General features: G+C 41.3%; 1 long non-coding RNA gene and 1 pseudogene across 1 annotated transcript; one reads left to right on the forward strand and one right to left on the reverse strand.

Annotated features, from left to right (window-relative positions):
* The first annotated feature begins 19810 nt into the window (after positions 1-19810).
* Positions 19811-20685, forward strand: LOC116529539 (annotated as a pseudogene).
* Positions 20686-35717: 15032 nt separating this feature from the next.
* LOC116533178 lies at positions 35718-41985 on the reverse strand. The gene is made up of 3 exons (XR_004261132.1): positions 41976-41985; positions 36840-36841; positions 35718-35890 (listed from the first exon to the last, which is right to left on the reverse strand). It is a non-coding gene; the product is annotated as an uncharacterized LOC116533178 (long non-coding RNA).
* Positions 41986-72089: the final 30104 nt, after the last annotated feature.

Here is a 72089-nt window from a genome sequence, read left to right on the forward strand (position 1 = left end):
ATGAGGCCAATGTTCTTTTCACCGCGTATAAGCTTATTAGTCACACACACTAACATAGAAACTTGGAAATCTCAGAGTTGGAGGACATGGTAGAGACAATATATCTGGATCAGCTACCAATACAGGAAATTTCTCCACAGCATCCCAAGTCATACAGGAAACATCTACGGGGCCAGTGTGTATGGAGTTCAGTGAGTGAAAGGGATAAAGAGGGAAAGAAATCAGAGAAGTGGCTATGGGCCAGATTAAGTAGAAAAGGCAGTATTTGGATCTTCCTGAGTTCTCTCCCAGAGTGCATGAGTTTCACCTCTGCTCTCTGCACCCTGCAGACATGGAGAGAGAGAAAGGACCTAGATAAACAAGCATCAGTAATCTCAAAATACAGACAACCTGGATATTCAGCTGTAGCAGTCATAATTTTAAAGAAAATTGGTACATCCATTTTTTTAATGTCATCTAAGTGGAACTTAAAATGTAGAAATCTTGCCATTTGGATGTGTGATGTAATTCAGAATTGAAGAGAAAAACGATGTCTCCCTGGGGTCAAAAGAAAATCTAATATACAAGTTATTAAAAGCCATCCCTTTTAATAGTCTAAACTAAATTCTTCCTGCTGTCGTTTAGACCATTTCTTCTTGTTTTATTCGAACAGAAGGTAATAAACCAGGTATTTTCCTTGTAAAATACCCTCTGAGGAACTGCATTTCCGGGAGAAATTCTGCCAGTTCACATATGACAAAACAATGGAGCAGCCTGGTCCCAATGCACATCCCCAGATGCTCACTCAGACACACATGTGCATACACACACGTGCACATGCAGAGACAAGCAACAATGATTGCCAGACTGTCAGGCTGGGTGCCGCATGCTTCTCACAGCGTGTTTTCAATGCTGCACATGGCAATCCAAAAAGTGGGAGAGCTCTCCTCCAAGCCCAAACCCTGACCTTCCCCTTCCCCACACACCTGCCCTTACACTGCTTCTCTGGCAGCACCAGCCCTGCTCCAGGGGAACAGCCCAACTGCTCAAGGTCACCTGACCTTCACAAACACCATGAGGGAACAAATCTCCACATGCACGCTCCACCCATGGCCAAAGTCACCGAGCCCCATTGGACCTTATCTTCGGTGCAGATGTAAAGAGTCCAGAGTCTTACCCAAGTCACTGGGAATGTTCACTAGTCCTCCAATCATCACACATTTTCTTCCAACTCCCACACTTACAGGCATTCTCTTTTCTTACTAGTTTTCTCTCCTTTCACAACCAGGTATGCTGGTACATTTGTGCCTCTCCATTCCTTTTCTACCCTTTTCTGTCCGATGAGCCTTAAGAGATCAACACCTTTGGGGAAGCTGTGCCACCCAGCCTCCCTTGTCCTCTGGTTTTACGTTGAGTTTGACTGAGAGGGATAGTAGCAGCAGGAGAGACCAAGGTGTTCTTTCCCTGTCCTGGTCCTGCCTAGACACTGCAGCTCCTGCTAAGCATCCCCTCCATGTTCTTGTTAGGTTTCTTAACACTATTTCCTCTCTGGGTTCCTGCAGTCCTAGAGGTGGTAACCGCTTCACACTGCTCCTAGTCTCTGGGAGCATCAGCATCCTAGATTGATTTCCTTAATTCTGATCATATACTTATGGGTAGAGGTCCTTTATTAAAAGCTTTTTCTAGAACCTTACTAATATACCAGACCTAGTTTATTTTCAGGTCCTTTAGCTCCTAAATGAAGGTGATGACTTTTCCTTTGGGTCATGAGTCCAGCCCAATTGTCTCATTTCTAAACAGTCACATTTACAGACAACAGGTCGATGCTCTCAAGGCTCCACCCACATGATTTCTTTCCCATGGTCCTGACACTCAGCTTCTTCCTGAATCTAAAATTATTTATTTATTCAAATAACATTTACTGAGGACTTAAGGATATCAGCCACTGTAAATACAATAGTGCAGAAGACACAGTCCTTGTTTTCAAGTGCTTACTTTCCAGTGAAGGAAACAAAAAATGAATAAACAAGAAAAATATTAAGAAGAAACAGAAGAAGAACAATGTAACTCAATATAAGGGACAACTAATTTAATCTTGGGGAACCAACAGAAGTAATGCCCAGTGTGAGATTTAACAAATAGGAAAGTACTCCAGCCACAGTGGCCCATGCCTATAATCCCAGCACTTTGGGAGGCAGAGGCAGGTGGATCACTTGAAGCCAGGAGTTCGAGACCAGCCTGGCCAACATGGTGAAACCTTGTCTTCACTAAAAATACAAAAACTGCCAGGCATGATGGCAGGTGCCTGTAATCTCAGCTACTCAGGAGGCTGAGGCAGGAGAATTGCTTTAACCTGGGAGGAGAAAGTGGCAATGAGCCAAGATTCCATCACTGCAGTCCAGCCTGGGTGACAGAGCAATACTCTGTCTCCAAAAAAAAAAAAAAATAGGAAAGTGAGATACAGGAGAAATGTAACTATTAAGACAGAAGGAAACATAAGCAGATATTCTGAGACAACATGGTCCAGAGAACTGGGAGTGCACAGCAAGGATAGTGTAAGACAGAGTAAGAAGAACGAGCTGGGGAGAGAGGAGGCAGATCACAAAAGCTCTTATAAGGAGTTGGACTTTATCCAAAGAGCAATGTGGAATCATTGAAGGGTGTTAAGATGAAAAATACCACAATTAGATATTTCGAGAAGAAATCTCAAAAAGTAAAGTAGAGAATAGACTGCAGGGAGCAAATTGAATCTAGGCACAAAATAGTGGTGGCCTGACCCAGAGGGTTTCAGTGAAGATTGGAAGAGGCGGGCAGGATTATCAAACACATTCAGACACTGGGATTAATAGGATTTAGCTATGTTCAGGATGTACAAGATGAGGAAGAGGAAGAAATTGATAGTCACACCTGGAAATGGCTTAAGTGAGAGTATGCTGGAACCAATCCCAGTGGTGGAAAACACAGGGGGAACAGAAGGTCAAGGGTTAATATTCCCTCATTAATAAAAGTGATGACTAATAAATAAGATATTCCCTAATAAATAAAAGTGATTCTGGTTTGAGGTCCAGCCAGGTCTCAAACTCAAACTCCTTGAGTTTGAAAGTGATCACTCATCTCATCAATCCAGAATTCCTATTCTTCTTACCCACCACCCATCCCCACCTCTGAGCTGACACTGAACGCCTGCCTTCCAAGTCCCAAGAAGCAACCATTTCCCCATATAAATGTAATTCAAGTTCAGTTCGTGACTCTAGCCAAGGTGGTGACCCCCAAGTCCCCTTTAACATTCGAGTAGGGATTATTTTCAGTAAGCTGTAGCCAAACGAGTAAAGATAAACATTCCCACCTGGAGGAGAAATCAATCATTTATTCAGCAAGTGAAGGGCTCCTGCTTGGAGAGTAAAACATGATGGAAAGAAACAGCATCTTCTACTAAGGGCAGGTGTACCTAAGCTAACAAATACTCCCACCTCCTTTCCCATTGAGTTTGCACCCCTTTCCCAAGGCCCAGGAAAAATCTAAATCAACCTTCCTTCAGCCAAAGCCAAATCCCTGCCAAGAGAGTGACAAACATGTCCATGGGCCAAAGCTGAGTTTTCAGCTCTGCTATTCTCATCAGCTACACCTGTGGCTGAGCCCTGGCTCTCCCCAGTGACAGCAACCAGCTAAGGAACACACAGGACTCATTAGGAACTGGACATCAGTGTTCTCTGTCCTTGTTGGCCAATGCCTTTTATTCACTTCACTTCCACATACATTTGCTGAATACCTATTATGTGCCAGGTTCTGTGAATAGCTGTTCGTATAGAAAAAAATATGAGCAAAGTTACTTCTGCACTTAAAGAGATAATTATTTGGAAGGGAATAAAGACGTACACTATATCATCACAATATACTGGATAAGTACTGTATTCTAAATGCTAGGAGAATACAGGTAAGGAAGCAATAAATCCTTCCTAGGATGATGAGAAGTGGGGTAAGGAACATTAAGGAAAAGTAAAAGGAGGGGTGGAATGAAGAGTATGGCAAAGGAAACAGGAAACAAATGTGCTGTGCCTGGAGCCTGGGGCTTCATTTGCCATGGCGAGGAATGAGCTTCAGTCTGTAAGCACAGGGGAGCCCTGAGCACAGACAGTCTCAGTTTATAATCCTTAGACCATGAAATGGGGCCATTCAAAGTGTGGTCCGTAGACCTCAACCACAGATACTAGCCCACCAAGGTAAGCAGCAAAACTGAAAGTGGGCCTTTAGAAACTTCACATTGACATGACATTCAAGCATGTGATTGGTGGGCTTATATCAGGATGCAGACCAGTTTTGGTGTGGTCACGCTTCTTGAGTGAGTCTCACATGCTTTGAGCTGGAAGCTAGTATTGCTTGATGGCAGATTGAAATTTTTAAAAAAATATGTAATTCTTGTCCATAGGTAACTTTTGAAGCATTGCTCCAGAGGTTCCTCAGTTAGACTTCATAATGTCCTTGGCATTATATGTAAATGTAAAATTGTGTTTGCGTGTGCTTGCTTTCTCAAGAGAGAGCCCATAGCTTTCATTAGATTCTCACATAGATACCTGACCAAATGCTTTAAGGGAAATTGCCTTAGAGATCATCAAGAATGCAGTGGCTCTTGCCTGTAATCCCTGCACTTTGGGAGGCAGAGGTGGGCGGATCGCCTGAGGTTAGGAGTTAGAGACCAGCATGGCTAACGTGGTGAAACCCTGTCTCGACTAAAAATACAAAAATTACCTGGGTGTGGTGGTGAACATCTATAATCCCAGCTACTTGGGAGGCTGAGGCAGGAGAATCACTTCAACCCAGGAGAAGGAGATTGCAGTGAGCTGAGATAGTGCCACTGCACTCCAGCCTGGGCGACAGAGCGAAACTCCATCTAAAAAAAACAAACAAAAAAAAAGGATTTCTTCTGTGTGATAGAAAGAACCTCCTGGGCACTAAGAGTAAGGAATGGTCCACACACATGGACAGTTTCATCCAGCCCTTATTCAGCAGATGACGCTGCTGCTCCAGCTACCCAGACATCATACCACATGATGACCACCATGGAAGTTCCTCTCCACAAATGTGCTCAGAAAAGAGAACAGTTGCAAGATGCTCTTCCCTGGAAAAACAGCAGAAAGTCCACTTGGAAAAAACTGATCCCAAACAAGGAATTCAATCCAACAATATTTATCGAGCACCCGGTATAAATAAAGGGCACTATATCAGGTGAGTTGGGATCATTGAGAGAACAGATTGGGGAGGGTGGACCAGCCCCCAAGGGGATGGCATTCCTGGGAGCTCTGTTCTAATTCACAGTGTTACTTATAGGTGATCTTGGTTTGAATTTCTCCAGAATAGGATTGAGTACTTCTTGAATTCCCTATAAACAAGCTTTACATATTTTTTCAAAATTTCAATCTGCCACCAATCAATAGTAGCTCCTAAATAGTGATCCCAGGAAACACTAGGGTGTGGAGAAGTGAAACATGGAAAAAAAAAAAAAAGGCAGACCAAGAAGCGTGCATTATCAGGGCAGTTTTCACTGGAGCTTAATTCTATAGGAATTCCGGAAGTCAATGTAGACCAGCACCTCGGGATTATTGTAACTAAGGACAAAGTAGATAGTTATTTACACACCAGCATGCACCAACCATTAGCAAGGGCTGATGAGCATGCAGGTAATTGGGGCTCCATCCTTACCCAGTGGAGGCTGAACAGTCATTCCTGCAGTGGTAAATTCCAAGAAGATATGGGCAGAGCAAGGACAGTATTTGCTATAGGGCCCTAAACCTTTGAATGCCTAATTCATTCATTTGTTCACTTATTCATTCATCCATTTATTCATCATAATTTAATATGTCTCCTCTGCCAGGCAAAGGAACCGGGCATTATGCAAACACAGAACTTTAGAAGTGAAACTGACCTCAGAACTATTTAATCCAAAATTGTATGTGCATAAAAATCACTTGAGGAGTTATTTGAAAATGCAGATCATTGGGCCTGACCTACAGAAGTTTTAATGCAAGGGATATGGCATGGGTCCTGGGAATTTGCATTTTACCAAGCACCCCAGTAATCCTTGGACCACACTTGAAGAAACTTAGACTCTAATTACAAGTTTTTCAATTTATAAATAAAGAAAATAAAAATCAAATATGATAATAATAGAATTCCTATCATTATAAGGTTTTCATGCCTTTTTGTGCCTTTGCTTTCTCTCTGCCAAGATCTTTCTTCCCTCCTACCTCTTAGTTGCTTATCAAATTATTACTTATCCTGAAAGACCCAGTTCTGGCATATCTACTTCTAAGGAATTTAATAACACATCTCTTTGCTTATTAAACTCCTATTACATACTTTTATTGTAGCTATCACCGTATTTCCTTATAATTATTTTCATATATGCACATATCCTCCACTAAAAGTTTTGAGGGTAACGTTTATGGCTTACTCACCTCTCATCTCCAATAACTGGATTAAATGCTTCCTTGATCCCAACAAATTAGATCTGATTGATTAACCTGGATCATAGGACGTTATATCCATCAGAGAGCCCAGGACATGACTTACATTAGCTCCAACTCGAGTAGTGTGACCTATCTTATAGCCATAGGGGATGCAGGAGGAGACACGATGATTAAAAATCACCTGGACTCCATGGAAGTTCCCTACAGGAAAGTGACATGCTGTCACTGGAAGAAAGAGGCAAAGCTCTTGAACAGAAATCGCTGTCTGGAGCTTAATTCTACTAAGGACTCCAGAACTCAATGTAGACCAGCACCATGGTTCTGCCACTTATAAAATGAGATTGTTAAAGAATTTTTCAATCCGTAAAGTTTTGCATGAATCTAAGTATCAAGCTATCTTCATGTTTCCCTTCCAAAGAAACTAGATGTAGCATTACCCGTGTGGTAATGAGAACAAGGAGGGGATTACAGAAGAAGCCGTCTGAAACATTTTTTTCCATGGGTGGAAGGTTGCAATGCTTTAGAGCACGTTAAACAAATTTGTAAAAACCCAGATTGGGCTGCTACCCATTTAACTATAAAACTGTCAACACCATGATATCACTCATAGTAACTCTGGAAATATCATTTATAATTATCTATACAGGCTGGTCAGTTTCTTTTTATACTAACAATTCCAAGGTTTTATCATTTATCTTTCATATTTGAAGTTTCTTTGGAATACCTAACAAGTGCCATAGGGGATAAAAAGAAAATCCAGTTAATTTTCGAAAGATTGCAAACAGGTAAGAGCCTGTAGCTGCTTCTTTGGCTTCCTTTCCATGTAATATATGCTTGTCACACCCTGTCTTAGTGTCCTGTGAAGGGTGGGACTCCCAGGCAGAAATAGGCAACACAGAAAATACTATAAAATAAGTTCTCACATCTCTTCCTTTTCTGAACACTGGGATCTTAAAGAGCAAATCTTACTTAGTCCTAATATGTTCAGGTAACTCCCTGAGAACCGACACCTTGTCTCTCTGGTTTCCTGTTATATCATCAGTTTCTTATATGGTCTCTGAAACATAGAAGGCACAGATTAAATATATTGATGAAAAAATAAATGAGTTAACAATTTCTAAAAGAGTTATCTTCTTTTTTTTACAAAAGAATTAAGAATGAGATGCATTCTACAAAGTTAAAAAACTTCAAGTCATCAAGAGTAGCTATAATATAAAACTATATAGCACTACACACACACACACACACACACACACACACACGATACAGATGCAGCTCTAGGTTGACTGGTAAACCACTTAAGGCAGGGGTCCCCAACCCTGGTCTGTGGCCTGTTAGGAACCAGGATGCACAGCAGGAGGTGAGCAGAGGGCAAGTGAGCAAAGCTTTGTCTGTATTTACGGAGCTCCTTGTTGCTCTCATTACCGCCTGGGCTCCACCTCCTGTCAGATCAGCGGCATTAGATTCTCATAGGAGCATGAACCCTATTGTGAACTGCACATGTGACGGATCTAGGTTGCATGTTCCTCATGAGAATCTAATGCCTGATGATCTGTCACTGTCTTCTATCACCCCCAGATGGGACCATCAGGTTCCAGGAAAACAAGCTCAGGGCTCCCACTGCTTCTACATTATGGTGAGTTGTATAATTATTCATTCTATATTACAGTGTAATCATAATAGGAATAAAGTACACAATAAATGTAATGTGCTTGAATCATCCTGAAACCATCCCCCTTCCCACCACCCCATAGTCTATGGAAAAATTATCTTCCATTAAACAAGTCCCTGGTGCCAAAAAGTTTGGGGACCACTGTTCATGAAATCTTAACTAGGAAGGAAGGTAGCATGTGGCTTGGATATGCATGTCTGTCATCTTCTAATCTATTGTGATATTCTCTGATGGGCTGGGTGCCATGATATGTCTCATGGGCCAAGTGAGACAGGCCACCCGCCAGCTTGAATCAGAACTGACTGCTACGTGCATTGATGAGACTTCCCAGATAATAATCTTGTCACAATTCAAAGTTTAGTCTTTTTCGCTTTTTATCTTGTTACCTTTAAAAAAAAATTGAGTAACCTGCTCTTTGGAGAAAATTTATTGTTAAGTAGAAGTAAATAAAGGTAGGAAACGTGCTATTTATTTGATCTTTTGTTTGTTCAACAAATAATTCTGAGGACTGTTCTAAGTGCTAGGGATACAGTAGAAAATATCCCTAGCACTTAGAATAGTCCTCGGATTAGGATACCTTATTTTCTGCTGTATTCCTAGCAGTTACAATGGTCCTCAAGTTAATTAATAATTAATAGATTTACTAATCTATTCTAATGGATTAAAAACTCTATCCCTAGGGAGCTCATATTCTAGTGGGGGAAGTGGACAATCAACCAGTAAACAAATCCAGGTCTAATAAAGGCTAGGAGAACAAATTCTGAACTTTAAAAGGCTTGGGGTCAACTTAATAAAGGATCCCTGGGGAAGCCCTTCTATTCAGTTGACATGTAGACAGAAAACTGAAGGAAGTCATAGCACTCGCTGAGCTAATTTCCAGGAAAGCATTTCAGCCAGTGGGGACAGTAAACACAAAGGCCAGAGGCAGGAGAGCTTCTGACACACTCCTGCATGAGAACCACGTAGGAGGCCAGAGTGATTGGAAGTTACTAGGCAAAGTGACTAGAGATCAGTGGGTTAAAGCCGGGGCTTCTAAGCCATGGAAGGACTTTGGAATTTACCATAAGACAGATCAAAAGCCTCAGGAGGATTTGGATCTACAGGATGGTCTCATTTTATCTTTAAGATAATCACTTCTGAAGTTCTACAACTAAGAGACTACAGAGGTCAAAGGCAGAGAAAGCGCCTCCAGTTTTAAAGCTATCAGCATAGTCCAGGTGAAAGGACAGTGGTGGCTTAGACCACGGTGCAGCAGGGAAAACATTAAACTTGCAAATGCACATAAGGCACTTGGCACAGTGTCTGGGGCAAAAGATACCCTTGATACCCACAGCTGCTATTATTAATACTGTTATTATCCTATTTTACTGCATGCCAAGAACTGGAGATACAAATCCCACAGGTGGATCATTGGCCTTCTGGGGTCTGAATGAGCCTGCCACTTGCTCTCCCTTACAGAATTCTTAGGTCTGATTGTGGCTGGTTAGAAAACTTTGCTTGGTAGTAATCTGGTACCGATAACATTCTTGGAAAGGACAAGGTCATCGTATTTCTAACACAAATTAAGCACAGGACCCCTTGGGATCTGAAGTTTTTCTTCTGGACTGTGTGTCTCTGTGTGTGAGTGAGTGTGTGGGTTCTGTCTTAGGCAACCGGAGCTGCTATAACAAAATACCATAGATTGGATGGTTTAAACAACAGACATTCATATTCTCAGTTCTAGAGGCTGGAAGTGCGAGATCAAGGTGCCTTCAGATTCTTTTTCTAGTGAAGACTCTCTTCCTGGCCTGTGAAAGGCCAGTATCTCACTGTACACTCACAGTCTTTTCTAGGTGCATTTGCACAGGGAGAAAGAGAGGACAGCAAGCTCTCAGATGCCTCTTTTTGTAAGAGTATTAACCCCATCATGAGGGCCCCACCCTCATAATCTCATCTAGACCTAATTACTTCCCAAAGATCTCATCTCCAAATACCCATATTGTGGGTTAGAGTTTCAGCATATAAATATAGACACAATTTGCTGAGAATAATGGTTTCCAGCTTTATCCATGTCTCTGCAAAGGACACTAACTCATCCCTTTTCACGGCAGCATAGTATTCTGTGGTGAGGGATAGCATTAAGAGAAATACCTAACGTAAATGATTGGTGATGGATGCAGCAAACCACCATGGCACATGTATACCTATGTAGCAAACCTGTGATTCTGCACATGCACCCCAGAACTTAAAGTATAATAAATATTTTAAAAATTAATAATAAATAAATAAATATAGACACAATTTAGTTCACAGCAGGTGTGCACATCCAGCTAAGGACTGTGTAACTAGACAAACACCCAGTGACTAGCAACACCTGCTTCTGTATGTGCTTGCTTTTGCTGGTGCTACCACCATCCCTGGCTTCTCTGTTCTCTTCCCACCTGTGGAATTCCATGGAGTTTCACTCTCCACACACCTCATTATCCCTTTGCCATACTTTCTACTTCAGACCTGGATAGCTGGAAAAACAATCCACTCCACTTTCCCACTTCTGCTTGACTTCTTAGCTGCCCCATTAGGGTGGGGATGTGGTTCTACCTATCGGCTGACTCACTTTGATATCTTCCAAATGTTCTCATAAATGTTAAAGAACCCATCTGGGGTCAGGAGAAAGCTCTTGGGGTTGAGGTTGCTTAACTGAATGTCATCTGTGATTAAGGAAGATTGATGACTTGCAAAAGTACTTGCTGAAAGTTAATGGTCTCTGGCTCTGGGTAGAGGGAGAGAATGGTGTTCCTTTTAATCCGTCCATCTTTTTCAAGTGAGTTCTCTTCCCCCGATGAACTTTTGAAAGCCCCTCACCCCTGTGAGTACGTTTGTTTGTTTGCTTGTTCTGTAGCAAGTCTTGCATGAAGCCTTTGAGAGACACAATGAAATGGGAATCATTACTGTATGAATCAATGTAGTACTTCTCTCTGAAGACAGCTTCCAGCACCCATCTAAAAGCAGAGAGGAGGAGAATGCAATCATCAGAGGACAAAATGGGATTCATCTATCAATTGCGACATTGCAGCTGGGGAATTATGAAACATCATGGGATTTGAGTCAGAAATCATTGAACTGCAGTCCTGGTTTTATTCTGCAATCTTTTAGCTGAGTGATTTTTATTACTTGAGACACCTTGAGTCTCCATTTCCTGATCTTTTTCACAGATCTTTACGTGCGCTTCATGTGCACGCAGTGCACTGGTGCAGGACTCCATGTGCAGCATGTGAAGTCATAGGCTGGTGGGCGGTCTCATCCAGGCAGACACCACAGCACTCTGTCAGCACTGGCTGGCTGCTTGGACTTCGTTCTTATATGCTCCTTATACCCTTATCTACTCCTCTACTTGGTTCTTAATAGTAACAACATTCAATTTGTTATCAAAATTCTTCCCACAAAGAAGACTTCAGGTTTTATTACTAAATTCCATCAAATACTCAGGAAAGAAAAAAGTCAACCTTATAAAAGCTCTTCCAAAAAATACAAGAATAAATATCACCCCACCCCCAACTCATGTTATAAGGTCAATGTAGCCCTGTTACTAAAACCTGGAAAGAATATGTAAGAAACTGTATCCCTAGGGAGCTTATATTCTAGTGGGGAAAGTGGACAATCAACCAGTAAACAAATCCAGGTCTAATAAAGGCTAGGAGAACAAATTCTGAACTTTAAAAGGCTTGAGGTCAACCTAATAAAGGATCCCTGGGGACGCCCTTCTACTCAGTTGACATGTAGACAGAAAACTGAAGGAAGTCATAGCACTCGCTGAGCTAATTTCCAGGAAAGCATTTCAGCCAGTGGGAACAGTAAACACAAAGGCCAGAGGCAGGAGAGCTTCTGACACACTCCTGCATGAGAACCACGTAGGAGGCCAGAGTGATTGGAAGTTACTAGGCAAAGTGACTAGAGATCAGTGGGTTAAAGCCGGGGCTTCTAAGCCAGGGAAGGACTTTGGAATTTACCATAAGACAGATCAAAAGCCTCAGGAGGATTTGGATCTACAGGATGGTCTCATTTTATCTTTAAGATAATCACTTCTGAAGTTCTACAACTAAGAAACTATAGAGGTCAAAGGCAGAGAAAGCGCCTCCAGTTTTAAAGCTATCAGCATAGTCCAGGTGAAAGGACAGTGGTGGCTTAGACCACGGTGCAGCAGGGAAAACATTAAACTTGCAAATGCACATAAGGCACTTGGCACAGTGTCTGGGACAAAAGATACCAGAAAGAAAGGTCAGGTTACCCATAAAGGGAAACCTATCAGACTCACAGCAGATCTCTCAGCAGAAATCCTACAAGCCAGAAGAGAGTGGGGGCCAATATTCAACATCCTTAAAGAAAAGAACTTTCAACCCAGAATTTTACATCCAGCCAAACTAAGCTTCAAACTAAGCAAAGGAAAAATAAAATCTTTTGTGAACAAGCAAGCATCACCACCAGGCCTGCTTTACAAGAGCTTCTGAAAGAACCACTACAAATAGAAAGGAACAACCAGTATCAGCCTTTCTAAAAAATACCAAAAAATAAAGAACATCAACATAATTAAGAAGTTGCATCAACTAATGGGCAAAACAGCCAGCTAACATTAAATGGCAGTATCAAGCTCACATATATTGTTATTAATTCTAAATTTAAATCGACTAAATCCCCCAATCCAAAGACACAGACAGGTAAAAAAAAGCCAAGACCCATTGGTATGCTACATCCAGATCCATCCCACATGCAAGGATACACAAAGACTCAAAACAAAGTGATGGAGAAAAATTTACCAAACAAATGGAGAGCAAAATTAAATAAATAGAAAGCAGGAGTTGCAATTTTTGCTGATAAAATAGACTTTAGAGCAACAAAGATCAAAGAAGCAAAGAAGGATATTACATAATGATAAAAGGATCAATGCACCAAGAGCTAAAGATCCTAAATATATACGCACCCAATACAGGAATACCCAGATATATAAGACTTATAAAGAGACTTAGACTCCCACACAATAATAGTGGGAGACTTCAACATCAATATTAGACAGATCAGTGAGACAGAAAGTTAACATCGATATCCAGGACTTGAACTCAGATCCGGAACAAGTAGACTTAATTAACATTTATAGAACTCTCTACTTTAAATACACAAAATATACACTCTTATCAGTACCACATCACACCTGTTTATAGGTTTAAATGAAATATTGGTTGGCTGCTTGTTAATTATTTTCTTCCCTCATTTTTTTTTATGTCTCTATTATTAAACACAATTACAGGCATAACCATTTTTAGGCTGCATTCTAGCCCGGGCAATAAAGCAACACCCCTGTTCTCTCTCCCTCTTCCTCTTCCTCTTTCTTCCTTTCCTTCATTCTTTTTTTTCTTTTTCTTTTTCTTTTATTCTTTCTCTTTCTTTCTTCCTCTAAAAAAAAAAAAAAAAAAAAACACACACACATGCTATAACATAGGTGGCCACTGAAAACATTATGCCAAATGAAAGAAGCCAGTCAAAAAAAAAAGAATTTGACCTTGGGAAGGTGAATGAGGGAGGTAGCCCTCTTAGGCCATGCAAGTGACAGCCTCCTGAACTTGAGCATCAAGGCTCCCTCACCTATTGTAACCCCTGACCTTCAAGGACACTTTACGTTCCCCTGCCTGGCAGCGACCTGCTCACCACCAAAAGCTTCACATTCTGTTTTAAGATCCACAGTGCCAGTCAGTTAAAACTGCCAAAGTCACAGTTGTTTGAGTTTTAATCCCCCAGAGGCTTTCTAGAACATATGTTCTAGAAAGACCCAGCTTAAAGCCAAATAAATACCGAGGCAGTTTGACACATGGCCAGTTCATGTCTTGCTCATTAATGAAATGGGGTCCTGCAAGCAGAGAAACGGGTGTGAGCAATTAAGTAGAAGCAGCAGGAGTTCCAGGCTCATGGCGCCTTTCCCAGCCTGGCTCCTCGTGTACTCTTCAGCAATCTCCCTTGAACCTCAGAGGCAGAAGGAAGAGATGCTGGCTGATGTTTCTGGGGGCTCATTTTACAGAATTTCCCTACTGTCTGTTCCCTGGTTGTCACCCCAACCCCAAACCTGTGCCCTGAAAAGGAATGACTCCTACTCTGTTCTACCCAAGTCTGGGGCAGTCCCTTCCAAGAGCAAATTTCTACCTTCAAGCACATAAACTCCACAACATATCAGAAGTGACTTCAAATCAGTAACACCCAGCTCCAAAAGCCAGCCTCATTTATCCACTCACAGGCAGAGGTCAGAGGGAACTTCTTTTACATCAAGACTAGACATTGTCCCTAGAAAATGAGCCCTCTGAAATCTAAAACCAGAAGGGAATATCAAAATACCACTGAGATCCTTCACCTCCCTGGCTAGGTATATTCCCAAGTTACAAATGCCTAACAAACATATATTAAAAAGTTCAACATCACTAATTATCAGGGAAATGCAAATTTAAACAACAATGAGTACCACCTTACTCCTGAAAGAACGGCCATAATTAAAAAATTTAAAAATTATAGATATGGGCCTGGATGTGGTGGAAAGGGTACACTTTTACACTGCTGGTGGGACTATAAACTAGTACAACCACTATGGAAAACAGTATGAAGATTCCTTCAAGAACTAAAAGTAGTACCATTTGATCCAGAAATCCCACTACTGGGTATCTACCCAGAGAAAAAGAAGTCATTATATGAAAAAGACACTTGCACATGCCTCTTTATAGTGGCATAATTCATAATCGCAAAAACATGGAACCGGCCTATATGCCCATCAACCAATGAGTAAATAAAGAAAATTTGGTATATAAACACCATGGAATACTACTCAGCCATGAAAAGGAATAAAATAATGGCATTCACGGCAACCTAGATGGAGCTGGAGACCATTATTCCAAGTGAAGGAACTCTGGAATGGAAAATCAAACATTGTATGTTCTCACTTGTAAATGGGAGCTAAGGTATAAGAATGATATAATGGACTTTGGGGACTTGAGGGGAAGGATGGGTGGGGACTTGGGGATAAAAGACTACACATTGGCTACAGTGTACATGCTTGGGTAATGGGCACACCAAAATCTCAGAAATTACCACTAAAAAACTTATCCATGTAACCAAAAACACCTCCTCCTCAAAAACTATTAAAATTAAAAAAACAAACAAAATAAAAACACTGAGTCTCCATGGGATTCTACAACATCCCAGAAAAAACTTTTCATTCCCTTATGTATTCCTGTTATAAACATTTACTAAGGACCCATGCTAGAACTTTCTCCTAGCCTTTAACTTACCTTTGTATCAATTCTTAGAAAGCACCCCCTTCCCCAGGCAGGTGCAGCCCAGCACAAGGGTGTGGCCAGAGGAATCGAGACTCACTCCCTAGTACCTAAGAATCTCATTCTACCACCGCCCCTATCCTGAGCAGTCTTATGCAGTTGCATCACCCTCCAGCCTCTTTACAATGAAAACCATTTGAGCCCAAAACACCTAATCAAACAGCAAAGACAGAACCTCATACGCCCACATTAGCAGTTCATAGAAAAAGTGTTGAGGAAGTGCAGAGAAAAGAATATCATGAGGTTGGAATTTAATAACAAGTTGAACAGAAGAAATAGGAACTGAACCGGATATGGTAACCAGCCTCCAAGAGGGCCACCACCGATTCCCCCTTCCTGGTTTTCAATGACCTTTGGAGGCCCCCTCCTTATTGAAGAGTGCTGACTTGTGTTGTCAATAGGGCATGCAGAAATGACGCAGTGTGACTTTCAAAGCTAGGTCATAAAGGATATTAAGGCTTCTGTATCACTATCTCTGAATTAACTCACTCTGGGAAAAACCAGCTAACCTACCGTGTCAAAAGGACGCTCAAGCAGCCCTCAGAGAGGCTGACATGGCCAGGAACTGAGGCTTCCTACCAACACCACATAAGGGCGCCATCATGGAAGGGAATTCCCCTGCCCCAGGCAAGCCTTCAGATGACTGCAGCCCCCACCACATCCTGACTATTCCAACTACTACTGCCTCATGAGAGACCCTGAACCATGGTAACAAAACTGAGCCACTCCCAAATTCTTCACCCAAGGAAACTGTGAGACAGTGAGTACTTATTTTAACTGGCTAAGCTTTGTGGTAATTTGTTACATATCAATAGGTAACTAATGTACTAGGCCTTAAGGAAGTCAAAGGACTTCAATGCTCAGAAGTAGTCACGAGAAGGGTCCTTAGAGAGAAGACTGGCAGTAAAACAAAGGAGAGACATACTCACCATACCCACCTGTTGGAATAGAAGCATGCCCTGCACAAAGGACCAGGAGTCCTCTATTTGAATATCTCTTTATAGGGTGAAAGTTCTCCTGAGGGAGCAGAAACTTGGTTTTTAACTGGAGCATCTCCAGGCCCTCCCCCAGAAAGTTAGGCAAAGTACTTCCATAGCACAACCAGGAATCTCCTGCCTCTAATTTCATAGCAGCAGTTTGAACAGGGAAGATAGCTTAATAACTTCGAAAAGAATTTAAATGTAGAAAAAAATATGCTCTATGCTACAAAAATGGTCAGCCCTGGGTACTAGGGTGAGGCAATGAAGGGCAGGAACAGGATGGGGAGGAAGACATTTACCATTTGCTTCTGAGAATCTGTATTGCTTCAGTTTTTATAACAAAGCGGTAAAAAGAAATATATTCAGTTCTATTCTAGTCAGCACATATGATTCTAAACTTGTTTTAAGAATGCAAAGTCAAGAGTAATGGGTAATTTGGTCAGTATCACTAAGACTGCCTGTCTCTTCCCCTTTATATTCAGGAAGCCTATGCCATTTTTTCTGAATGAGAAAGAAAGAACTCCCTCTTGCCTCCAGAGTAGGGATTCTCCAAACACCAGTTTCCATGCTAATGGAGGAAGTATAAAAAGAAAGGATTCTGTCCTCCAGAGATCTACCAATGGGCAGAAAGGGGAAAGGGGTGTTTGCTTCTTACAGACTCAAAATGTAAGCTTGCTTTGCTGACTCTCAGTTCTCAGTGGGGGATTCCCAAAACCAGCTTCCCGGCTGGGCCAATGAGAAAAGCTCGTCTTTCAATTCCCAGGGGACCTGGATTCCCAGGGAACTGTTCAGAAATCACTTCTTAAGTCGTATCAAAAAGCCTTCAATTTCATATTCAAATATGTTTAAATATGTTAATATATTTAATATGTTTAAATATATTCAGGTGAAAGAATATAATCGCGTTTTAAAGATTGCATGGCAGCAAGGCAAGAGAGCTGAAAGTTCACTGTAGTCCTGAGGAGATGCACTTTAGGTAAATGTAAGGGAAATTTCAGGATGAAAGCTATAACCTTAGGACAACTGATACTAGTTACCAGAAACACCACTAAAGGAAACTGGAATCACTGAAGTTCCGTCTGAAGTCTGCAGGCACACAGTCCAATCTAAAACTTTAGTTTTCTCTGCTTTGACATAAGGAAGTAAGAAAGTGGGGATTCAGAGGTGGGGGTCTTAGGAATGCTAATAGACCATTTCCATATGAAATTGTTTAAGAGTGTTCTTAAAAGGCAGAAGAAAAAGATAGAAGAAAAGCTGCCATCACTCAGGTGCCCAAAGCCCCATGGCCAAACTGTGCCTGAATTTGCATCCCCAAGATATTTAGAATCCAAAAAAATTTAGGTTGACTTAAGATACACAAGACCTAAAGTCAAGCAAACTTTAGCTTAGAGTCTGAGATGCAGAACGTAGAAAATACTTAGGCAAAAATAATCCACAGTGTCCAAATTTATTTAAAGCATGCCCTTGATCATAGATGCCTTTTAAATGTATAACTTAATGTTTTATTCATGTTAACATTTTTAAATTAAGCTGGACTATGGTATGTTTTTAGTTTATTATGACAGGAAGCCAAGTTTATTTAGATCACACATTATTGCCTAGTCACCCTTGTATACCTGAGAGGCAGCTAAAGGGGAGAACAACAGACTACAAAATCCAGCAATGTAAATACAAAGAGAGAATCAGCACAGGTTAACATAATGGAAATCTAAGGTATGGGAGAATATGCCAGCCATAGCCCAGCCTTGTCCTTCTCCTTCCAATTTTGTAAAGACAGAAAGATCACATTAAGGCAACCCTCACCCCTCAACCATTCTCCATATCTGCACAAGCTTAAAAGTACTTAGTAGCCTCTGAAACCAGCAGAGAGACATTCAATTGCCCTGTGGGAATGACATGATCCTCAGTGGATTTATACATGGAGGGAATTGTGGCACCAGCTATTTCACTACTGTCCCAATATACAAAGCAGTTGTAAATAACTCTCAGCTCTCGACGTGTGCTTTTCACTGAATGGCTTATTACTATTAATTAATTAGTGGCAGATTATATGATTGTCAAAATACTCACTGCCCCTCCACGCTGGGCCCATCCCTATCAGAGGGTTATACTCCCCACCCCAGTGGCATCATCCGTGGAGATGTGACTTGCTTTGGCCAATGAAATGCAAGTGAAAGTGATGTGACTCTGGCCACTTCTGACAGAATTTTCTGGTTCTGCTTCCCTCTCGCCCATCTGTCATGACACCAGCAATGCTTATCGTAGATGCTGCTCATCAGCCTGGGTCTCCACAAGTAAAGACAAAGCCAGGCCAATGATAGAAATACACAATGAGCCAGAAATAAAACTGATTAGAAGTCACTGAGATTTTTTTTAAGTTGACAGATAAAAACTGTATGTACTTATGGGGTACAACATGATGTTTTGATCTATGTATATGTTGTAGAATAGCTAAATCAAGCTACTTAATTCATCTATTACCTCATACACTTAGCTTTTTGTGGGACACACACTTAACTTCTACACTCTTAGTGATTTCAAGTATCAAATACATTGCTATTAACTGTAGGGACTAAGTTATGCAACAGATCTCCTGATCTTCCTCTTCTTATGTAACTGAAATTTAGTATCCTTTGACCAGTATTTCCTCAATCCCCCAACCCCCACACTCAACCTCCTGGTAGCCATCACTCTATTCTCTGCTTCTACAAGTTCAATAAGTCAATGGGATTTTGAGGTTTTGTGTTACCCCAGCACAGAATAGCCTAACCTGCCTGGTACATAACCATAAACCAGATGGATCACTGCTTTAGCACACTGAGAAAGGGATCAGAGGAAACTGAACACCTGCTAAGCCAAGTACAATTATAATATGCAGTGTGTAGCTCCCTCCTAAATAACAAGACACAGCGTAGTCAAATATCAAGGGCCTGTGCACTTCTTAGGGAATTGTGCGGCATCTCCTAACCTTCAGACATTCTTTTGCAACGCTAATAACTGTTGCATATCTGCATACCAACTGTATCACTATTTAATATTTTCTAATTTGCTCAAGATTGTATCTTAAATATATCAATTTCATAAAATAAAAAACTTCATAGCACTAAAATCAATGAAAAGCCACTATCATTTATCTTAGAGTTGGAAAAAGACATACTTTTTAAAAATTCACCTATATCCCATTTTGACTCTATACATAGCACCCATGCAAACCTTCTTGGCACCTGAGAAGCACTGCTGCAGTGGGCTGGGCTAAGCACCAGGGTGAGACCCCGAGGTTCTGGTTGAGGCTATGTCACCATTGTGCAATCTTGGACAACCTTCTCAGTTTCCTCAACCATCGATGCTAGTAGCGTTCCAGGAGCCAAGGAAGTGGATGCTGATAGTCTCCAGTGGGCCCTGACTGTGGGCTGGTGTGTGGAACTGCTGCAAGCTTTCTTCCTTGTGGCAGATGACACCATGGATTCATCCCTCACCTGCCAGGGGCAGATCTGCTGGTATCAAAAGCCGGGCAGGGGTTCGGATGCCATCAATGATACTATCCTTCTGGAATCATATATCTACTACCTGCTAAAGCTCTACTGCCTGGAGCAGTCCGATTACCTGAAACTGACTGAGCTCTTCCTGCAGAGTTCCTATCAGACTGAGATTGGGCAGACCCTGGACCTCATCACAACCCCCCAGGGCAATGTGGATCAAACTGAAAAGAGGTACAAATCTATTGTCAAGTACAAGACAGCTTTCTACTCCTTCTACCTTCTTGTAGCTGCAGCCATGTACATGGCGGGAGTTGATGGCAAGAAAGAGCACGCCAATGCCAAGAAGATCCTGCTGGAGATGAGAGATTTCTTTCAGATTCAGGATGATTATCTTAGCCTCTTTGGGGACCCCAGTGTGACCAACAAAGTTGGCACTGACATCCAGGATGATAAATGCAGCTGGCTGGTGCTTCAGTGTCTGCAATGGGCCACTCTGGAACAGTACCAGAGCCCAAAGGAAAATCATGGCTAGAAGGAGGCCGAGAAGGTGGCCTGGGTGAAGGCACAGTATGAAGAGCTGGATCTGCCGGCCATATTTTTTTTTTTTCAGTATGAGGAAGACAGTTACAGCTGCATTATGGGTCTCATTGAACAGTACCTAGCACCCCTGCCCCCAGCTATTTTTTTGGAGCTTGTGTGCAAAATCTGCAAGTGGAAAAAGTGACCTAGAGACTACAAGATCAGGGAGAGGAGACTGTCAATAAATAAATTATTGTATAACCTTAAAAAAAAAAAGAATTTATGCTATAAAGTCCTCTCAAGCTCTAACATTGAATCATATACAATTCAGGGGTCTTCCTCTCTGCTACTGTGGCTGATAACAATCTGTATTTGTAAAATCACTGTAATCTTAATGGGAAAAAGAGAATTTAGCTAAACTACAGGATGGTTCCTGTTTATGCTCTGTTTATATTTCTCTGCCAAAGAGATCCTATCAAAATTATAAAGCCCAAACAAGAACACATATTATTTCATTTTGATTTATGTTTTGCCAACAACTTCTTACTATTAGTTAAAATTTTCTCACAGTTCCAAAATGATATTTCTCCTCCCCTCCCCATGGGGTGACTTTATTTCCCTCTGTGGCTTAGGAGGAAGGAAATCATAATTCCACTTAACAGGCAGATGCTGGCTATTAATCAGCAATAAATACCACATTGGTTATGCAAAGCAAAGGAGTAGCTGTCTACTATAAGAACGATATCCTTTATACTAATTCCAGGACTTCAAATCCTTTCATTGTCCAAGTTCAGAGAACTCCCACTCTTCAAAAAAATGAACATATGTAAAACAGGCTTACATTAAAATGATAGAGTTTGGAACCTGAAAGCCACCTTGGGGATCATCTGGTTCACTAACATGTTATACAGATGAAGAAATTAAGACCCCCAAGTCACATAGCTAAGAAGCAGCAGAACTGGGATATGATTCAGGTTCCAAATTCACAGGTAAGGTGATGACACATTCAAGAAATAAAGCCTCAGCCAGGTTCTATTTGTTGTTCTTTATTCAAGTGAATTACCTCTCTTGCCCTCAGTTTAAACATCTGCAAAATGAGGGCCTTACTATCTACATTGTCAGGCTATTCTAAGAATCAAATGAAATATGCTAATGGGTCTCAAATTTGAAGGTTCAAGTGAACCCCCAAATTTTAATTCAGTTGTGCAGGGAAGAAGGGGTGGGCAAGGCATAGGATTCTACATTTCTCACTATCTCCCAGGTGATGCCAGTTCAAATAACCAATCATGTCCTGGAAGTGATTCACCAATAAAGGCTATGAATTCCTCATCCTGCTGGTATTACCATTGCCACTGCTGCAACTGGAGTTACAGCTAGGGACAAGGATGGAACAGAGGTGCCAATGGTGCCATACAAGAGATGTCACAGGCCATACAATGAAGGCATCTTCAGCCCAGATGCAAAGCAAAAGACTCTTCCTGCTGATGAGGCTATAACATGTACCTGGCACCAAGCAAAGACGCTGATCTCACATTAAGAGAACAGCCAAATGACCAAAACAAAAAAACAAAACAAAACAAAAACACAAAAAAATATGAAAACACTACAAAAGCCTTGAAACTCAAGTGAGAGACAGAGTGAAAAAAGAATTGCTAGTAGCACCTTGCAACAATTTCTAGAGTGCACCATTATCTTGCTTGTGAGCTTGGAACCTGAATCATATCCCAGCTCTGCTGCCTCATAGCTATGTGATTTGGGGACTTTAATTTTTTTCATCTTTAAAACATTACCTAATGGGCAGACAGCCACCATGCAGCAGAAGAACATTATTGGAGGGTTTTACAGACTGCATGTTTATGTCCCCCAAAAATTCCTGTGTTGAAGGCTTAGCTCCAAGTATGAGGTATTAGGAGGTAGGGCCTTTCAGGGGGAGATTAGGATGGAATTGGTAGCCTTCCAAAAGAGAAAAGAGACACAATAGAGTCAATGTCTGTCTGTCTGTCTGTCTGTCTGTCTCTCTCTCTCTCTTTCTTTCACCACCCCCACCACCCCACCATGTGAGGATTTGGACTTCCCAGCCCCTAGAATTGTGAAAACTAAATGTCTGTGGCCTAAGCTATTCCATTTATGGTATTTGTTAGAGCAGCATGAGCTGACTAAGACAGAGGGGAAAATACTTCTTTAGCCATGAAACAGATAAAACGTCAAGGCTTAAATGCTCTCCTATGGGCAAGTACAAGCTCTAAGCTGACCATCATCATATTAGTGCCCTCAGCCATGGAACACATTTGAGAGTAAAAGGAATTTTATTCAATACTTATGTCACAACAAGAGGAGTGATCCAGTACAGCCTGTGCCAATCAGGCCATATGTTACTCTATATAAAAATACAACTAGAAAGAGGACTTCTAGAACTTTACAAAGAAGCAGGAGGATTTTACAAGTATTAGAAATTAATTGATATCTATAGCTATTAGGTCTAAGCCTAAGTCTGAAAAAGTATCATATTCATCAAGAGACATGAAAGCCTAATTGTTAATATCAGCATGGGTCAGAAAACTTTTTCTACAAAAAGGCAGATATTAAATATCTTAGGCTTTGTAGGTCATACACAGTATCTCTTGCACACTCTTGTTTGGTTTTAATTCTTTAAAAGACAGACAAAAGCCTCTCTCAGTAGCCTTCACGCTACTTGAATTCAAACTATACTATAAAGCCACAGTAAACAAAACAGCTTGGTACTAGTATAAAAACAGACACATGAACTAAAGGAATAGAAAACTCCAGCATCATAAAATATTCCCATGTAACAAAACTGCACATGTACCCCCAGTATCTAAAATAAAAGTTGATCTCAGCACTTTGGGAGGCTGAGTAGGACAAATTGCTTGACCCCACAAGTTTGAGACTAGTTTAGGCAATATGGTAAAACCCCTTCCCCACAAAAAAATTTAAAAAATTAGCCAGTATGGTAGTGTGCATCTGTAGGCTCAGCTTTTCAGGAAGCTGAGGTAAGAGGACCACTTCTGCCCAGGAGGTCAAGACTGCAGTGAACCATGATTTCACTATTACACTCCAGCTTTGGCAACAGAGAAACACCCTGTCTCAAATAAATAAATAATGTAAGTAAGTTGAAATTTTGTTGAAAAAAGAAAAGACAACTCCAGCTGCTGAGAATGTCATTTTACAAGGTGATAATTTAATCACCAGAGAATTTGAGATTAAAGACATCTTGGTCTTTACCATCCATAAACCTGGATGATACCAATCACATCAACAATAGGCCACTGTGGAGTGTCAGAAAGCTGTGAGACTATGGCTTTCATGATAAATAACTGACTAACAAGAATGCTGGGGATGGAATGGGAGTGAGGATGTAAGCTTCTAATATCTTACAAAGTCCTGCCATAACTCTTAGGACCTAAGCTCAAAACAGCCTCACCCTTACTATTTATTTTAAATCATCAAATGGATTTGACAATTATTGAGCACCTATTATGTGTTGGGTACCATGTTAGATAATCTTCATATATTAACTCAGCATACTCATAAGAAACTTGTGTGGCTGATGCCATCACCTATTTTACAAATGATGAGCTAGACCCAGAGAAGTTAAGCACTTCACTTGAGGTCATACAACCACAAGTAGTGGAGAATATATTTAAATTCAGGCCCACTCAACTTTAACACCCAAACTCTTTCCTCTACACTACCGTTTTCCACTCCAGCATACTACAATTCTGAGCATTTCCTAAGTATCCCCTGGGGCTTTAGAGCTGTCCTAAATGCTACGTGAAGATCAGAAGGAGCGTTAAGTATGAAAAAGTATGAGAGTGTTCAAGAATTTTTATTGTTCTTAAAACAGAAAATTAAGTATGCAATTAAGTGACGTTAACTCTTATGCTCACCGTAGTAAAGAAGACAGAATTTTTAAAGGGCCCTTTTATCAATTACATGTCCCAGATATGTGTTAGGAATTATGATCAGCCTAAGCATCTGCCCCCAAGCAGCTTTCTCTTGCCTGCTGACATGAATGCAGGCATTAGGAATGCCTATGCACACTCACAGCAACTGTTGAACATTTTCAATTAGCAGCTCAATCCTTTGGTTCAGATACATTAAGATTAGACTAAATTAGACTAGATAAAGAAGCTGAAGGAAGTAGCTAAGAATGTGCACTCAAACTGATAGATCATGGCTTTAGTCAGATTGCCTCAGGTGTGTTCTCAATAGCCTCCTGCAGGTGTGTTCTGCCTATTAAGCAGGTTGACTTGGCTGACAGTAGTGCACTTCAGACTCTAATGAACACACACACAAATCACCTAGGAACCTTTTTAAACTTCAGATCTTAATTCAGGAGGTCCCAGTGATGCCAGTGCAGCTAATCCACAGACCACGCTCTGATGAACAAAGATCCACAGATAGCTCGCTGCTACCAAAAAAACAAATACATTGGTCTCATTTGTGATGAGTCTTCTAACTATCATAAGATTTAACATAAAAAGTTGTTTCTTAGGCATATTCCTTTCCCGAGGAACACATTATACTTCTTCATACAGATTTATGCTTTCTCATATATCCAGGGAGCCTAGAAACTTCTCCCAGACATATTTAAAAAGCTTTCTGTCTTCCCATTCACTGGTCCTTTCAATTAATGAATATTTTATTATTTTACTGAGTGCCTACAACATACCAGGTATTGAGCTACATGTTAGAGACACAAGATGAGCAAAAACCAATGCCATCTTTGTTTTTATGGAGCATAATATTCTAGCGAAGAGACAGAAATAAATCAGCACAAAAATAAAATTAAAATGCTATGAAAGACATATTCCAGACACAAAAGGGAAGAATTTTCAGAAAAACCAATGATCAGGGTGGCATCTAAATGATGAGAAGGAAACAATAGAATGAAAGAGTGATAATTGATAATATAATTATCAATTACAGTGAGGAAAGTGAGGCTCAAAGAGGTGATGGCCCCTCTTCAGAATTATACAGCTGTGTGAGACAGAACTAGAATTTGTCTCATTCTACTACCTGATGATGTCTGTCAATTACATTGTTTCATTTTAAAATATTTGTTTATATACTGAGTCTTTCTTATTTGGAAATCCAAAGTCTTACTTACCTGTGCAGTTTCCATAGCAATAAGCAATATTAATAGAGAGTCCACACAGAGAAATACACACACACACACACACACACACACACACACACGCCCCTAGCCATGCCATGTCATCAGATTCCACTTCAGTCATTACTTCTTTAGGTTAATTCAACAACCCTCATTAAATATTTCACAGCATCTTTCAAGTGTGCATTTAACATTGATTTTTTCATCATTACTTCCCCTCTTCATAACCTCAGTACTCATGTGTGTTTGATTATTTGACTCATATCTGTGGTTTTTTCTTTCTTTTCTTTTATGTAGCTGTTTTTATGCCATTATTTTTCCCAAAAAGTAAAGATGGTTTTCGACACAGATAAAGCTTCTGATTCATCAGTCACTTAATAATTCAACAACCACCCCTCTGCCATGCCCTGTGCTGAGAGCCAGGCATATATCTATGAAGAAGTCACACTTCGTTTCCACTCTTCAAGAGCTTTCAAATCAACTGGAGAGACTGACTCTGCACAAGCTATTACTTTTGTGATAAGCGGTAAGAAAACTAAAGTTGAAACAATCATGAAAATTATAGCTTTTTGTGCACAGAATCTGTTTCTGACCAGAATCTTCCAGACAAAATGTTCCATAAGAAATGCCCACCATTAAGTCATTATGCCAGAAGAAGTTACCCTGTCTCCACAGGACTCAAAGCTCCCACCCTCAATGATCTGTGGAAGTGCTGAGACTATGGGCATTTCTTCTAATCCACTTTTAGATCCAGAGAAGAAGTAGAATTACTCTCCACATTTCCCAGATTCTTGACATTTCCATCATCCATCTTGCTCACCATCTAAAGACTCCCTGCCTGCTGAGAGGTTAAAGATAGGAAGAGGAAACTAGAGAGCAAACTGTTAGGACCTCGAAGACTCATCCACTGCCTTAAATTGGCTCATAACTCCAGCCCCAGGATCCAGGGGACACTGAAGTGCTTGTTGGACAAGTACGTGATTGTTTCAGGAAAACAGGACCCTGAGAGGTGAAAACTTAAAAGCAAAAGAGCGAGTATCCAATTTATATTTCAACATATATCAGGCCCAGAGCCAGGTAATTTTCTTAAATTTGATATTTCTTCTCAGACTTCTAAACCCTAGCCAAGAAAAATTCCTGTTTTGAGTGTCAACCCCTGATTTCCTTTTGGAAGTGAAAGATTTGCCTCTAGTGAAGATGGAATGCAATGTCCTTGGCTCTGTCAACTTAAGCAAGAACAGGGCTATGTAGGTTTATGTCATAGGTCTAGCATGTAGTAAATGTATAGATTACAGAAAATATACATCAGAAGTCAATGAGTGGACTCCTGCTGAGAAAGAGATCGAAGAGGAAGAAAGACCAGTATATATTCCCCACAGGTTGTGTGCCATCTACTCAATTTGCCATTAATGAGAAGAAGGCTGTAAGCAGGAAATTATTAGCCCCCCAGCTCTCCAATTCTATCACTCCACTAATATTTATCACATGCCTACTATTACCAAGAAAAACCAAAGAAGCAGAAATAGGCTAAGAACAGCAACGTAAGAAAAAGGATGATGGACACAATCCATACATGACTAAGCTATCTTACACATTTTCCTTATATTATTATATTTAATCCTCATCACAATAATTTCACAAGTGAGGAAACCGAGGTTCAGAGGTGTTGAGAACTTACCCAAGCTCACACAGTTGGTCAGTGTCATAGGTGGGAACCTAAACCCTGCCTTTTGATTCCTTTGCCCTCAGTCTTTACTGCCACACTAGGCTGGCTTCCTATATGTCAGATGGAAAAGGGTTGAATGCTGTGACTCTTAACTATACTCAAGGCCCGGAAACACAAATTATTATAGTGGATTGGAAGATTCTGAGTCCTGAAAATCATGAAAACTAGAATTGGTCACCATTTACCTTAGGGTGAGCTATGGTCATAAAAGTCAAGAAATGTGCAGGAAGATAATAAGATAGACTGCAGGTTAACTGCAGAAACTAAGCCAGTCTAAAGCACATGGTTGTTCATGGTCTGTCCAGCTGACCTTCCTTCCAACTGCAAAGCCTCTCACCCTGAACATTAACTACTCATTTCTTTATTCATTCAACAGATATCTAAGAGCCTATAGATATTTGGGATATGGATGTGTTTGCTGCTTTTGTGGAGTTTACTGTTGGTTAAAGCAATAATAACACAATTAAATACATTAAATGCAAGTGACAGTAAGTGCTATGAAAGAAAAGTAAAGGGTTGGATAAGAGCTTTGGCTAGTGGGTCTAGTGCCTGATTTAGATGGTGCATCAGGCAAAGTCTCTTTTTAAAAATGACATTTGGGCTGACTCCTGAGGAATGAGTATCATTTTACAAAAAATATGGGAGAAAGAGTTTCTCAGACTGGAAAGAAAAAAAAAAAAAAACATGGTCCCAGATGGCTCTCACACGTCTGGTGTATCGGTTGTCCACTAGGATCGCAGGGGCCACAGAGCCAAATTTCTCACATTGTGCCATAAGCTGGTCTAGGCTTACTCATGTAGTGAGTGTGGCAGACAGCAAGCATTTCTATACACCAATAACAGACTAACAAAGAGCCAAATCATGAGTGAACTCCCATTCACAATTGCTACAAAGAGAATAAAATACCTAGGAATACAACTAACAAAGGATGTAAAGGACCTCTTCAAGAACTACAAACCACTGCTCAAGGAAATAAGAGAGGATACAAACAAATGGAGAAACACTCCATGCTTATGGTTAGGAAGAATCAATATCATGAAAATGGCCATACTGCCCAAAGTAATTTATAGATTCAATGCTATCCCCATCAAGCTACCAATGATCTACTTCACAGAACTAGAAAAAAACACCTTAAACTTCATATGGAACCAAAGGAGAGCCCACATAGCCAAGACAATCCTAAGCAAAAAGAACAAAGCGGGAGGCATCATGCTACCTGATTTCAAACTATGCTACAAAGCTACAGTAATCAAAACATCATGGTACCAGTACCAAAACAGAGGTATATACCAATGGAACAGAACAGAGGCAATGCCACACATATACAGCCACCTGACCTTTGACAAACCTGACAAAAACAAGCAATGGGGAAAGGATTCCCTGTTTAATAAATGGTGTTGGGAAAGCTTGCTAGCAGTGTGCAGAAAGCAGAAACTGGACCCCTTCCCGACGCCTTACGTTAAAACTAACTCCAGATTGATTAAAGACTTAAACATAAGACCTAACACCATAAAAAACTAGAAGAAAACCTAGGCAAAACCATTCAGGACATAGGCATAGGCAAGGACTTCATGACTAAAACACCAAAAGCATTGGCAACAAAAGCCAAAATAGACAAATGGGTCCTAATTAAACTCCAGAGCTTTTGTACAGCAAAAGAAACAATCATTAGAGTGAACTGGCAACCAACAGAATGGGAAAAAATTTTTGCAATCTACCCATCTGACAAAGGGCTAACATCCAGAATCTACAAAGAACTAAAACAGATTTACAAGAAAAAAACAAACACATTCAAAAGGATATGAACAGACACTTTTCAAAATAAGACATATATGAGGGCAACAAACTTATGAAAAAATGCTCATTATCACTGGTTATTAGAGAAATGCAAATCAAAACCACACCTCACGCCAGTCACAATGGCAATCATTAAAAAATCTGGAGACAACAGATGCTGGAGAGGATGTGGAGAAATAGGAACACTTTTACACTGTTGGTGGGAATGTAAACTAGTTCAACCATTGTGGAAGACAGTGTGGTGCTTCCTCAAGGACCTAGAAATAGAAATTCCATTTGATCCAGCAATCCCATTGGGTATATACCCAAAGGATTATAAATAATTCTATTATAAAGACAAATGCACACGTATGTTCATAGCGGCACTGTTCACAATAGCAAAGACTTGGAACCAACCCAAATGCCCATTGATGATAGACTGGACAAGGAAAATGTGGCTCATATACACCATGGAATACTATGCAGCCATAAGAAAAAATGAGTTCATGTCCTTTGTAGGGACATGGATGAATTTGGAAACCATCATTCTCAGCAAACTGACACAAGAACAGAAAATCAAACACCACATGTTCTCACTCACAGGCAGGTGTTGAAAAATGAGAACACACGGACACAGGGAGGGGAGCATCACACACTGGGGTCTGTTGGGGGAGGCCAAGGGAGGGACAGCGGGGTAGTGGGGAGGTCAAGGAGGGATAACATAGGGAGAAATGCCAAATGTAGGTGATGGGGGGATGGAGGCAGTAAACCACATTGCCTTGTGTGTACCTATGCAACAATTCTGCATGATCTGTACATGTACCCCAGAACCTAAGGTACAATTTTAAAAAATAATAAAAATAAGATGGTTAATTTTTTTTTTGAGGCGGAGTCTCCCTGCAACCTCTGACTCCTGGATTCAAGTGATCCTCCTGCCTCAGCCTCCCAAGTAGCTAAGACTACAGGTGCGCACCACCATGCCCAGCTAAGTTTTGTATTTTTAGTAGAGCTGGTGTTTCGCCATGCTGGCCAGGATGGTATCAATCTCTTGACCCCATGATTGGCCTGCCTCAGCCTCCCAAAGTGCTGGAATTATGGGCGTGAGCCACCACTCCTGGCCAAAATGGTTACTTTTTTAGAGACCTGAGCATGTTTAAATGCTAATGAGAAAGATCCAGTAGCAAAGAAAGGAAGGTATAAGACACAGAAGAGAGAATGATAATCAGTTAATTTTTTTAAAGGATAACTCTCCTAGACTTCTTTCTTTCTGGGTCCTTTTCTTCTGAACTTTGTCTCCACCAGTCTCGGGCACTTTGCCTGAGCTTGCTCTTGGGGCTCCCCTGGGCTAGATGGCTGCACACTGAAGCTATACCTTCCATGACCACCTGGCCTGGGCAGCCCCACCTAGCCACTGGCCACTGAGCTTATCGCTCACATCTTTCTCATTCTGTACTTTGGAAAGAGCAGTTCAGCTCTTTCAACCTTGCAGTGTGAACTTGGAGAGAATGATGAATTTCCCAAGGAGAGCCACCATCCTAGAAAAAAAAACAACCCCCTCCCTCTACTTCCAACACATCTTACCCCCCATGATCTCTCCTGTTTTCATCACTGGAAGGCAGCCCTACAGAAACCACAGAGCAGCATTAAAGGACAGGAAAAGAACATTTTGTTGTAAACAGGGTACAGATGCCAAAATGTGCTAAACCCATTTGTATATAATGAATGAAGACCAGGAACAGTCGTCATTAAGGCCTCTGAACATAGAAAGCAAAGAAAAGGAAGAGAGAAAAGGTTCTTCCCAATATGTATTTGTTTGGTTGATTGTAATGGTTGTTTCACATTCTGGTTGTTTATGAATAAATAGCGAACTTTGTTTCCTTAAAGATGAGCTAAACAAAATGATGCATCTTGAAATGATCATTCATTTTGCAGGAAGGGAACATAAGTGAAACCTAAAAGCCTGTTCAGCTGCCTTTCTTCCAACCTCCCTTTGTATTTGCAGTATTTGCCAAAACATATTTAATCCTATAAAGCCCCAAGATGCACATTTTTTGGCTCATGTATAGACAGCCTTATTCTATTGGAAAAAGATGCTGTATGTCTTCCATTTCCAAAGCAAGCTTCTCAGAATGGTCTGGCTGAGAAGAGCTGCAGAAAAACCACAGAGGAGGGTCTACGGATCTGTACCAGATGGCCAGTCATACTGCGTGTCCTGGGAGAGGGTCACGAGAAGCTGAAAGAAATCCTGAGAAGTGCAGGGGGCTATATTTGCATGATGGCCACAGGACCTGCTGGAGATCAAGGCTTCAGGAGGAACTCTGTCCTGAGGAGTGATCTAAATCACAGAGATGGTGCTCCCTGCCTTGGGAGGGCCTCTGTACACCTCACATAGACCTGCCACCAACACAGAGGTTCAAATTCCTTAGGAAGATTAACACTCTTCAGATCCACCCAAATCAACCAGCAGACATTGTCATGGCTACAGTCTCCAAATCCTACCCTGCAGAAAATCACTTTAAGGTCTCTCCAAAAGGCTACTAGTGAGCAGGGCTCTTCTCAAGCCCTACTGAGTCTCTCCAGAGCTTCACTTTTCTTTGCTTTTAATTTTATTGCTTTTAATCCATCATGCAGCTGCTTGGAGATTGAGGAGGCCACTTTCAATGTGCCAGAGTGGGATGTAACCAATGTAGACTCTATTCTTCCTTCCCTCATCCTCTCATGTATATATCTGTGTGTCCCCACTTCCCTTCTGTGTGAACTTGACCTTGGGAAACAAGGAGAGGGAACTCTTTGTCTCAAATTCTTCATCTGTAAAATGGGGAAATAATGCTCACAAGATTGCGGTCAAGTTAAAGTGAGCTCATGTACCTAAGCCCTTAGCACAGAAACTACTGACCCACAAAGTGTTCAATACATATTAGCAGCTATTATCTTTTGGTTTTTCATTGATGTTGTTGCTCTTGCTATTTTCCTCAGATAGTCTTCAGTCTCCTTGAAAGCAGAGATTGTATTTTGTTCTTCTTATCCATATCCACAGTGGGAAGCACAGTGTCTTATAAATTCACATTCAATAAAAGCTTGTATAAAAGAAAAGAAGGAGGATAGGGGAACAAGGAAGAAAGGAAGAAGGGAGAGGAAATAAATGAGAGAAGGGAGAGAATAGGCAATAAAATCAGCTCATATGTGCAATTGGGATAGCAGTAGAGAGAGAAAACCCATCTTGACCCACTGAAGCAAAAAACAATCAATAAAACTAATATGACAAAGTTACCTATGAAAGGGAAGCATGTAAGAGGTAGAAATGTTCAGCTCAGCTCTCCTCTCATCAACTGTGAAACCTTGGATAAACCCCTCATCTTCTTTAAGCCTCAGTTTCCATATCTCTAAATAAAGAAGGCTGAGTGGCATGATTGCCAAGCTTCTTCTTGCAAACATCATAAATGTCTATACTTCAATGTTAATATAACCTTCATGGAGTGCACCATTAGCCTCGCAAAGAGTTCAGTCAAGGATGAGCAGGACAAGAAAAATGATGGTGAGGAGGTCCCCAGGTTAAACACTGGGAATCAGAGTAGAGTCAGCCCAACTAAAGGAAAACAGCAAACTGGAATATACTGAACACTGATGATGTTCCCAGAACTAGGTGACATTTGCTTATGTGTATTCTTTAGATCGTTAAATTGAAAAGTCCCCAGACAATTTTTCAGCAGAACTCAAGACAATTTTTCAAAGCCAGTGACTCAGATGGGAAAGAAAGAGAAAAGAAAGAATACAAACTGGACCATGACTGACACTTCGGAGATATAAGTGAAAAGAAGGGGCTGCTACAGGTATTCTGTTATGGAATCATAGCGCAAAAAAAGTATCAGCAGGTTATCATCAGGAAGGGGACTGAACTGTGGAGCTGAAACACTTAGTAGAAATGGTTTACTGATAAGCTTTGCTGCCTAGAGCCAAGAATTAAAAAGAAGAGTTTGATTACTGAAGTCATGTTTTCTTTCAGGAAGAATCCAATTACAATTCACACTTGACTTTAACATTCCCCTGCCTCTTCCAACCCCTACCAGGGGCCAAAGGCACCCTCTAAGATATATACACATCCGCCTCTCTGACTTTTTTTTTTTCCAGTCCTGATCGCCCATCCTTTGCCTTAAAACTATGTTCTAAGGCAGCACTCCCAAACCTTTTTGGCACCAGGGACCAGTTTCGTGGAAGAAAATTTTTCTGTGGACTTTGTGGGGGAGTGGTTCAGGATGAAATTGTTCCACCTCAGATCATCAGGAATTAGCTTCTCATAAGGAACACACAACCTAGATCCCTTACCTGCGCAATTCACAGCAGGGTTCATGCTCCTGTGAGAATCTAATGGTGGCACTGATCTGACAGGAGGCAGAGCTTAGGCGGTAATACACACCCACCTCTCACCTCCTGCTGTGCAGTCCAGCTCCTAACAGGCCATGGACCAGTACTAGTCCAAGGCCTGGAGGTCAGGGACCCCTCTTCTAAGGTATGTTCCATATAAATATACCTCTGAGATATTGCAGATTTGGTTCCAGACCACTGCAATAAAGTAGATATCCCAATAAAGTGAGTCACATGAACTTTTTTGTTTTCCAATGCATGTAAAAGTTAATTAAGAAAATTTGATGTAACACATACAATGTTTAAAAACTACCATTCAACCCAGTAATCCCATTACTGGGTATATATACCCCAAGGAAAAAAAATCATTCTACCAGAAGATACATGCACTCACATGTTTATTGCTATACTATTCACCAATAGCAAAGACATGGATTCAACCTAGGTGCCCACCAACAGTCGGTTAAAGAAAATGTGGTACATACACACCATGGAATACCACGAAGTCATAAAAAGGAAAGAAATCTGATATGGGCAGATTGCTTGAGGCCAGGAGTTCGAGATCAGCCTGGGAAACATGGTGAAACCCCATCTCTACCAAAAAAAAATAATAACACAAAAATGCGTTTGGCATGGTAGCACACACCTGCAGTCTCGGCTGCTTGGGAGGACTGCTTAAGCCTGGGAGGTGGAGGTTGCAGTGAGCTGAGATTGCATCACTGCACTCTAGCCTGGGTGACCGAGCAAGATTCTGTCTCAAAAAGAAAAAAATAATGAAATCATGTCCTTTACAGCAACATGTATCCAGCTGGAGCCCATTCTCTTAAGTGAACTAACACAGGAACAGACAACCAAATACCGCCTGGTCTCACTTATAAGTGGAAGCTAAATATTGTGTATTCATGGCCATAAAGATGGCAACAACAGACACTGAGACTACTTGGCGGGGAGAGAAGAAGGGAGGAAGGAAGGAAAGCAGAGAGGTGTACAAGGGCTGAAAAACTGTTGGGCACCATGTTCAGTACCTGGGTGATAGGATCACTTGTACCCCAAACCTCAGCATCACACAATAGACTCAGGTATTCACAGTTAAGATAAGAGGGGAAATATATATTTATACACACACCCAAGTAACAAACCTGCACATGTACTCCCTGGATCTAAAAATAAAAATAGAAAAATTAAGAAAATTTGGTGTACATATACCATGGAATACTGCTCAGCCATAAAATGGAATGAAATGATGTCTTTTGCAGCAACTTGGATGGAATTGGATGCCATTATCCTAAGTGAAGCAACTCAAGAATTGAAAACCAAATATCACGTGGTCTCATAAGTGAGAGCTGGCTATCAGCGCATGAAGGCATACAGTGGTATAATGGACACTGGAGATGCCGAAGAAAGGAAAGAGGGAGGTGATGACACATAAAAAATTACCTATTGGCTGCAACATGGACTATTCAGTTGACGGGTAAACTAAAAGGCCATACTTCACCACTATACAATTTACCCATGTAACCAAAAATCACTTGTACCCCTAAAGCTATCAAAATAAAAACATTTTTAACTACATTTATACTATACTGTAGTCTATTAAGCATTTGATAGAATTATATCAAAAAAACAAAACACAGATCTTCATTTTAAAATACTTCATTGCTTAAAAAGTGCTAATGATCATCTGAGCCTTCGGTGAGTCATAATCTTTCTGTTGGTGCTTACCTCAGTGCTGATGGCTCCTGACTGAAGCACCACCCCGATCAGGGTGACTGTGGCAATTTCAATAAGACAACAATGAAGTCTGTCACAGTGATTGACTCTCCCTTTTATTAAAAATTTCTCTGTAGCATGCAATGCTGTTTGATAGCATTTTACCCACATTAGATCTTTCAAAATTGGAGTCAATCCTCTCAAACTCTGCCACTGTCTTATCAACTAAGTTTATGGAATATTCTAAATACTTTGTTGTCATTTCAACAATGTTCACACCATCTTCACCAAGAGTAGATTCTATCTCAGCAAACCACTTTTTTTGCTCATTCATAAGAACGAATTCCTCATTCATTCAAGTTTTATCATAAGGTTGCAGCAAATCGTCACTTTTTCAGGCTCCACTTCTAATTCTAGTTCTCTCACTAATTCTACCACATCTGCAGTCATTTTCTCCACTGAAGTTTTCAGCCCCTCAAAGTCATCCATGAGAGTTGGAATCAACTTCTTCCAAACTCCCATAAACATTGATATTTTTGAGCACCTCCCAAGAATCATGAATGTTCTTAATGGCATCTAGACAGGTGAATTCTTTTCAGAAGGTTTTTAATGGACTTTGCCCAGATCCAACAGAGGAATCACTATCCATGGCAACTATAACCTTATTAAATATTTTTCTTACATAGTCAGACTTGAAAGTCAAAATTACTCCTTGATCTGTGGGCTACAGAATGAATGTTTTGCTGGAGAGCAGAAAAACATTAATTTTTGCATGCATCTTCATTAGGGCTCTAGGATGACATTGTCAAGGAGTAGTATGTTGAAAGGAATTTTTTTTTTTTATATACAGAGTTTCACTCTTGTTGCCCAGGCTGGAGTGCAATGGCATGATCTCGGCTCACTGCAACCTCTGCTTCCCAGGTTCAAGCAATTCTCCTGCCTCAGCCTCCTGAGTAGCTGGGATTGCAGGCATGTGCCACCACGCCCGGCTAATTTTGTGTTTTTAGCAGAGATGGGGGTTCTCCATGCTGGTCAGGCTGGTCTTGAACTCCACCTACCTCAGCCTCCCAAAGGGCTGGGATTACAGTAGTGAGCCACCACCTCTGGCCTTTTTTCTTTTTTTTTTTTTCTTTTATTTTTTGAGACAGAGTCTCACTCCAACACCCAGGCTGAAGTGCAGTGGCATGATCTCAACTCACTGCAAACTTCACCTCCTGAGTTCAAGTGATTGTCATGCCTCAGCTTCCCAAGTAGCAAGAATTGCAGATGTGCACTACCACACCCAGTTAATTTTTGTATTTTTAATAGAGATGGAGTTTTGGCATATTGGCTAGGCTGATCTTGAACTCCTGACCTCAAGTGATCTGCCCATCTCAACCTCCCAAAATGCTGGGATTACAGCCGTGAGCCACCACACCCAGCCAGGAATCTTTTTTTTTTTTTTTTTCCATGCAATGGGTCTCAACAGTGGGCTTAAAATATTCAGTAAACAATGATATAAACTGATGTGGTTTTATCCAGGCTTTGTTTTTCCATTTATAAACCACAGGCAGAGTAGATTTAGCCTAATTCTTAAGGGTCCTGGAATTTTTGGAGTGGTAAATGAGCATTGGTTTCAATTTAAAGTCACTAGTGCATTACACCTGACAAGAGAGTCAGCCTGTCTTTGAATCTTTGAAGCCAGGAATTGACTTCTCTTCTCCAACTGCGAAAGTCCTAGATGGCATCTTCTTCCAAATGTAAGGCTGTTCTGTCTGCATTGAAAACATGTTTTTTAGTGTAGCCACCTTCATCAGTGATCTTAGCAAGGTCTTCTGGATAACACTGCAGCTTCTATATCAGCACTTGCTGTTTGACCTTGCACTATGGTATAGAGTCAGCTTCTTTCCTTAAACCTTATAAATCAGTATCTGCTAGCTTCACATTTGTCTTCTGCAGCTTCTTCACCTCTCTCAGACTTCATAAAATTGAAGAGAGTTGGGCCCTTGCTCTGGACTAGGCTTTGGCTTAAGGGGAGGATGCGGCTGGTTTCGTCTTCTGTGTAGACCGCTAAAACTTTCTCCATATCAGCAATTAGGCTGTTTAGCTTTCTTGTCATTTTTGTGTTCCCTGGAGTAGCACTTTTAATTTCTTCAAGAATTTTTTTCTTTGTACTCACAACTTAGCTAAAACTGTTTGGCACAAGAGCCATTCTTTCCTGCCTATCTTGGCTTTCGACAGGCCTTGCTCACTAAGGTTAGTCATTTGTAGCTTATGATTTAAAGTGAGAGATGTGTGACTCTGCCTGTCCATTGAACACTTAGAGGCCATTGTAGGATTATTAATTGGCCTAATTTAAATATCACTGAGTCTCAGGAAGTAGGGATGCCTGAAGAGAGGAAGAGAGAAAGGGAAAAGCCAGTCCGTGGAACAGTCAGAACACACCCATTTATGGATTAAGCTCACCCTCTTAAATAGGCACTGTTCGTCATGCCCCCAAACAATTACAACTGTAACATCAAAGATCCCTGATCAGAGATAAATAATGAGAAAGCTAGAAATATTTCAAGAATTACCAAAACGTGACAGAGACATGAAGTCAGCACATGGCACATGCTGTCAGAAGAGTAGTGCCAATTGACTTGCTGGACATAGGGTTGCCAGAAACTTCCAACTTATTTTTTAAAATGCAATTATCTGTGAAGTGCCACAAGTGGAGTGCAATAAAGTGAGCTATGTCCATATTCCTCAGCTTCTTCCCAGCCCCTTGAACTGAAGACTCATTTGAACAGTCTGTCAGAGCCCACCTTAAAATTAGCTGAGGACACCATATCCTGCAGTCCAACCCAGGATCCTAGGAGATTCTCCATCAGCTGAAGCTCAAAGTCCCGGGCCCCTGCCAGGTAGAAGAGTGTTTTACACGCTCTTCTCATGGGTATTATCACCTAGTCTAAGAGTGTGGACAAGTGCAGAGTGAATGAACTGGGCCAGTTCATTCACCTAGTTTTACAGGATCCTCACCACGTATCTATTAGCAGGTCCAGGGGGCAGGATTCCCAGTGATTCTCAGAGAAGGGTAACTCACTCCGGGAGGAGGTATGCTTGGAGCCTACTGGTGTTCTTTCAATTTGTTGCATGCCGTTTTTGCTCATATTTGTCCCTCTTTCTGGAAGATCCAGAACTTCCCACCTTCAGCTAGCTTTTATCCCTTATTTATCCATTCAATTCCAGACTAAGCATTCTCTCAGGGAACTTTCCCTGACCACCCAGTCTGAGACGAGCTCCTTTCTAGTACTGTGTTTCTTTATTTCAGAAAAACTGAAATACTCAATTTACAAAGATGAAAAACTCAGTTGACAAATATGTATTCATCAATGTTTCATTCATCAATCTGATATCTGTCTCCTCTACTATAATGTAAGCTCCATAAGAACAAGCAGCTGTCTGTTCTTGCCCAAAGTCTTGCACAATGTCAGATGCATACGGACTTAACAAAGACTTGTTAAATGAATAAATGAGCTCAGAGAGGCAGAGAAGAAAGTGTCTAGATCACCCCAAAACTGCGCAGAGTTGACAGATATTCTGAGGTTGACTACACCACCATACTGGCCCCAGGATTTTGAGGCTGAAGTGATGATTGTGGTTACTTGGTTCACTCTCCCACTAGCAGGAAGCCCAAGCCCTGCAGCAATGACTGCTATCTAGACGCTACCCATTCACTCAACCCCACGATGCATGTTGAAATCTTTATAATTTAATATCCAAAGGGCCAGGGAATCCTTAGAAGAACTGTCCAAAGATAAATAAAAATTCATTTTAAAACGCTATAAACCAAGTAACCTTGGCCATATGACATAATATGTCTACCACTCCTTAGAGAACGTCATCAAAGTAGACTATTAATGTGGAACAAAGGACTCCAACGATGCAAGCACTGCACATTCTGATCTTTCCCAGACATCCAACAAAGAAACAAGATGCCTGTGAATAGTAAAACTTCCGAAAGTATTTTCATATCAGGATTAACAACAGATGAAGTGCTGTGCCAGAGGAAATACTTGATTCTCAGAACTCTTGAAATGATGGCTGGATTGTGTAATGTATTGATAGCATAGCAAACTGCAAAAAAAGATAAAACATTACCAAAGAATGAAAATAATATATATCACAAGAAAGAAACACATGGAATAATCTGCATAGAGCCTGAAGAGTACTTAACACTCACCATTTAGCCATTCCTTCCAGCCACTGTTGTTGGCACAGCAGTAAAATGTACTGGGCATTTTTGTGATGGACAGTTACATGGCTCTGCTGTTCTGACAGAAGCTTTGAAAAGATATTTTAGAAAGGAGGTACGTACTGTGATGAAAGAGCACAGGTTTGGAATTATGATGAATTGGACTTTCATTATAATTCCAATTTCAGCTCTGCTACTTACCAGTTTTGTGCTATTGGGCCTCCATTTCCTCATCTATAAAATGGAAGTCAAGTTACTTGCTTCACAGGGTCATAGCAGGAGTTGGTTAACTGTGACTCTTGGGCCAAATATGGCCCACCACTTGTTTTTGCAAATAAAGTTTCATTGAAACACAGCCACGCCCATTTATTTTCATGTTGTCTCAAGCTGTTTTCATGCTACAATAAAAAAGTAGTTATGACTGACCATTGGACCCACAAAGCCTAAAATATTACCTGCCAGGCCTATGCAGAAAATGGTTGCCATCCCTTGCTTTAGACTAAGCATGTGCTATTTTTCTGCCTAAAATAACATTTCCCTATTTCTCTTCACCTAGCCAAGATCTTCTTGCCCTTCAGTCATTTTTATGGCAACATTCCTTTACCTCCTAGATAAAGTTAAATCTCTTCCTCTATGTTCCCATAGCAACACTTTGAACAAGGCTCATCACATTTGTCAATACTGTTCCCCATCTGCCTTCTTAACTAACCAGTTAACTCCATGACAGTAAAGGTGATGGCTGCATCCTATATCCTTTCTTAGAAGATTCCAGTAAGTATTGTAGTTGGTTTCTATACAATTCTACACCTCCATACTGCTACCCCATCTTTGGCAGACATTCTTGGCAGTAGTCAAAGTTTTATCTAATACAGAAAAATTCCAGTTCAAATGAAAGTCATTCAAATGGAGGAGACTTCAAAGTCCCTATTACAATTAACAATGGTGGTCTGTGGCAATCAGCCAGCACTGTCACTGGGATTATGCTTAAAGGGCTCTTTCTAGGACCTAACCTATGTTACCAACCAATATTTAGCCAACATCCACTCTATGAAGACATTATTTAGGTACTGTGGTGAATACAAAGAAATATAATCTATTCTGCCCATTTTATCCAAGGCCTACAATCTGAATTCAAATCATAAGCCTAAAATTTCATATTGAATGTCCCTTTAGAGGACAGCATGCTAGAGATAAGCAAACCATCTCCCAAGAAGCCCAACACCATCATATTTTTTTTTCATTTAAGAGCAGATTAAAACTTCCATGGTCAAGCAGCAGATGAAAAAGCCAGGTTGTTTTAGGGGACACTACATGTGAAAATACTTAATTTTGAGTGCCAGAATCATGTCCAGTGTGGCAAGGGAGGGAGACATGTAAAACTGAGACCAACTCACCAAAAAGAAGATTCAAACTTCACATCATCCATGTGACCCTCACTCTGGGAAAAGTCCCACTGATAGAATGAGGAGTGGAACTGTCCATACAGCTTAAGTTGCTCAATCAAGCCTCTCTCTTTCTTTCTTTCTCTCTCTCTCTCTCTCTCTCTCTCTCTCTCTGCCCCCTAAACACACACTCAACCAAATCTTCATGATTTAAATAAGTCATATGTTTCTATGGTATGACTCCAATTCCACTCTATACAATCTCTTCCTTCCTCTTCCGGTTAGCTACCAATGCAGAACAAGTTAACCCAAAACTAGAGACTCAAAGCAATGCTATTATCACATTCATGATATTGTGAGCCCACAATTCAGGAAGATCTCAGCTGGGGGTGCTGGCTGGGGATCTCTCCTATATTGCAGCTGGATTTTGACCAGGGCTGAAGTTGTCTGAAGGCTCAATAGGGCTGATGTCCAAAACATCTCACTCACGTGGCTGGCAGTTGATGCTGGCAGTAGGCTGAGGGCTCAGCCAGGACTATTAGTCAGAGCATCCCCACATGGCGTCTCATGGGGACTGGGGCTCTCTCAGCATGGAAGCTGGATTCTGAGAGAGGAAGCCCGAGAAGTAGTGTCAAGAGCAAGTGTTCCAATAGACCCACCAGGAAGCTGCAGGCCTCCTCCTGGCCAAACCTCTGAAGTCACACAGTACCACTCTGTACATCCTACCAAATGCTAGTAAGTAAGGCCAGCACAAACCTAATGGGAGGGCAATTAGACCTCACCTCTCAATGGGAGAGAAATATGTGGCATCTTTACTCAGCCATCTTCCACATAGAAACCCTGGCCCCACTCTCATCTTTCCCAGACTCTTAAAATAATGCATGGCCAATTATTCCCCAACACACACACGTAACAAAACCAAATTTATGTATACACAATCACAAGAGGATTTTTTATAAAAAATATCTAAATAATCATGTATCCAAATCACACTTACAACTCAGCCAAAACTTCCACAACTGCAATGCCCATGCATGCCCAATCCAGGCCTCAAAAAGAGACCCATGCTACAATTATATCACCAGCTGTAACCAGCCAGTTGCAGTGTACTTAGAAAATTATCTGTAGGTGATGCTGGTTGAATAACAGGAGCATATTAGGTCTATAGACAGAATGAATATGTGTGGAGAGTGTGTTATTTTCAAGGTGCTTTCACGTTTTAGTACCAACAGCAGGCATGAGTCATAGGCATCCCAAAAGCACAGCCTGAGATGAGGATTTGGTTGCAGAGTTTATTTGGGAGCATTTTGAGGGAGAGTGAGACAGGGGATAGAGGCAAACTCATGAGAGCACATCAATGAGCAGCTACCACTGTGGGCAACTGGAGCTCAGTCCCACTGTGTGCCTCTGAGGGACTGCACGGAACACATCTCAGGGTTCCCCACTAAGTGGGGAGGAGGCTGCCCCAACTCCCTCCCCATGTTTATTTATTGGGGTAACTCGTGGTACATTAAATCCTTGGCAATCCCAGTGTATTATTCTGTTCTCATACTGCTATGAAGAACTGCCCAAGCTGGGTAATTTATAAAGAAAAGAGGTTTAATTGACTCACAGTTTCGCATGGCTGGGGAATCCTCAGGAAACTTACAATCATAGTGGAAGGGGAAGGGGAAGCAAGGCACATTCTTCACAAGGCAGCAGGAAGAGGAATGAACGCAGGAGGAACTACCAAACACAAAACCATCAGACGCAATGAGAACTCACTCAGTGTCACGAGAAAAACCTGGGGGAAACTGCCCCCAATGATTCAATTACCTGCACCTGCTCTCTCCCTTGACACCTGGGGATTATGGAGATTACAATTCAAGGTGAGATTTTGGGCGGAGACACAGCCAAACCATATCACACAGCTTTCCAGCCTGCCATACACATGCACTGAGCACCCTCCCAAGGCAAGAGCTCATCCTCAGAAAAAATACACAGAAAGCCTCAGTGTACGGACAATGGGATGAGGGGTGGGGAGACACCCACAGTGTCTGCTATGCTGTGTTAAGAATTCTGAGCCTTATCTTTATTAATTCCCACAACAATTCTGTTGTTATATGTTGTTGCTATCTCCATTTCACAACTGAAGCTCAAAGAGGCTAATTAACGTGTCCAAAGCTACGCAGCAGATACTGGTTACCCTAACTCCATCCTCTATACTGAGCGCATCTGAAGGCCAAGAGAGAGTAAGTTACTTGCCTGGAGCCACCCCATCCCCATCCATGCCACAATCAGAAACAAAAAGCATCACGACCTCCGGCTTGTCAGCACTTTTTGGTCGCCTCTCACTGAGCTCCATGCCCTGCAAATGCAATGTCTAGTGAATAGCTTAACCAAAAACGTTTACATGTTTTTTGACTCAGCAAAGCAGACGATATATGCTGTAAGTCAAAACACATGTCATCTGTACTATACATTAAGAACTAGGGCTGCTCTTGGTACCCCCAGCTGCGTGGAAACAACCCAGAAGGAATCTCCTCAACAGAATCAGAATGTGCTTTGGATGCAGAGAAGAGAAGGGTAACAGAGCATAGACTCAGCCAAGTAGAGATCCCTCAAGGGCTTTGCCTTTCCTGGAATTCTACTTAGGAGTCGCAGCACTGGTTCCACACAATGGAACTACAACCAAAATAGAATTTCTGAGCAGCAGCCTGAGTCAGGGGGATGAATGTTTACTAAGACAAAGCTGGACCCTGGACAGGGACTGGCATGGATCTGTTGGGGGTTGTACAAGGGAGTCCTGCTGGACCAGAACAGCGTTGAGCAGTTGTAAAACGAATGAGTAAACAGCAATGGAAAAGAACTAACATTTTTTAAGCAGTGACTAAGTATTCAGTAAACTCCCCTAGACAGACCTCATCTCACACCCACTATAAAGGTGAGACTGTGTTGATGAGTCATTTGAATGGGTCACACAGCTAGTAAGATCAGAGTTTAACCCTTTCCAGTGTGCCAGACTCCAAAATTCATTCTATTAGACCTCATGACCTCTTTCATGTGTTTAATGAGCTCCTACTGTATACTAGATTAAGTAGGCCACACAGTGCACTCCTTGCAGATAGAACAGCACCCGGGAAGCTGGGGCAGGAGGATTGTTTGAATTCAAGAGGCGGAGGTTGTAGTGAGCCAAGATCACATCATTCTACTCCAGCCTGGGTGACACAGCAAGACTCTGTCTCAAAAAAAAAAAAAAAAAGAACAGCACTTTGTTAAATGTTTGTACTCAGGGACTAGCACAGTGCCTGGCCCTGAGAAAATTCCTCTGGGGTTGCCCAGGATTTCATAGGGGAACAAAACCTGCATGCAGAAGGAAATGTGTGTAACTGACATTGGACTGCTTTGTACAAAGGGTTTTCCAGGCACAAGTAATCACTCAGAGGCTTCCGCAGAGAAGCTAGATTTGAAAGGAGGTAGGAGAATTGCTATGCTAAGGAGAGAGGAATTCCCAGTACAGGGACAGAGACCCATACTCAGGAACGGGCATAACATAGGTGACAGCGAGTCGACTTGTCTGGCTAGAGTTTGTGGTTTGCGTAAAGGAGAAGCAGGAGAGAAATGTAGAAAAGTTAGCTTTGTTTACACCTATCCTTGAATAGCAGGTCACAGACTTTGGAAGTTTTAGGAAATAACAATGAAATTAAACAGATGTTTCATGTGTACCAGACACTGTTCTCATAATCTACAGCAGGATTTCTCAGCCTGGATGCTACTGACCTTTTCAGCCAGATAAATCTTTTTTGTGGAGTCCTGTGCATTTTGGAATGTTTGGTAGCATCCCTGGCCTCTGCCCACTAGATGCCAATAGAACCTTTCCCTCAGCTATGACAACGAAAACTGTCTCCTCACATTGCTAAATGTCCCCTAGAAGGCAATAGCCCTCCCAGTTGAAATCCACTGCTCTACCTGTTACGTTACTCCATTTTTATGACTCTGTATAGTTACTATTAATTCTATTTTATGGGTGTGGAAACGGAGGCATGGAGAAACTATGTAATATGTGCAGGTTCTATGGGCTTGTAGCAGCACAGTCAAGAACTCTGCCAGGACTGATTCATTTAGAGCCCATGACTTACTCACTATGCTATGTTTAACATGTCAAAATATTACATTTTAAAAGCACAAAATGCAGTAAGTCCTGGGCTTACAATTATGTAATAGTTGTATGAAATTGCATGACAACCAATGACAGTGCACAAAAACATCGTGATCACCAACATCAAAGGTTTAAATCAGAGACGTAAAATTAAGGGAGCTTCATTTTTTCTTTAATGGTGCTAAAGTCATATTTTTAAATATAAAAATATATATAATTTAAAATTTTTTAATATATTTATAAATATAAGTGAAGCATTTGATGTACCCTAGGCAATACCACTAACCTTATTTCTCCACTCATTTGCAAGATTAGTTGGCTAAAATCAGTTTGCTGCCACTCATTCTTTTGAGACTCAGCTCAGGAATTACCTCCTCCTCCAGGAAGTCCTCTATAGTTTCTCCTTCACTCCACTTCTACCTGTGGAGTGGCTTCATATGCTCATTTTTACTGCAGTCAGAGCAGCATCCTACTTTCCTTAATTTCCCTAACACCCTAATTTCTTTTTTATTCTTTTTTTTTTTTTAATTATACTTTAAGTTCTGGGACACATGTGCAGAACGTGCTGGTTTGTTACATAGGTATATACATGCCATGGTGGTTTACTGCACCCATCAACCCATCATCTACATTAGGTATTTCTTCTAATGGTATCCCTCCCTCTAGCCCCCCATCCCCTGACAGGCCCCAGTGTGTGATGATCTCCTCCCTGTGTCCATGCGTTCTCATTGTTCAACTCCCAACACTCTAATTTCTTACTCAGTATGTCTTTCTTTCTCCCACAAAATTGTAAGCTCTTTAAGATTAGAAAAAAATTATTTCAATAATTAATCTCCAACTACCAACATGTCTGGCATAACAGTGGATGTGCTTGAATAAATGTTTGTCAAATGAATAAACAAACATGATTTTGAGGAGTTCGGGGTCACAGGACCAATCCACTGGACAGCACAGTCACTGAGTTCTGCTCCCAGGCCATGGCTGAGCCTCACACTCCAGCCTGTGGACAAAGCTCAATGAGTACCATGAACACAAGGGACACAGGGAAGGAGAATGAGGCGGTGTCTACATCTTTCTCCCAGCAGCCCTGCATGGCCTCTCATTCCATTAGATTCCACACGTCTGCCTTTGGATGGTGTTTTAGTATACTGTCACACTGCTATAAAGAACTACCTGAGACTGGGTAATTTATAAAGAAAAAGGTGCCAGGCACAGTGGCTCACGCCTGTAATCCCAGCATTTTGGGAGGCCGAGGCAGGTGGATCACGAGGTCAAGAGATCGAGACCATCCTGGTCAACATGGTGAAACCCCGTCTCTACTAAAAATACAGAAAATTAGCTGGGCATGGTGGCACGTGCCTGTAATCCCAGCTACTCAGGAGGCTGAGGCAGGAGAATTGCCGGAACTCAGGAGCCGAGATCGCGCCATTGCACTCCAGCCTGGGTAACAAGAGCTAAACTCCATCTCAAATAAATAAATAAATAAATAAATAAATAAATAAATAAATAAAATAAAAAAGAAACAGGTTTAATTGACTCACAGTTCCGCATAGCTGGGAGGCCTCAAGAAGCTTAAAATCAAGGCAGAAGATGAAGGACAAGCAAACACCTTCTTCACAAGACAGCAGGAGAGAGTGAGCGAGGGAGTAGCTGCCAAACACGTTTTAACCGTCAGATCTCATGCGAACTCAGTATCATGACAACAGCATGGGGGAAATGGCTCCCATGATCCGATTACCTCCCACCAGCTCCCTCCCTCAACACATAGGGGTTACAATTCAAGAGTAGATTTGGGTGGGGACACGGAGCCAAAACATATCAGATAGAAAGAGAGAAAAAGCAGAAAAATGACACTAAAAGGGAAAACAATTCAACCCTTTGCTTAATACAATACCTGTGTCTGTGAGGTCCTCTTCAAACACTCAGAGCAGTGTGTCCTGTGTCTCTAATGTAGGGCACACCAGGGTCAGGAAGTTGGCTGTTCCCAATTAAACACCCACAAACTCTAAAATTAAGTTCTGTAGTGACAGATTCTATTTATCAAACAACTACAATTGGTATATAAGTAACAGCTCCTTTTCATCAAATACATAATCCCCCAAATAATTACACTCTTTGTCTTAAATCCTCTCAACAACCATATTATTATCCCAGTGTCAGGCATCCATCTGTCTCAGTTCCTTTATCTATCAAATTGGGATAACAATGACTGTTTTGTAGATTTCCACAACCATTCAATGAATTTATCCACATAAAGAGCTTAGAACAGAGTCCAGGAGGGCCGGGTGCAGTGGCTCACTCCTGTAATCCCAGCACTTTAGGAAGCCAAGGTGGGCAGATCACAAGGTCAGGAGTTCGAGACCAGCCTGACCAACATGGTAAAACCCCGTCTCTACTAAAAATACAAAAATTAGCCAGGAATGGTGGCATGCCTGTAATCCCAGCTACTCAGGAGGCTGAGGCAGGGGAATCACTTGAACCTGGGAGGCAGAGGTTGCAGTGAGCCGAGATTGTGCCGCTGCACTCCAGCCTGGGCGACAGAGCAAGACTCCATCTCAAAAAAAAAAAAAAAAAAAGAACAGTATCCAGCATACATAAAATAAGCACTCCATAAATGGTAATTATTATTGTCTCCTGTTTACAGATTAGGAAACTGACACAATCGGGTTCACCCCTCTCTCTATCTTTGTCTGCCACTCTTCCACTGGAATGATTTACCGATCAGGTTAAGTATCATAAGGGAAACTAGCGAGGGATTATGTCCAAGGCAGCTGGCTTCAGGACCCACCTGGATCCCTTGGACAGAACGAGATAAAGTGCTGGATGCCCTTACTTCCCGTCCCCTGTGCTTTGGTGCCCTCTGCTGGTCTGAAAACTTCACTGTTGGGAATTGGTGTGCGCATGGGGGCAGGAAGAAGGAACCAGGGTCCATCTGCTTTTTGCAATAAAATTGCCCTATACCTAGGTCCATCCATGCCTTTTATTTATTTATTTTTTATATAAAGGAATCAGAATGGCAGAGTGTCTGAGACTAAGCGAAACAAAACTTTTAAGGGAAGAATATTAAAAGTTAAAAAGAACTTTTGTTTACTGGGAGCATGCTATACGCAAGGGATTACAGTTTCTCATTTAATCCAATTTAGGCTGGCAAGGCAGCAGTGTAAGGAAAAGGGCAGCAGCCTACGAGGCAGAAGAGGAGTGGGGATCTGGATTATAGAAAGGTCGGTCATTGCACGTCCAAGTGCATACACACCTATTTTGATATGCTAATACATAGCTTCAATAATTTTTAGGAACAACTGTGATCTAATATGATTTATGTTTGAAGTTTCCCAGTGAAGTGCTGGAGGGTTCTCAACAAGATCAGTGGAGCATTCTAATAGAAGAGGAATTCACACCCATTATTTGAGAGTCCACCATGGGGCAAGCACTTCATAGATGATATTTCATCTAAGACAATAAGGAGGAATTTTCATTGCCATTTTGTGAAGCTCTGAGAAGCTGGGCAACCTGCCCTCAATCATGCAGCTGGTGCGTGGCAAAGTTGAGCTTCCCCGCATGGCTCTCCCTGTCAAATTGGGATAACAGTGACTGCGTCGAGAGCACTCACTTCTCGAACATGGAGCACTTTTCCCTCGGTGAGTGCAAGCACGCAGGACCTCAGAATTCCTGGCCACACCAGGGAGGGAGCGAATGCTGACCCACACTGTCAGTGACTCTGAACCGGACAACATGACACTCCCACAGCTCCTAAGAGGCAGCCTTCACTGCTGCCACTCAAAGGGAAAGAAAAGAACACACCTCAGAAGGGGAAAAGCTTGATTCTGAAGACGAAATCAGATTGGCTTTCCTGAGGTGACTCGGTTGCTCTGAATCATCCAGTGAAAACAAGCACTTTGCCATCTGGCAATTACCTTGGGGCCAAGGTGTCAATCCCTCTCCTTCATCCTGCCCTCCGTAGGAAAACTCTAGCCCCTGGGTGGTCCAGATGGTCAGAGGCCTTTACACAATGAACAGAGGCCGCTGCTCCATATGTGACTCCTTTCCACGGAAGTCCTCCCATGAAAAACTACAGGCAAGATTTCCCTTCTCATAAATGACTCGTTAGAGAGTCAGCAACTTCTGGAAAGGAACGGTGCCCCACCCCCCACCTCCATCTCCTTTTAATTAAGGAGTCCAAAGTTTTGTGCTTGCCACCACTATGTTCATTCCTAAATAGGAGGTTCAAAGAACTATCGCCCTCTCCAGGAAAAGGAGAGAATCTGTTCATAATAGGCTTTGTTCTGCCTCAGCGGTTTCTACCCTTCCTCCATGCCTTCTTGCCCCCTGACAGTATCTGTCCAGAGAAGCATCCCCTTGTTGTATTTAATACAGAAACTCAGGGATCTCCCACTCACTCCCACACCAGAGAGTCCCTAACAGCCCTTGAGAGGGGTGAAATCCATCAGAAGAGGCCAGAATGCACAACTAAGTAAGAGAGGGTTTGATTACCCTGATTCTCCAAATCCTATAGCAGCTGGTACATTTTTTTTTTTTTTTTTTTTTGAGACGGAGTCTCACTCTGTCACCCAGACTGGAGCGCAGTGGTATGATCTTGGCTTACTGCAACCTCTGCCTCCCGGGTTCCAGCAATTCTCCCACCTCAGCCTTCTGAGTGGCTGGGATTACAGCCGCATGCCACCACACCTGGCTAATATTTTGTATTTTAGTAGAGACTAGGTTTCACCACATTGGCCAGGCTGGTCTCGAACTCTTGAGCTCAGCCAATCCTCCTGACTTGACCTCCCAAAGTGCTGCAATTATAGGTATGAGCCACCACGCCCAGCCAGCAGCTAGTACTTCTGACAGGCTCCTCAGAAGTCCTAGAAAGGCTCCTGCCGATTGCTTTGTCCCAAACTTCTTTCTACTCACATCAAAAATTAAGAGACAACATAATACAGTGAAAGAACAGAGTGATATTTACAGGCCTCAGTTAGACAGGAGTTCATACTCCAGTGTGTATGACCTGGGATAGTCGCCTAACCTCTCTGAGCCTGTTCGCACTCTATGTCAAATAAATAAATAAATAAAAATAAAAGTAACCATGCAAAAGATGTATTATGATGATTTACCCATTCATGTACTTTCATGGCAAATAATAAGTACTTAATAAAATTTTGACTATACATTTACATTGATATCGATACTAACATTGATTTTGTTATTGAGATTATATTGAGATGTTAATATTACAAGGTAGAAGCAGTAGTCGTATATGCCTTGCAGCCGAAATATGTAGTTGATCATCTATAGCAGGGACTGGAAACTTGCCCAGTATTGACACGTGTGGTCAGATGGTTCTTTGTTGTGTGGGGTTGTCTGGAATATTGCAGGATACTCAGCAGCATCCCTGCTCTCTACTCACTAGACACGCAGCGGTACCTTCCTTCCAATTGCAGCCACCAAAAATGTCTCTTGACATTGCCAAATACGTCCTGGGGGGGCAAATTGCACATCACTGACGACCCCTACTCTACCATGCCCTATGCCAGTCACTCAACGTCTTAACTTCAACGGTCTTCAGTGGCAAAGCAAAAGCAAGAAGAACTATCGATCAAGTGACAGATCATTTTAAAGTTGGCTCATTTCCTTCCCCACAATACTATGTGCTGTGCCCGTTTGTAGATGAAGAAAATGAGAAACCCAAGTCCACCTAGTGGCAGAGGTGACTAGCAGCAAGTGAAGGTCAGGGTACGTGACACAAACTGAGAAAAGAGGACAGAGGCTCATTCACAGGTTAAAGGGAAGCCAGAACAAAAGTGAAGGCCAAAACTCACAGAAAACAAACAAGAATGACTGTGACGACACTAAGAGATGAGACCAAAGGGTTTATGCCTAACTGTAGTGCTTTAATGCAGGGTGTGGGGTCTGCAGGCGCTGGCCAGAAGCCTAGCTGGAGAAGTGAGTGACCAGCCCTGAGGTTTTCCGGGGTTGTTTAAACCTGAAACTGCAGAGTCGTATCTTTACCCCCACAAAACGGATCTTTCTGGGTCAATAAAGATGCGCATGGTCAGCTGGAAAGAAAAAAGGTAGGAACTGAATAGAAATGTCAGATGAATGCTAGCGACCTTCTACGAGGACTCTAGATCTAAGCCAGGAACCGATGGTTTGCCTGTTTGGGTAGAATTTTCACCCTGAAATCTGTTCTGCTGGAATAAAGCAGGTTGTAAACACTAGCCTATTCACTAAGACTGTTATTATTAGATGACTCACCAAGCAGGAAAGAGAGGGAAGAGGAAAGAACCGGTGTGACTGTCTGAGGAGGAAAGCCCTGCTCCCTGAGCTCAGGGGAGATCGCAGATGAAAACAGGGATGCTTCGTGCTGGTTGACTCACAGCATCTTGAGTGCTAAGCCAAGCCAACCATGTGACTGTTTGGGAATTGGGGCTCAGATGGAATAGTTCTGGGGCCTAGGTCTGTAATTGACGAGCTGGCAACCCTGAGTGGATCACTTTTCTCCTCTTAGCTGCAATTTTCTTTATCTTTCTGAGCCAGGTAATAGCACCTGCCTTGAGCAGCTGGTTAAGTACCTAAGGTGTTAAGGAGAGAACTGTGTAGAAAGCAGCCTCAATATCTACCTTGGTTGAAGAAAAGAGTCTTGAGGGCCTTCCTCTATCATTAAAATAATAAGACTGGGGCTCATGGGCCCAGCATCCAGAGTCCCAATTGTGAAAGAACCAACCGTCAACTACTCCATCTGAAAATCCACATTCACAAATTCTCTGACTGTCTTCTGGTTCTGAGAAAGTCCCTCTGTCCTGTTCGTTTACTGGAAATCTACATTCCCAGAACAGTTGCTTAAGTACAATTCTATATCAAAGGAAGAAATAAAATTGTTATTATAACTCAAGACTCACTCCTTTCATGCCTTGAGAATCCCATGGCTGTCCAGTTCTAGTCTCCCCACCCTGATCCCCACCCCTGGCCAAAGACATAAACACAGTGGGGGCTTCCATCAGCCTTGCCTTGTCTTTTAGGGACAGAGGAGAAAAACCAGTTTTGCCCTGGCTCCAGGAAAAAGGTCCAAATAAGTTCTCAAGCATGGCGTTCAGAAAAATATGGCATATTTGGTTGAGCCCATCCCCCTTCCATCTCTGAATCCAGGAGTAGCCACGAGGGACATTTTATCCATATGTTTCTCATTTGTTCAAATGTAACTCACTAAAGCGCTACTAAGAAGTACAAGGCCAAGACAGGTTTGCGTGCTATATCATTTATTAATTTCACTTTTACCCCAGAAGCAGTAAACCATATTTTCCTGAGAGCAAACAGTATCAACCCTCAAAATATTTACGCTTGAGCCAAGCACAGAACTTCCACACTGTGCTGTGGTTGACTCGTGCAGAAACACACATCCCAGCTGTAGGAGGGCAAGATTCTCTACTAAATAGCTTGAAATGAGCATATCCAAAAATTATGGTGGAATTTTACAGTTTAAAAAAAGTTCATTTCCATAAAACATACCAAGTACAAAATATAAAATTTGACAATATCTTTCTGATTGTTGGAAATATACAGAAGATGCCATAATTCTCAAGTAGAAGGAAGAAATAGATCAGTTGTTACGGAGTGTAACATGTTTATGCTCATCAAAAGAGGAGTTGAAATTTGAAAAAGCTACTATAAGAGACAAATATTACCTCTGCCTTCCTTTAGAAGTGTTGAATATGTTTCATATTGATTCATTTGCTTTCTGTTTCTTATTTTCATAGTTAAATCTGTTTGAATTAAAAGTGGAAAATTACTGATCCAGAAGTCTCCACCATTTTTAGCTAGCCAGTTTAAATGTCTTCCTATTTCTGCCTTTGCCATTTTTTAAGAGTCTTATATCAGATTAGACCTGTAACCTCTACTTAAGTGTCAGTTTTCCTTTTCTTCCTTAAAATTGAACTTCCCGGATGGTAAAAGAAAGAGAACAGGAGATTTGGAGCCAAGTAGAAGGATTCGAATCAGCTCAACCACTCCCTAGCTTGGGCAAGTTGCTGAATCTTTTGAAACCTCAGCTGCTCTATTTGTCAAGTCCTTGTCACCGTCTATCTTGCTTCTAAGACTAGAAACTCTGTCCATTTCTCATTACCCCTATCCATGAAGCTTCCCAATAAAAGAGGAAGATTAACCTGAAAATAGGTCAGAATGAAGGTTTGAGGGGAGGGCAATGAGCACAGACCTAATAGATCCAGGACATAAAAGCCAAATTTCCCCAATTTTTCATAGTCTCTCCAAGAGTTGATGCCTCTTATGTTGTCAGTTGCAGTGGCTTATTAAATAAGAGGAAACCAGGAAGAAAAAAAAAAAAGAAAGAAAATCCTATTTTGGAGTAGACAAAATAATCACACACACATGCAAACACACGCAGATGTCCATGTTTTAATCCCCAGATCCTGTAAATATGCGACTTTACATGGCAAAAGGAATTTGCAGCTGTGATTGAGGATCTCAACATAAAGTGATTATCCTGGATTATCCACCTGGGCCCAACGTAAACACAAGGGCCCTTGTAAGTAAATAAGGGAGGAAGGAGAGTGAGGGATTTGAAGGTATACTATGACTGGCTTCGAGGATGGAGAAAAGGTCACCAGACAAGGAAGGCAAGTGACTTTAAGAAGCTGAAAAAACAAGAAAGTGGATTCTGCCTTAGAACCTCTAGATAGAACACAGTCCTTCCAACACCTTGACGTTAGCTCCATGAGACTCAAAAACTGTAAAAGAACTGTTGTTTTAAGTCACTAAGTTTGTATTAATCGCAATGCGTAACAGCAGCGATGGGGTACTAATGCAGCTGGTACTGAAAGCTGCGTGCTGGGTGGTCACGCTGCATTTCATATGCATTCACCAGCACTCTAGGGGTACCGAAGGGAGGAGAGGACCCTAAAGAGTCTGTCTCCCGTGAGAAAAGCCTTCGGGGCAGGATCTGACAAGCTCTTCCCAATCTGGGTTCCTCTCTGTGTTTGTTAGTTACTTACTGCATCATATCGATTTATCCCCAAAATATAGCAGCTTAAACCAATACACATTCATCATCACATATTGTTTGTGGGCCAGGAATCTCATCTGCTTCAGGGCCTCTCACAAGGCTGCAGTGAAGGCATCCACTGGGCAAAGTCATCTGAAGATTTGACTGGGAAACATCTACTTTCAAATTTATTCAGTGATTATTGGCAGGATTCAGTTCCTCCTGGGCTGTTGAACTGACAGCCTCAGTTTTCAGCTGGCTGTTGGCCAGAGGCCACTCCCAGTTTTTTGTCACTTGTGCCTCTGCAATATCATAGCTGCTTTATCAAAGCAAGCAAGAGTAACAGTTCACCAGCAGAACACAAGTCACTGTCTTTTTTAACCTAATCACAGAAGTGACACCCAAGACTTTACTGTATTCTGTTCAGTAGAAGTGAATCACTGGAGCCACTAACAGTCAATGGGGAGGGATCACACGAGGCCATAAATAACCAAAAATAAGCATCATTGGGGACCATGATGAAGCCTGCCTGCCACACTCTGGTACTGGAGAAGCAAGTCAGACCACACTGCCCAGTTCCCCTGTGGGAGCCATTTGACCAACTTCTAACCAATATAACATGAACACAACAATGTGCAACATTTCCAGAGTCCTTTCCTCTGCCACCAGCAGGATGCAGACAGGCATGATGACCTTGGAAGCCATGTGTTGAAAATGTCTGAGCCAGGAGATGGAAGGAGCTTGAGGGGCTGAATCAGCAATTGAACCAGGGGTGATGGGAGGGCAGGAGGCAGGGAAAGAGAGGGCATCCCCTAATCACAAATATCATTTTGGACTTTAAATCAGAAAAAAAAAACTTTCTATTGTGTCTGAGCCATATAAATTTGGAGGTGGTTGCCTGTAGTTTAATATTACCTAATATATGGCTCCTGAAGGCTATGGAGTAAAAAGGGCCGTAAGGGATGAAGAAGCTGCACCATGCAGAATTGCAGAGAGAGTCAGAGTGATCCACATGGTCAAGGCCTGTGCTGCACACAGTGAACTTCTCCCAAGGGTACACATGTGGAATTTACACATAGCCTTTATCTAAATATTCAGAAAAAAATATATTCCAAAAACTACATAAAAACGGTTGGTGTGAATGTATTTCTTATGGAAAATGATGATGGACAGAGTCTGTCATCCAAGATAGAATGAATTCCATCCAATCTGTAGAAATTATACACAGAACAAATGTATAATATATACAACATCGATGTAAATTATCTTTAATATAGCATAGAAAAAAGTAACACCCAACGCAGAGAAAAGTAAGATATTAAAGACAAAGTAAAATCCAGGAAGTCAGATAAATTATGGAGAAGGCTCCAGATTGTCACTAGCTGTAAATGTGGGTTTAAATAAGTTTCAACTAAATCTCCAAGGGACAACGTGGTCCTAAATGTCATCTGGGTGATGTGACAGAGATCCAACAGAGGGCAGAGGAACAAGGATGGGGGCTCAGGTTAATTCTAGGAAATTGTGCATATGCAGCCCTCTGTGCTTAAGAAATGAGAACTACGGTAACAAGACTTGGCCCAGACTGACCTAGGGTTATGACTCCTTAAGTGACCCTCCTGAAAAGTTCAGTGACTGAGATTATGATGAATAATCACAGAGAAAAGACAGAACTTCAGTGACCAGGGTTTATTCCAGGAAAAATCCCTCAAGAATACATCACTCCTGATTGACTCTGGTCCATCAATAACAACAATTTTGAACAGCATAAAACTTGACCATGTCATTCACCATCTTACAATCTCTGGCAGTTACAAATGTTCATAGCATACTTCAATCATCCGTTTCACCTGAATTGCCACCTCAAAACTTCTGGCTGATCCTCAAATTGAAACAGACCACGAAAAGAAAGACATCTGACACCCCAGAAACCATCAGATCCTACCAACAGACTTTTGAAGGTGACTTCAAAAGATGAGTTTCAGATATTTTTCAGCAAGCCGTGCTGAGGTGGCAATTGTGTAGGGTCTGAAGGGAAAGGCTTGGAAGGGAATTAATCATGGGAGGGCTCATGGTTCAATCAAATATATTTATTTTTTCAATCATCAAACTTTTGTTAATCATGACCATTATAGGAGGGAGTTGATGAAAGGCAGGAAGCGTTGCTTATTTGAGTGAAAAATAACTCAATCAAAGCTGACTTCAGGAAGGGTGACTTCCAAAGACTTAACAAGGAACCACATGCTGATTTTGGTGTGTATGCTGTCTAGTCCTTCTGCGCATTCTCTATTTTACCTAGAGACTATATATTAGGCAGATAGGTAGGTACATGATTGATAGATAGACAGATAGACAGGCAATAAACCAGTTCACGATAAGGAAAATGAACATTGGTGGAAAAGGATGTGAATAGGGTAAGAGGGCAGGGTGAGGGGCCTTCATCCTGTTAACACTTTAACTTCTGTTAAACAGAGAGTTTTATTAAAATATTTAGCTAAAATAATTACATTTAAAACCACTTTCATGCCAGCATCACCCAGTTTATTAATATGCCCTGCGCTTCTTCAACTATCCCTGCCTTACTAACGTTTCCTGCTTTTTCTAGCTGTGGACAAAACATAGTCTTCTCTGCTAACAATCTTCATCGCCCTTTCTCCACTACACCTGCAATCCATGAAAACTCAATGGAAAATGGGTAAGGCATTCCATTTGTCTTTAGACATTGTCTGATACCACCTTGATATGTCATCACAGCTGTTTGCAACTTATGTCTTTCCTCCTTTCCTTTGTCTTAATGTCAGATTTCCATTTTATTCGCCTCATAATACAAATGTCCTCTGTCTTAAGATGCCTCAAATTTATCTGGAAGAGATGATTGAACAATTGATTAATTTCTTCAAGTCCTTGGAGAATGTTCTTCCGCCATCATAATTTTTTTTTTTTTTGGTGTATTTCTTCAGTTTGGTCTTATAAGTTTTAGATATCTGTTTTCTCTCCTTCTGTATCTCATATATCTCCTTGAAGAGCATGAGTACTAAACACCAGACCACTGTATCATGCTCCTGACTCTGGCCACAAGATTTTTCCATTTCAAGGGCCTTAACATAATAACAATTACGTCCAGCTTACATGGAACATTTAATGTGCAAAAGATTTGGGTCTTAGCATTTTTACACAAATCACCCCCTCTAATCCTCATCACGATCCTTTAAAGAAAGTACTATTGTTATTATCACCCTACATTAAAGATAAGGGAACTGAGGCAAGAGAGGCCGAATACATTTTCAAAGGTCTTAAAGCTAGTGAGTGATGAAGCCAGGATCTGAAGGCTGTTATCCCAGCCCCAGAATCGTTTCTCTTAGCCACCATACTACATGGCTTAAAAGAGGAGGAGTTAAAATGAGCCACCCCTGAATGTTCTCACCTTCCCAGGCTAGCTTCTCCCATCCATGATCCTTTCTGTGAGTGGAAAATGCTACATTTCACATACCCAGCGACCTTGTACTTTCTCCTCCACCCCTCACCCCGTCCAAACTGGTGATCCTGATATGTGGGCTTTGTTCATTTGCCCTAGAACATTTTTGGTGGTCCACTAGGTTTTTGTTTTGTTGAAATACTCTATCACTGGTTACTTTAAAACATATCACAGAGAAACGTTAAGCATGGATGTTCCATAATTACATGGATATTGTTCTAAGTAGTTTGAAAATTTCAACTGTGATATCCAAGGACAGTAATGGTCTCTCCCTCCTTCCCTCACATCCCACCCATCTGAGGACATTGCATTTTCAGTGAAAAGTCATGCCTAGACCTGCCGTACTGAATACTCAAGGATGCCTGCGAGGACAAGAAGAGTAAGAAATAAAAAGCCTTTTAGTTACATAACTATGATATAGCATCAAATTATGAACCGGATCATTAGGTCCACATGACATGGGTTGCCCTGTCCTCAATCTTCTCCTCATCTTTAAAGGATGAAGGCACTAAGTTCCTGAGATCCTGTGATATGGCTGATCCCTCACCTGCTGAGGAACTAAGGAGGTCCCTAGAAGCCACATCCTCTTATACCATCACATGTCCTGGACCTTAATTGACATCCTTTGGACCACTGGTATGCTGTCTGGAAAACAGTGAAGTAAAAGGAGGCTGGTCATTGTGTTTTTCAATCTCAAACTCAGACCAGTCTTCACAATGCACCCTGGCTCTGAGGCATAAACACCCACACTTTTGTCAATATGATTGAGACTTATATTCACATATATAGTCTTTTGTTTTCTCTCTAATTAAAATAGAATCTCACTAAGTAGTAATTATTGTTTTGTGAATATGATGTTAGGGCTGGTTTAAAGGTAATTATACTAAATTTCTCATCCTTTGCTGGACTTTGCATCTCATGTTAGAACAGAAACTACAAACTGGCTCACTCAGTCCTCTAACCCCTGTGAGGATACTTTCCCATACCCTAGGCTAGAAAGCTAAAACTACATTTTCCAAACGCACTTGCAGTTAGGGCTTTCCATTGATCCAGCTTCTCTCAAGCAAACATACCCCTGTGAGACCTGAAAGGCAGAAAAGGCCATCAAGAAGCAGAGCCCCACAGCTCCTCTTAACTCTGTGGTAGACATGTTTAGTTTTCTATAGCCAATTTCTCTGGGATCCTGATGTCCAGTGTCTACCTATGCAGTAGCAAATGCAACAGACAAGTCTATTTGTATCTTGCATATTGTTCAAAACTTCTTTACTAAGTTATCACTCTCCATCGCAAAGTTTTGCATCAATTTTCTTGATCTGGTCAGTTGCATCTAATTTGACCTTTTTGAAGCTAAGTGCATTCTGTGGCTTATGGGTCCTGGAGTGTTCCTTTGCTAGGATTTCATCTCAGAAGCCATCACCTCTCCAAGAAGCAAGGCACAGAGAGGAGTTGAATGCAAATGAGAAAAAAACTGAATTTTCCTTATTAATCTCAAGGTCACCTTAGAGTTGATCCTGTTGAAATTCAGATTTGCGAAAGAAATAAAACCCATAGTGGTCACTTAGACATCATTTATTTTTCACTCATTCAAAAATATTTAATGGGTGAATATGTTAAGTGCAAGGGATGCAATCCCTGCTCTCCAGGAGGTCACAGTTTCATGAAAGAGACTTACAAGAAAACAGGAAATTCTGGGTGAGAGGAGCAGAGTGCAATGGAGTGGGAGGGCACCCAGCCTAGGGTTGAGGGCTTAGAACAAGTTTTCCCTGTGGAAAGGACTGTCATCCAAGATGGCACTGAAGGCTACATAGCAGTAACTGCAAAAAGTGAAGAAGGGCTAGAAAAATACTTTTAGGTGGCTAAGCACAGTGGCTCCCGCCTATAATCCCAGCACCTTGGGAGGCTGAGGTGGGTGGATTGTCTGAAGTCAGGAGTTCAAAACCAGCCTGGCCAACATGGCAAAACTTCATCTCTACTAAAAATACAAAAATTAGCCAAGTGTGGTGGCGGTCACCTGTAATCCCAGCTACTTGGGAGGCTAAGGCAGGAGAATCCCGTGAACACGGAAGGCGGAGGTTGCAGTGAGCTGAGATGGTACTTCTGCACTCCAGCCTGGGCCACAGAGTCAGACTCCATCTCAAAAAAAAACAAAAATAGTTCTAGGCAGTGGGGATAGCATATGCAAAGGCCCTGAGGTGAGAGGGTTAAGAGAATGACTCTCTTGGTGATTGATTCAAACTGTCCTGAGTATGAGGTGGTTTTATATTAAAGCCAAGGCCAACAGGTTAAGCACGGGCCAGATTACAGAACTTTTTTGTTGTACTTGGTTTAAACTTGATCTATTTCAATTTGAATAAAAAATTTTCTGGCAGACTATGTTTTGGTAAAGAAAAGAGCATGTATAAATATAATATACCAGCAAATAAGAGAGCCAAGTACAAGGATATGGGATGCCTGAAAGCAGTCAGGGAAGAAAATATGGCAGGAGAGATGAAAACTGCAACAAAGAGCTACTAGGAGTCAGTTTTGACAAGCATTCAAGTTTACACATAGCTGGTCCCAGACTTTTGGGGGTCCAGAATCTGTGCACAATTTAAGAGAAACCAGAATGCCCACCGTGGCTTTGTAGATCTGCTATGTGATGCGACCCTAGGAGAGAAGGGGATCTGGTAAAAATTCTCATCACAGAACTTGCCTGCTACAGGACAGAAGGGCAGAGTCTGAGAGAATGGGAGGGGTAAGATGTTTTCCCAATAGGAGGAGCTGGTGCCGCCTCCCAGGTCTGGCTCCTGTGCCTCCAGAACCTCTCCAGGGCCCTGCTGGCTGCAGCCCATTGTGAGTGAATCGTCAAGGGAAGGAAGCCCTCATCTGGAGCTCTGAGAAAGGAAAACCAACACAGGGTGCTGACTGAGAGAATTTATGGTTCATCAATTCTCCATTCCCTATTGAGATCAATGTCCCCACCACAGCTCACACAAAGACCTAGTCCACGCCACTGGTTTGAAGTGATGTAAAATTAAAAGGTCCTTTTTCAAAGATCTCATTCCAGAAAGCCAAAGCCAAGTAAAATACACAATTACTTCCAAGCTGAATACCTCGCCTGGCAAGCTTTTCCACTCTCCAGCTGTACGCTGGACTTCTTGTCTCAATGCATTAATTGACTTTTAAATCCAAGCTTTATTGTTTCTTCTATAGGGAAATGCTTCCAAAATTTAAAAGAAAAAAATTAAAAGCTTTCTCACATACAGAACGCAGTAATAACTTGGGGTCTGAGAAGGTCTAAAATCAAACCACTATTTTCTTTTAACCCTTGGCAGTTCTGAACAGAAAGAGTAGGCTCTATTCCCCTAGCTAGGATGTTTATCGAGAACACCACATTTGCAGGGAAGTTGCTTTGGGTTTGAATTTCAGCTCTGTCACTTACCAACTGTGAGCTCTTAGAAGCTCACTCGCTTTTCTGAGTCTCAATTTCCCTGTCTTTAATGGAGATGATAATAAGCCCTTCCTTTTGAAGTAGTTGTGAGGCTTAAGCGAACAAGGCAGTGCCAGTGCCAAGCACAGGACTCAGCTCACAGTAAGAGCTCAAGACACAGCGGCTGGCTATTTAGTTAATTGGTTATTTCTCTGCTATGGGGCAACCCAGCTGACAAAGGCAGATGCAAGCAGAGCTTGGAAGGTCAGAGTTCTTATTGGATTCTGATTTCCACTGGGCCACCAGCCTTCAGAGATGCCTCCCTGGTGATGCTCAGAGAAAGGTAAATGAAAGGAAAGTCCAAGAGCAAATAAAAATAATCTCAATCAATCAATAGATACTAGTCAATGCTTTCCAGACATACATTAATGTATTCTTTCACTGCCTCCACAAATCCCAAGCTCGCTTCCAAATGTCATAAAGATTAATATAAGGAGAGGACAAGAGTTGGGCGCCTTGCTGTGTGTTTGCCCACCTGGGCTTCTTCTTCATCCCTCCAACAGGGAGATATCCTGGCAGTGAGTAGACAGGAATCTCAAAGGCTGTTGAGAAATTCTTATTTTCATTGCCTTGTTTTCCATGTCAATTCAACCATGGGAAGTTATCCTGATGTAAATCTTACCAGTTTCCCTCACCCATCTTGATCCCCACCTGGAATACTGGTAAAGAGATGACAAAATTTCCTGAGACAAATCACGTACAGATTTGAGGTGGATTGTGAGGCTGAGCTCATGGTTGTGGGGTTCATGAGTCTGGCACAGGTTCCTGAATGTAAGCAAGAGCCCTCAGATTAGTTTTTTTCTCATCCGATAATCATAGCTACTTAGAAAACAGAAGAGTGCCTAGCTTGGTACCTGGCATGTGATAGGCACTCAATAAACATTTCCTTAACTAAGTTGGACTGGAAAATGGTTTTCAAATGAGCTTTACTCATGCACACACACACATACACACAACCACACACACACAGTCTTATGCTTGTACCTGCTCCAATACATCATTTAAAAGGAATGAAGCACTAATATTGCTGTAACGTGGGTGAACCTCAAAAACATTCTGCTAAGATATTATGCTAAGTGAAATGAGCCAGTCACAAAAGGTCATATATTGTAGGATTACATTTCTATGAAATATCCAGAATAGGTAAATCCTTAGAGACAGAACAGAGGTTGGTGGTTGCCAAGGGCTAGGGGAGTTGGGAATAGGGAGTGACTGTCCAATGGCTAGGGATGTCCTTTGGGGGTGATAAGAATATTTTGGAACTAGATAGAGGCGGTGGTTGCATAATATTGGGAATGGTCTAAATGCCACTAATTTGTGCATTTTAATGGCTAATTGTATGTTTTATGAATTCCACCTCAATTTTTTAAAAAATGAAGTCTCCTTTCTTTTTTTTTTTTTTTTTTTAAGATCCTCTTTGAGTGTTCTTGGTCTGCCTAACCTTCTTTTCCAACAGCGTTAGATCAGGTTTTACAGAACTGAACCTTATAGAAATTGGGGAGCTCACTTAAAAATGCAAAGCTATACAAAATCGAATACAAAAGTAAATATTTAATTGGTGTGAAAAAAGAAATTATGACAAAGTATAAATTTTAAAAAGCTAATACTACAAACATTAAAAAATCCATCCAAAAAGAAAGCATGCTATCTTTATTAATTCTTTGCTTGGCATGCATCCACAATAGATTTTCGTACATTTTTAACTACATATGTTTTGATTACCTCTTTGATCACCTCAAATATTTTATAATATTATCTATGGAAGAAATGGAAAAATAATCCAGTCTTCTTGTAGCACAACTGATTAAACTTTGTATTTTTATTCTTAGTTTAGAAAAATTCCTTTCAGCTTGCAATTCAGTACTGGTAATGTTATACAAATTACAGGATTGTGGCAAAATTTAAGAACACCTCTATTAAGTTTATTTCATATAGAAATTGTAAGACTGGAGAGCTTTGAAGTTTTCTTGCATGTCACTTATGTAGTGACTACATTAAAAAAAAAGAAAGAAAGAGAGAAAGAAAGAAAAAAAAGAATTAAAAAAAAGAATGAAGGAGAGGAAGAAAGAGGAAGAAGAAGAGGGAGAGAGAACAGGGGTGTTGCTTTATTGCCCGGGCTAGAATGCAGTCTAAAAATGGGTATGCCAATAATTGTGCTTAATAACGGAGACATGAAAAAATAATATTATCCATAGTGACTACATTTAAATACTCTCACACACTTTCTGTGCCAGGCACCCTAGGAGGAGTTCAGTTGCCAGATTAGCTCTGTCCCTGAATATTGTGTTGGGACATTGGTAAGTCAGCCCAGTGGATAGAGGAAGTATTCCTGGAAGCCATCTCAGCTACAGAACAGCCAGTCAATACAAAAGTACACAGCCGTGACTTCAAACCACATAAATATTAATATGCCGCACTAAACACAGACCAAATGTAACTCCAACTCAGTTTCCCCCTAGCAGGATGCCAAGAATGCCTGTGACCCCTTAAGCAAGAGAAGGAAATATGACACCCTGAGGAAGGACGAAAGTGGAAAAGAGCAACAGTCCTAATCTAGCTTCATTCAAATATCTTAACTTTGCAAATTTTGAAAAGCAAATGACGTTATGTTCTATAGCTTGGATATTTGTCCCGGCCCAAATCTTATGTTGAATTGTAATTCGCAATGCTGCAGGTGGGGCTTCACAGGAGGCGTGTCTGGATCATGGGGGCAGATCCCTCATGGCTCAGTGCTATCTTCCTAATAGTGAGTTCTCTGGAGATGGGGTTGTTTAAAAGTGTGCCCCATTCCCAGCAACCCCTTCACGCGCTCGCTCCCTCTCTCTCTCTCTCCTGCTTTCTCCATGTGATATGCCTGCTCCCACTTTACCTTCTGCCATGAGTCAAAAAAAGCTCCCCAGGCCTCCCGAGAAGCCAAGCCAAGCAATGCCAGTGCCATATATATACAGCTCTCAGAACCTTGAGCCATTTAAACCTCTTTTCTTCATAAATTGCCTGGTCTCAGGCATTTCTTTATAGCAACACAAGAATGGCCTAATACAATGTGAACATTGCTGGATCCCCTCTATGCTTGTGCAGGTGAGAGTCCAGGGACTTAAGCTTCACTGTAGAGGGGGGGAGCATGTAGCATCTTACCTTGTTTTTATTCTTTCTTAAAAATAAATGTTTAATTTTTAAGAAAATAAAACATGCATATAGAAATTTTAAAGCCAAACAGTACTAAAGCTTATTATAAAAAGAGCATAATTTTTCCCTCTCCTAACTTAGCCCAATTCCTGATCTTCACAAGTCCCTACTTTCAACTCTTACAGTCACTTTTCCTGGTATGTATGTCATTGTTTCAAAATAGTATGCTTTTTCTGATGTCTTTGGAATTACACACTTCAGACATTACCTATTTGCTTCCTGTTGTTGGAAACGAACATTTTATTCTCTTTCACCAATAACTCACCCTGTTTCTTCCTCCTTCCCCTACCCCATACCAACAGCTTCTCACCAAACTTGGAGTAGAATCCAAGCTACTTTCTCTAGATGACAAGGCCCCGCTTGATCTGACCTGTGCCTTTTTCTCTGGCCTCATCATCCACCACTCTCCCCTATGCCCACTACAACCCAGCCACATTCACTGTGTTCTGGCATCTCAGAAATGCCAAGCCTGTTCCTGCCTTGAAGCACCTGCTTGTTAACTTTCTCCATGATCCTATCGTTCCATTCTCATTCCCAAACACTTGTTTCTCTCCACTTTGTTGTATTTCAGTTGCATTCTTTTCTTTTACTCTATTCCATTTTTTTATAAGTTGACTCCACTTTTTTTTTAACAAGTCATCATCCTCATTCATTCATTTAACAGATATATTTGCTAGGCCTTAAACTAGGTACACGGAATATAGTTAATGAATAAAAGAGGTACTGTGTTTATTTACACAAGCCTTACAGTCTTGTAGGGAAAACCAACAGAAAGAGGAATTCGCATGAGGTGTGATGAGTATCATGTATGAGAAGTTCATAGGAAGAGTACAAATAGTCCTACCCAGTCCAAGATACCAGTGAAGGTGTCCGAGGAGAAGTGGCGTTTACACGGAGACTTGAAGAATGGACAGAGCAGCCCAGTAGAGTGGGTGGGGAAGAGCACTCCAGGGAAAAGCAAGTTCAAAGATGTAGAGGAAAAATAGAGTGGTGCAATCGAGGTACTGAAACAGGTCCGGTTAAATTTTCAGCCTGAATCTCTGCCTAGGGAAATGAGACATCCGCTGTTCCCAGCTTACCTCTGGCAGCAATAATTTATTAATATTAAGCTTTCAATAAATAACAGTCTTCATTATTCATACACTGTGAAATAAAGTAGAAGGCATTACTAGTTGCCAAGAATATACATCTGCAAGGATGAGTCCTAAATCCAAGTGAAATCATGATCCTTCAAATTAATCATCCTGACTACTTGCCTTTAGGAAAGAAACTGTCATATTGACTGCTCCAGAGAGTGGATCAACCTAATAGTTTTGACTACCAGGAATGCTACCTATGATGCAAGAATGCCAAAATAATTACAGTAGTAGAAGGAACCAAATTCTTAGTACTTGCATACCATTTTTCTCATCTTCACCATAACTCTACAAGATGGGTGTTATGATTCCTCTTGTATGCATGAGGAAACTTAGCTCAGGGAAGTTAAGCAATTTCCTTAAGGTCACATTGCCAAAAAAATAACCAAGTTCAAATGTTCTCATTCCAAGTCCAGTGCTGTGTCCATACTACCACACTGGCAAAGTGGGCTTTCTAGAACCCTCCATTAATCTTTCTTAAGATCCCTTTGTGACCCCTGTCTAAGCAGAGAGTGCCATCATTCTGACCCCCCTTGCTACATTTTAGGTAATTCTCCAAGCTCTGAAGGTGTTTTTTGTTTTCTATTTCTTTTCTCCCTTCCATCAAAACTTACCTGTCCTGATTCTTCCCTTAGTGCCCTACCAGTAAAAGCAGTGTGTATCGTAGATTAAAGGTCAGAAAACTAGGCTAGATACCTGAATTTGTTCACTTCTAGACATTTAGTCTCCACATCTATAAAATAAATTATTGCACATATTTAGATGGGATCATAGATATAAAAGCTCTATAGAAATCACTGTGAGGGAGCAGATAGGATGAGCTCATTCAAATAAAGCTTTAGTGGCTGCTAATGACTTAATGAGGTTTGCATTTGAAGTGAGGACCTTCATTGCCTTGTCCTTTGTAGGGACATGGATGAACCTGGAAACCATCATTCTCAGCAAACTGACAGAAGAGCAGAAGATCAAACACCGCATGTTCTCACTCATAGGCGGGTGTTGAACAATGAGAACACATGGACACAAGGAGGGGAGCACTACACACTGGGGTCAGTTGGGGGGAAACAGGGGAGGGATGGTGGGGAGTTGGGGAGAGATAGCAAGGGGAGAGATGCCAGATGTAGGTGATGGGGAGGAAAGCAGCAAATCACACTGCCACATGTGTACCTACGTGTGTACTCTGCAACAATCTTGCATGTTCTTCACATGTACCCCAAAACCTAAAATGCAATAAAATAAATAAATGGAAAAAAAAAAGAGAGAGAATAACTCAAGCTAGCATTTCAGATCTTCAACAAGCCACAGTAGAAGGTACTCCTTGGAATAAGATTATGGCATCAAAGGCCAGGGGTTTGAGACCAGCCTGGACCATACAGGAAGACCCTGTTTCTATTAAAAAATAATGAGCCTGGTGCAGTGTCATATGCCTGTATTCCCAACTACCTAGGAGGTTAAGATAAGAGAATCACTTGAGGCCAGGAGTTCTAGGCCACAGTAAGTTATCATGGCACCACTGCCGCCTCTTAAAAAAAAAAAAAAAGGAAATAAATTCTTTTCTAAGCTAGGAAATATGTTTATTTAAAAATTTTCAAGGATAGTCACTCTCAAGTCATGGTAGAGGATGAAAGAAAGGAGAGTCTCTTGACCAAAAGACCCATGAAGACTCTACCACAGGAGTCCAGCTGAGTTCATTGCTTTCTAATTCCCAAGCTAACCCAAGGGAGAAGAAGTCATTACATGAAAGAGATACTTGCACATGCATGTTTATAGCAGCACAATTCACAATTGCAAAAGTGTGGAACCAACACAAATGCCCAGCAATCAACGGGTGAATAAAGAAACTGTGGCATATATATATATTTACAGATATATATATTATATATCTAATATATATTAGATATATTAGATATTATATAGCTATAATTTATATAATTTATCTATAATTTATATATATAAATTATAGATACATATCTATAATGTATAAATTATAGATATATATTATATATAATCTATAATATAGATTATATATACCTATAAATATATATATATTTCTGTGGCATATACATAATATAGATATATGTAATATATGTGGCATATATATTATATATATTAAATATAAAAACTGTGGCATATATATATTTTAGACATAAATAATATACATATATTATAGATATATATAAATATATATGATCAGATACTACTCAGCCATATAAAAGAATTACTTAATGGCATTTGCAGTGACCTGGATGAGATTGGAGACTATTATTCTAAGGAATTAACTCAGGAATGGAAAACCAAACATCATATGTTCTCGCTCATAAGTGACCTCAGCTATGGGGATGCAAAGGCATAAGAATAACACAATAGACTTTGGGGACTCAGGGGGAAAGGGTGGGAAGGGGGTGAGGGATCAAAGACTAAAATAGGGTGCAGTGTATACTGTATACTCCTCAGGTGACGGGTGCACCAAAACCTCACAAATCATTGCTAAAGTACATATTCATGTAACCAAATACCACCTGCTCCCCAAAAACCTATGGGAATAAAAAAATTGGAAAAAAAAACAAGAGGAAGACTGTTGGCTAAGCTGCCAGATGTGACTGGTATAACCTATGAACAAGATCTAATGATCACTTGGAATAGAAGAAGAAAAGAGAAGCAAAGGAGTTGAGGGTATCTCTAAGGCTTGGGAGACTAAATGGATGATGATCCCATTAGCAGAGACTGGCATCACTGGTAGGTTATTATTCCAGAGACTCGCTGCACTCAGTGTTTTATTGCTCCTATAATGACCCTGTGCCCTTATTAATGCCTTTCCCTCTTACTTATGCCTGCCATCTTCTGTTCACTTCCCCACCCCTTTCCTTATACACAGATAGAAAACTCATGTAAATTCTCTCTCTCTCTCTCTCCCCCTCTCCTGCTAGCCACTCAGCAGCATAGTGCCTTACTCATGCTTACTCATGTGTATTGACTCTAAACCTGTAACTGTCCATCTCAGTTCACAAACAGGTTCAAGGATAGCCCAAGAATCAGCCAGAGCAACTTACTAAAAAGTTAAATTTCTGTTGACCACTCCTGTGGCTTCTGATTCAGTGGGCTTGAGAGGTCACCAGGCTTGGGGACCACAGTGAAAAATGACTTATTTCACTAGGTAGGAACAGTAGGTAACAGAAACATGTCAAAGATGCTAACGGAAACCAAGGCCAGCCCTGTTTGAATGCTTCTAAACATCCCCCAGTAACACAAAGTATTTGGAAATTCAGGGCTTGGTGTTTGATGAGAAACAGGATGCTGTTGCACTGATGCCTTTCTAGTCTTTACTCTAAATGTGATCTTTTATCAGAGGCACATATGTTTTCAATACCTTCACATGTGGCTGCAGTTAGACCAGGAAACAAATTCCCTACTAGTTGAAAGGTTTGGCCTCTCTTTCACGCCCACTGAGCATCAATTTCTATCCTCTGTTGGAAAGACCCCAGGGAAATAATTAATCAGCCTGCCTGCTTGCAACACTTCCAGGGCTTGGGTCACAAGAAGTGCACTGTTCCCAACAGATGGCAGAGCAACAGCCTGGAGACCCTCTCCCTCCTCCAGCCACCACTGCCTCTGTGGTCAGCAGTGCCTGCCCGGCTACGTCCATAAACCTCCCAGCACAGCTCTGTGGCTGTAAGGAGAAATCCTTCCTTCCCACATCCCTAGGGCTTTTCTCTGATCCTCCTGGGTAATCTGCATTTTAGTTTGAGGTCTTAGCCAAGCAAGTACGGTGGGTGATATCATTTATACCCTGGAATTAGGCACAGATTTGTCTTCAGGTGATCAGGCCCCATTAGCTGCCTCAGTCTAATCTATTAATACATGACTGGCAGCTGGTGCAGATGGTGTAGCGTGAACTGAGTGTATCAAAGGCCCTCAGTTCTTTGCCCTCCTTAGAGCCACAGTCTTGGCCATATGAATTTGTAGTTTCTCCCACTAACGTCTTTGAAAATGGACTGACGTTAGCACTGGCTTTGGCCAACAGTATATTCACAAATGTGGCACAAGTGGAAATGTTAAACTACACTTGAGTGATTGGGCTTGCTCCCTTATGTGCTCTTGCATCATGTTTGGGTTAGCTTGGTGAAAGATGGAAAATACTGAGTCACCCCAGTCGTCTCACCTGAGGCCATTCTAGATTAGCTGACATCCAGCCAACCCCAAGACGTGGGAAGGAGCCCAATCAATATCAGCAGAAGACACTTGGCCAACAATGCCAAACATGTCAGCAATAAATGCTTATTGGCGTATGCTGCTGAGGTTGTATGGGTTGTTATATGACATAATTATGGCAATATATCATTGATCCATGGTCCAAAAATCAAAGAAAACACTAATCTTATAGTATCAAGTCCAAGCTTGTCAGCAGAGAATGCAAAGTCTTCATATTCTAACCACACACATTTCTCCTCCCTCCTTGCCCAACACTACTTACATACACCTGTGCGCTAGCCATGCCAAAATACTGTCAGTTAACCAAAGAACAGGGATATTTCATATTTCCATACCTTTTCTCATGCTGTTCCCTCTGCTTGAAATGCCCTTCCACTCATGAGCCTCTTCATCTTTCATAGGTGTTCTCTGAACATATAACTTGCACCATCCCTATGGCTAATATATAGCCCTACTGTTAAGTTTAACTCTTGGCATAATATTCATTTACATGACATAAACTTTTTATATAATTGTACCTATAATGCAGAAACTGAGTCATATGCACCATTTTGCCACTGGTGCTCAATAAAAGATCATTCGATGAACAGTTAAATACATAAGATGCATAGAATTGAGAGAGAGCTGGAAAGGGCCACCAGGAAGTGTGGTTGGCCATGGTGTTGAGTTGTAAAAGCACTAAATCAGAACCCATTCTATTTGTCAATAACTTCAACTAATCTGGAGAGACGATGTATAGTTTGGATCCATGAGAGGTGGGTCTATTACCTGCTGCTTCCAAGCTACGGATCTTGGGCAAGGGAATTATGATATTATATGGGAACATCTGCCTGCTCATCATATCAGATGATTGACATTGTGTATCTCAGAAAAAGCCACTGGTTAATTTTCAGAAATACAACAAACAGCTTAGCATGACATTCAAGACCCTTTGTAATCTGAGCCCCAAGTTGTCATTGCTGTATAGAGTATTGAGATGATTATTTTATGGTTGAGCCACAGTGCCCAGATATTTGATCAATTTGAGTCAGTCCAGTAATGGTGGACTCTGAGTCAAGCAGATGATTATCAATAATGTGGGTGGACCTCATCCAATCAGCTGAAGGCTTTAATAGCACTAAGACTGACCTCGTCTGAGCAAAAAGGAATTCTGCCAGCAGACAGTCTTTGGACTTGAACTACCATTCTTTCATGGGTCTCCAGCCTGCCAGCCTACCCTGAAGATTTAGGACTTATGAAGCCTCCAAAACCTTGTGAGTCGATCCTTAAAATAAATCTCTCTATTAATATATACATACCTTGCTGGTTTTATTTCTCTGGAAGACCCTAACACTGGTCTTGATAAGATCATGGGCTCTATATCAGAAATAAGGGTTCAAGACCTGGATCCAACATCTACCAACTGTGTATGTTGGAAAAGTTTCTCTCTCTAGGCCTCAGTTTCCTCTTTTTTAAAATTGTAATAATAATAGCCTCCTCAATTCTTGAGCCATAGATTACACGGCATGTAATCTGGTATCTCCATCCATTTGCTTCTGCTACTTCCTTGCCTGTCATAATTTTTCCTTATCTAATGTCTACTTAGATACATGTTACTTTTCCTTCCATATCTGTGGTGGTTTTAAAAACATGTCTACTAATTATTTGATATTCCTTCCTTCACATTTAATTCCCTCCTCTTCAGTATAGGCAGAACTTAATGGGTTGCTCCTAATGAACAGACTATGACAGAAGTAATAGAACATCCCTTCCCAGATTAGGTTATACAATTACTGCCATTTCCATCTTGCTCTGTCTGTCATCACTTACTATGGGAGAAGCCAGCTGCCTGGCCATGCATGGCCACATGGAGAAGCCCGTGGAAAGGAACTGAAGCACCCTGCCAACAGCCATGTGATTGAATGTGGAAGGACATTCTCCAGCCCGTTCATGACTTCAACCCCAACCAACAACTTTACTGTAGCCTCAAGAGCCCCTGAGGAAAGATCACCCAGGTAAGGTACTCATGAGGGCTTGAGCCTCAGAAACTGACTAAGATAACAAATATTTTTTATTTCAAGCAAAGAAAAAAATTCAATGGATAGGCCATCAATGGACGAATGGACAAAGAAAGTGAGCTATATATATAAAATGGAGTATTACACAGCCAAAAGAAGAAATGCAGTACTTACACACGCTACAGCGGACATGAACCTCAATAGCATGATGCTAGTAAAAGAAGACAGACACAAGAGGTTACATATTGTGTGATTCATTTATATAAAATTCCCGTAATAGGTAAATCTGTAAAGACAGAATGCATGTAAGTGATTGCCAGGGAATGGGGAGAGAGGAAAATGAAGAGTGACTGCTAAATGATCTTAGGGTCTTCTTTGGGACTGATGAAAATGTTTTAGGACTAAATAAAGGTGGTGGCCTTTATCTAACTAGGGTGATTTATTGAGAATTACTAAATACCACACTACAGTGGTTAATGCTATATTATATGAATTTCACTCCATTTTTTTAGCGCAATGATTATCTATTTGTTTAGTGAATAGAGAACTGTTAGTGAGCTTAAAATAGAGAACTAGTGGTGAATTTTGAAGACATACATGAAGAAATTACCTAGAATGCAGAACAGAGAGAGAAAAAGTTGGGAAAAGTGAGCCAGGGGTTAAGAAACTTAAATAGAATGAGAACATCTGACAAATACCTAATCAAAGCTCCAGAAGGAGAAAATAAAGACAAATAAAAATGTTA

Source organism: Sapajus apella, unplaced genomic scaffold, assembly GCF_009761245.1.
Source record: "Sapajus apella isolate SASKATOON/1434 unplaced genomic scaffold, GSC_monkey_1.0 scaffold3, whole genome shotgun sequence".
Taxonomy (NCBI): domain Eukaryota; kingdom Metazoa; phylum Chordata; class Mammalia; order Primates; family Cebidae; genus Sapajus; species Sapajus apella.